The sequence below is a fragment of the Chlorocebus sabaeus genome, chromosome 18, assembly GCF_047675955.1.
Source record: "Chlorocebus sabaeus isolate Y175 chromosome 18, mChlSab1.0.hap1, whole genome shotgun sequence".
Lineage (NCBI taxonomy): Eukaryota > Metazoa > Chordata > Mammalia > Primates > Cercopithecidae > Chlorocebus > Chlorocebus sabaeus.
Window position 1 is genome coordinate 15,128,034 of NC_132921.1, and position 72,089 is coordinate 15,200,122.

The window sequence follows — 72,089 nt, forward strand, 5'->3', positions numbered from 1 at the left end:
CAGGGAACATAAGGCCAATCCATGCTGACTTCCTAGAGCCAAATCAAATGGAAACACTTCAGCTATGACAGGAAATATCCTCTCCATATACATAGGGTGTACACCAAGTAACCAATGGACACCTCTCAAGGGTATTTAAACCCCAAAAAATTCTGTAACGGGGATGCTGAGCCCCTATGCTTGGGCCCGCTCCCACCCTGTGCAGTATACTTTCATTCTCAATAACTCTCTGCTTTTGTTGCTTCCTTCTTTCCTTGCTTTGTACGTTTTGTCCAATTTTTTGTTCAAAATGTCAAGAACCTGGGCACCCTTCCCCAGGAACAAGCTGGCTGAATGGACCTCCTTTTGGCCAAGTGGACCCCAGAGAAACCTGAAAAACTGAATTCCTGGACACGACAGGAAGAGTGGTCAGATGTATCTAGTTATACTGCCTTCCTTTCACAGTTTAGGCACAACTGACCAGCATTAACATTAAAATAGAGTACGTAAGACAGACAAAGGAGACTTTGTAGCACTAAGATAGAAAATTCCAAAGTGGTATAATATCACGTGACGGTGAACAAACCCTGAAGGAAATAAAAAAATATTTTACCTGAAAATATGTTTATTTGACATATTTTGAAATGACCCTGCAAAGCTGTCTTGTGCAGGGAAATTATGTCTGTGGATGACCTCCATTAATACAGCCAGGCATTCCCTCTCCAGCCTGTTCCTGAATCTAAAAGTCTAACACGTGTTAAGCTCCCAAAAGAGACACTCACTGTGTGTTTTCTCTCTGAAGACTGTCACCTACGAGGTTTCATCTACATGATAAGAACCTTGGCCTCCACAACCCTCCTTTTGCTAACTGAAATACTTTTTTCTACTGACTGCAAGTCTTTAGACAAAGATTAACTTTTTCAACCAATTGCCAATCAGAAAATCTTTCCACCTGAGACCTGTAAGCCTCCACTTCAAGATGCCCCACCTTTTTCACCCAAACCAATGTAAAGTTTCCATGTATTTATTTATGTCTTTGTCTATAGTTCTCATCCCCTTAAAATGTATAAAACGAAACTGCAACATGACCGCCTTAGGTGCCCTTCCTCCGGAACTCTTGAGACTCTTTCACAGGCAATTGGTCACTTATATTTTCTCAGAATAAACCTCTTTAAGTATTTTACAGAATTTTGTTTTACTATTATCAGATAATTGCACCCTATTAAGTTTTTCTATTACATTTTATAGAATGTGGGGTCCTGGGACAGCCTGGGTAGTACACAAAGAAATCATTTAACTACATAATATGTAGATAGAATGTTTCATATGATGGCAATGATAACAACCAAAATGCAATGGTAAGATAAGAACAGTGCCATCTTCCCAAAAGGATTTGGTGCCTTCAGATCATTAGCAGCAAGATATGACTATTAAGTAAACATAAGAACTGAACAACAAAAAAGGAAAAGTTGATTCCTGTTGTGTAATATTTTAAGTCACTGCTGAATAGGGAACCGATCTGAGATACTTTGGCCTCTAAGGTAAGTATAACAAAGAAAAAGTTATTTTTGTTAATGAGTAGCGTTTAGCAGCTTATGGTTTAAATCAAACTAGAAGTTAAGTAAAATAATCCAGAGCAATTGGCTACTTTTTTTTTTCTACTGTAAAAATTTAACTTTCTTTGTATACATTCTAAATTGGATTCTATTACCAAACCAGTAATTAGAGTACCAGTAATTAGAGTACAGCACATTTTTATTATGTTTAAACTACTGAGCATACCACAGACATTATAAACTGATGAATAACACATGAATATTTTGATAAACAAGACACTTCAGTAAAGGAAAAGGATGACTATGGGAAATAGGTTGGCAGAATTTTAAAGTGAATACTCTATTTGGCAAAGAAAAAATGCTCTTCATAGGAAAGGAAATAGTGTGATTTGAACATTCAGATATTTCTTTATGCTCTCGGCGTACGGATGCCCTATGGCCTTATCATTCCACAGCTCATTAGATCTGTTTGTGATTTATTTACCTTCATTGGGATCAAAAATTTTTACCCACATTCTGCATTATTCTTGTCTTATATGCATGAGTACAAATTGTTAAACTTTGATAGGAATATATATCACACATGCCCCCACCCTGCAACACACACACACACACACACATACACACACATACACACACACATACACACACATACACACACACACATACACACACACACATACACGCACATACACACACATACACACACATACACATACACACACATACACACACACATACACACACACATACACACACAGAAAGAGAGAGAGAGAGAATTAGAAAGCAAAAAAAAAAAAAAAGGTAGGGAAGCAAGTTGGCTTTTTAAAACTAGATAATTCATTTGATTTTTCTCTTCTTTTTACTACTGTATGTATGACCTACTTTTGGCTGGAGACAAGTTCAGAAAGCTATTTTCAAAATGGACTATAACTCTCTGTGTAAAGAATATTGCTTACAAAATACTCCATAACAATTGTACTATATATTATAGGAAGGAAGAAAAAAGAACACGTTGCAAGATAATACAGCCATGAAAAACTTATTATGTGTCATAATTATGTTAAAAATAATACTACATTACTGTCTTCCATTGTCAGCCTTTTAATGAAATTTTGTCCAAAAGGTGTCTTCCTCTTCCAAAATTAACCTCTTAGAGTCATAATTATTTGCACTGACAGAATTAAACATCACTTATACTTATATTTCAATGTTCCATAAACATTAACTTTGTCCCTTTAATAAGGACCGTACATTTTCAAGGGGAGCGACTGTGTGTACACTTCAAAAACTTTTAAGCACTTATAGTGGAGTGGAACACCTACTAAAGTACTTTAGTGGAGTACCCACTCAATTCTTAATAAATATCTGTTAATGATAATATGATAAATGGTTAAAAAGTATAGGAAAGAAAGGGAAAAGGGAGGGAGGAAAAGATAAATATAAAACAGAAAGGAAAGAAACTAAAAGGTAAGGGAAGGAAGTATGGAAGGCAAGAAGGGAGGAAGGAGAAACAAAGAGAAAGATTCATTTGACTAGCCTAAAGAAAAGAATATTTTATTTAACAAAATAAAAGCATGAACATATTTATGCTCTAGAGTGCTCAAAGGCTTTCCAAAGATCCTAATGGAACATGATTTATAATAAACTAATATGTGTATGGAATATATATTTCTGTGTGTGTATAAGATATGAATATATATGATATATAAATATATATGCAATATTAGGTGAATGCTGAAATTTATCTTTAAATTTGTAATTGATAATATTAGTACATGAAAAATTTATTCTAATTCTTATTTAATTACTATCAGCTAATCAGTAGTGATTTTAAACGTATCTTTGTTCAAAAGCAACTTTTATATCCTATTTTATGCACATAGTATATATAAATTGTTCAAATCAGTTATCTAGAAAAATAATATCTAGGAAAAAGTAAATACATTTGTTTACTAAAGATTTTGTAGATTCATAACTGTATTACTCCCCTCAATTCTGTTGATTTTACCTGCAAAATGCATATGAAGTCCCTCCATTTTTCACCTTCTCACCACCCTTTGCTATCAACATATTCTTCCTCCATATTGTTACCTCCTTCTTCTATGCACACTCCTAACAAAATCCCCCAAGGTAGTATATTTCATCGCTTCTCATCTACTTGGGGACATTACTCCAACTAATCTCATCATTTTCTCTTACATTTGTATATATATTTACTCTATCGTATTGTTCAAAACAGCATATAATGATGCTTTTAGTCTTACCATATTAAAAAATTATTTTTTAATCTACGTTAGCTACTGCCACGTCTCTTCATGTGTGTGCGTGTGTGTTTGTGTGTGTGTGTAATGATTTATTTCAAGAAACTGTCTCATGTGGTTGTAGACATTTGGAGAGTCCAAAATCTGATAAGGAAGGTCAACAAGCTGAAGACTGAGAAAAGAGCTGAGGTTTGAGTCCAGGAACATCTTCTGGAGAATACCCTTTTGCTCAGGTAAGATCAGCCTTATGTTCTACTTGGACCTTCAGCTGGTTGAATACACACTCCCACAAAGGGCAATGTGCTTTACTCAAAGTCCACCAGTTTAAATTTAAACCTCATCCTGAAACACCGTCACTGAAACATTCAGAATGTCTGACCATATATCTGGGCACTGTGGCCCAGCCAAGTTGTCACATAAAATTAACCTTCGCATGTCCGGATCCTTGTCAGCTTGGCACTCCACGCACCTCTTTAAGCCACACTTAATCTCCAAATAAAACAATAACAAGGTCTTACTTTCACTTACCATGATACAACCATCCTGTGTTCAACTGAGAATGCACTAATCCTTTCCTCAGAAACAATGTAAAGTCCCTAAATAATGTTTAATCTTCTTTTTGATATTCTGTAACTTAAATACTATGATATAAAGTCAATACATTTATGGTACATGATAAAGCAATAAGAGGAAATTAACCAAGTTATTTGATCAATCTGTCAATAGGTAGATGATAGACACTCAAATATTCATAAGAAAATAGAGACGATATATTCCTGGCAATTACAGTTCTTATTTCTATAACTGGTCATGTGGTCATAGCTGGTATTTATAACTACCTTCTTTTACAACCCATTCTGGATTCCCTTTGCTCCCAGCAAGCATCTTGGCTAGTTGTGGGGGTTTTTTGTTTGTTTTTTTTTTGGTTTTTTTTTTTTTGAGATGGAGTCTTGCTCTGTCACCCAGGCTGAAGGGCAGTGGCACCATCTCAGCTCAATGCAAGCTCCACCTCCCAGGTTCACGCCATTCTCCTGCCTCAGCCTCCCGAGTAGCTGGGACTACAGGCGCTGCCACCTCGCCTGGCTAATTTTTTGTATTTTTAGTAGAGACGGGGTTTCACCGTGTTAGCCAGGATGGTCTTGATCTCCTGACCTCGTGATCCACCCTCTTCGGCCTCCCAAAGCGCTGGGATTACAGGCGTGAGCCACCGCGCCCAGCCCTTAGTTGTGTTTCTTTACCTGGCAGAGTGACCCAAATTTTTCATTCCTGGAATCTGAATAATTAGTAGTTCTGCGTGAATTGCATTGCAATTTTCCACTAACTTTATCACAGAGTAGGGTAATACTAAACGATACCCTAAGGGATCCCTTGTATTACCGACATATTCTTCCTTACCTCCATTATGGAGTAGAAGCCCGATTTCCCCCTTAGTAGCCAGGATCAATAAGCCCAGACAGCACAGTAGCTCCTGTTTTTGCCCATTGATTTAGCGGCACGAAGAACCCAAAGTCTCAGGGTGGCAGTCTTAACTTCCAGTGTAACGAAATCATTTTTGTGTCTCCTGATAGAAACATGCCGCCCTTTGGAACTAAACCTCGAGGCCAGGAGAACATAAAATTATAAGGACAGGAAACAAAAGCTCACCACCATACTAAATATTGCTCATACACATTCCAACAACTCGCATACCTCTCACACACTGTGATTTGTCTTTTATCCCTAACGTGGCATCTCGTAATACAATATACAGGTTACCTACTTACCATATTTCTTTTTTAAATGTTTCAAAGGCAGGCATCATTTTTTCATTTTGTTTTTGGTATTCAGTGTCGTTCTTGCACAGAGCATACATTCAACCTGTTGTTTGAATGAATAAATTAGTCAACGATCAAATGAATTCATAAAGTTCTGCTTTTACCACTCTGCTTCAATCCACCATCATCTCTGACCTGCATTATTACAATTCCCTACTAACCAGACTTCCTTTTTACAACTTAGACGCCTTAACTGAATTCCCCACCTACATCCTTCTCCCCATTGCCACTGAACACTCAAAGTATTCTTTCTCGACTGAATTAGAAGTTCCATAAGGCCAGAGATTTGGGGCATGATCATCATCACTGATATTAATATGTTGTCTACTATCCAGGACCATGCTAGATGCATAAGAAACACCTTGATATCCTTCTTCCTCTAAGTGAAACTTCAATTTTTCTGGCTCTGTCTTCAAAAACTAATTCTGAATTAGAGGATGCATTTCATATTCTGCCCAAAGGAATATGACTGTATATTTATATCAAGCACAATATATCCATCAGAATATATGGCTGGTAAATAAAGAGTTTTAAAAAGAAAATAATTAGAGGCTGATGCAACCGTTGAGAAGGTTTGGGGAACAGAGGTCAGAGAAGCTGTCACCAAGGATGTCAGTTTGCCACTTGAAAGTAGGAAGTTCCCAAATTCTCACTCAGCCATTGCTGAAAATCCAATGTCATTTCACCCAAATCCCCTGTCAATCTCACCAACCTTTGGACATCTCTACCTTCTATTTCAATCTGCATTGCTGACATGGGTGATGCTCAAAACATTTCCCAGAAGCAATTTGGACTTCATAGCTAGCCATGCAACTGAAGAATAATGACCTCTCTCTTCTCATTCCCCCAAAACTTGTGAAATTGCTTATGTTGGAAGATTCTAACCTGTGATCTAGAGACAGAAGGGAATCCTGCAGGATTGGTTTTTCGTCTGCAGTGCAGGCAAAGTCTCAGGAATGGGTAGCAGTAATACAGAGTTAAAAGCAAATAATCAAGCACACATACTAATCTAGGAAGTTAGAAGTCTTGGGAAAAAAGATATTGTTTTCCCTACTCATTTATTTTCCTTCATAGGATATGGTGGTTGTTATTCTTTGTTTAGTTTTGTTTTATATTTGTCTTTCTACCTTGCCCTATGCACAGATCTTGGATGAGTCTAACATATATTTAGCACCCACAAGGCATCTAACTTAATTATCTGGTCCTAGCTGTTGTGTGGGGTGTACAGTACTTCTGTCACAAAACACATCTTCAAGGGAAGTGTTTGATTTATCTAAAGTACTAACTAGGCTGTGAATTTTATCCTGCTCTAAGCTTATTTTCTCTTTAAAATCTCCCATCATACTGGAAGGAAAATGATCAGTTTTTCCTGTGACATCACACATATCATCTTACAGAATGAGTAGGTATTATTGCTAACATGATAGTATGCTAGTTATTAGGAAAAAAGTTAACTATAAACAAAACAACAAAAGAGAATACTGATACTGATTCCTATTTAAAATAATTAATTTATGGCCAGGCACGATGGCTCATGCCTGCAACCCCAGCACTTGGCGAGGCCAAGGTGGGTAGATTGTTTTCAGCATAGGAGTTTGAGAGCATCATGGACAACATGGGGAAATCTTGTCTCTACAAATAAAATAAAAATTAAAAAATCACCTGGGCATGGCAGTGCATGTTTGTAGTCCCAGCTACTCAGGAGTCAGAGGTGGGAGGATCCCTTAAGCCCGGAGAGGTGGAGGTTGCAGTGGGCAGTTTTCACACCACTGCACTCCAGCCTGGGCAACAGAGTAAGACCTTGTCTCAAAAATAAATAAATAAAATAAAATAATTAATTTAGGTCAAACGAGTATCTGCAAAACTAATTTTTCACTTTCCCTCTTCTGAGAACAATATTTACCTCATTTTAGCTTTATTTCATTTTTCCCTACTACGATCTATATGTTAATTTTTTAATAGTTAGATGCTGAGAGGCCTAGAGAGAGATGAAGATGTTATTAAATAAGGGTTCACAGGCAGTTCTCTGTAAAAGCTTTGGTGCCCCCAGAAATTCATACCCATCTTTTGCAGTTGCCAAGAACTATTGTCATGAGATCAAAATCACTGTGACCCTCAGTGTTCACAAGAATCCAAACAGTTATAAACTGAATTATACATTTCACTAAGAGGAAACATTCATCATGTGTGCCCTTGCAGTGTCTTTAAGTTGCCTGCATTAAAAATTAAAGTATTTCTGATTAGAAACTGCTCCACTGGAATCTTCAAACAAGTACACATTTCTAGAATGAGACAGAAGGATCACTGGGTTTTTGTCCTTGCCCCAATTTAAGGCAATACCTCTGTGTGCCATTGGCAATGACAACTCAATAGATTTTTGCTGCCCAGTTGCCAGAAAATTCTATCTTGTAAAAAGTACAACAGGCTACTTCTGAAATACGTTTTGACCTTTAGTACATGACACACAAGGAATGAGCAGTGTGTGATCACATAGAGACAAGTGAATTTCTTTCTCTCCTAATCTTTATATACATTCATATACATAACTCAACATTCTGTGTGTGTGTGTGTGTGTGTGTGTGTGTGTATTTAGATGGAGTCTCATTTTGTTGCCCAAGCTGGAGTGCAGTGGCGCGATCTCAGCTCACTGCAACCTCTGTCTCCCGGGTTCAAGCAATTCTCTCTGCCTCAGCCTCCAGAGTAGCTGAGATTGCAGGCGCCCACCACCGTGCCCTGCTAATGTTTGTATTTTTTGGTAGAGACGGGGTTTCTCCATGCAGGCCAGGCTGGTCTTGAATTCCTGACCTCAGGTGATCCACCCGTCTCGGCCTCCAAAAGTGCTGGGATTATAGGCGTGAGCCACCGCGCCCGGCCTGTGTTTATATTGTCGTTTGATTTTTAAGTTAAACAGAAAGTTTCACAATAAATAGAATTCTGCTAAGAACCTCCTTGGCATGAATCAGTAGCTAGACCAATTGCCACGTTGCACCTCTTCAAGAAGCAGCAACCACACAGCATATGCACAGCTCATTACTCTAGTGAGGATGTCAGTTCTTTTTTATCTCACTTGGTGTATTCATTGGGGCTTCCAATTTTACTTGTGTTAATATTGTCTGCTTCCTCCTATTATGGAAAAATAAAGTATATTTACATTTCGATTATATGAATCACTGTATGATTCCTTCTGTGTGTCCCAGTGGGATTGTATACACATATATCCTCACAAATCAAAGCACCCAGATATATACAACACAAAAACACCAACAGTGTTTTTGGTAAAATAAAACAGTAAAATATCTTTATGAAAACAAGGTCTTAGCATGGCATTTGTTGAAAACTTCATTTGATTCATTTTGTAAAATTTTATGATTTCGCTCAGTGATTAATAGTGTATATACAGTCTCCGATGGAATAATGATTGATGTTTAATGTCAAAAATCTTGAGCATAGACCTCTCTGCATGTCACTGGTTGTAACTGTGATGTGAAACGATAGTGCTCTAACAGGGAGAAAAGCATGTCTCTTCAATTAAAGCCCCCACTGTTTATATGCAGGGCATCAAGCACTGGTAAGGGCAGGGCAGGCTGTCACCACCAAACGGGTTCTGATAATATGCTTTCAGGCGTAAAAGGTGAAAGTGTTCTCTAACCTTAATTTGTGTCACTGTCTTATGAGCTTATGTTCACACCATTCATAGGAAATAACTAAGGGTGTTAATATTACACAAACTGCATAAATTAAACTACTGCAATAGGTCCTTGCCTTCTTGACAAGTATTGAAATGATATTAGGTAAATGTGTGATGCTTTGGAACTCACTCAAGTGACCTTTCCAGGTGTGTAAATTCCAGGTTTGCCTATTGTAATTATATTTGATGGGTGAACAGATATTACACATCTAGGAACTGAATGCAAATAAAGCCAACGTAGATTTTAAACAAAAATAATTCCAGCCTTCACAGTATATAATTTGCAGGAAGAAAAACAGTTAACTTTCCAGAATAAAATCATATAAAGAAAAACAAATTACTGGAAGAAGTAGAAAAAGACAAGACATAATAGGAGGCTCATGTTTGCCAATTTTTTGGAAGATAAAATTATTACAGGTAGCACAACACATATCAAGTGCTAAATAGTAACCGAAGTCGTGATGGTAATGGCCTTACTTCATATCAGCATGACACATTACAATTTTTTTTTTTTTTTTTTGAGACGGAGTCTCGCTCTGTCGCCCAGGCTGGAGTGCAGTGGCCGGATCTCAGCTCACTGCAAGTTCCGCCTCCCAGGTTCACGCCATTCTCCTGCCTCAGTCTCCCGAGTAGCTGGGACTACAAGCGCCCGCCACCACGCCCAGCTAGTTTTTTGTATTTTTTAGTAGAGACGGGGTTTCACCGTGTTACCCAGGATAGTCTCGATCCTGTGACCTCATGATCCGCCCATCTCGGCCTCCCAAAGTGCTGGGATTACAGGCTTGAGCCACCGCGCCCGGCCGACACATTACAATTTAAATATTAACTTTTTTTTCTTTCATTCTTTATTTTTACAAATTTTTGGCAGGCAAGTTCTGTTTTTCCTACGGGGGGCTATGGCCCTGAGGGTTGGCACACTCCTTCTTCTACTTAGGTGGATGGTTCTAAGATGCCCCTTGCTTATAAGACTAACTTTGATTTCTGACTTTTCTAAGGGGCTATAGATTGAAGATGTTTTCTTAGCACATTAACTATAGGAGGAGTTTTTTTTTTTTTAATTATACTATATCATTTGACTTTAAAATAATCTTGTTGGCAGCTATTATTAGCTTCATTTAACAGGGGCAAAGAAAATGAACAACAAACAAACAAAACACGATAAAACAAAACTACGAGGCTTGTTTCACCTCCTGAGGCAAGATTTGTAGAATAACAGATGTCCAGCTAAGCTGAAATATCACATTGTTTTAGTTCTTAGGTACTAAGAAAGATAATTTAGGCTAATAACAATTATAGTTAAGATTATTTACAGGTTTGTGGAAAGCTTAGAGAGAGTAAAGCATGTTGCAACTATACTTTCCACCACAGTGAGGGGATGAGTAAGAGTATCCCCATTTTTTACACTGAACCTAGGGACTTAGTGACATTGTCCTGGCAAAAACACTGTGTGGCCACAACACTGGAGAGCCTGAAGCAGAGACCGTACTGCTCAGGCAGAACATGGCTTTGTAAAGATTGGAAGAACTGGAAGAAATGGTACCACTGAAATACATCCCTTCTTAGGTTTGCAAACACATTTTATTGCATATGAAAGATTACTATTGACTAAAAACACCAACGATGAAACTTCTAAGCATTTGGAAAATCAAGAAGCAGAAGGTTTTTTAAATCATGTTACAGGCACATTAAGATATTGGAAAACACACACACACAAATAATGCCACATTCCTGAGATATCATCATCGTCGGCATATGTTACTCCATTAATACATACAACATGATTATTTTGAATTTGGGAGAAAAAACACAGAGACAAAAAAAATCACCAAAATTTGAGACTTAAATAAAGCACAATTTACCTTGTTTTTTAAATTTTTCATAAAAAGTAAGCATTTTTTTTCTGAAGAAATCACTAAGTCATTTGGACAATGAAATCCATTGGAATGTCCTTTCACTCTGAAATGTGAAGGTTCTGTATCTTTGGGAGACATTCTTGTTCATCATTTTAGCACATTATATCCATACATAAATTACATTTATCTTTTTTATTTGAATATGGTAAGAAAGAATATATTTGTGTATGTAAAAAAGACCAACTCATATGTACTCATATAATTTAATTTTTAAAATATGTTCTCTAAGATTTCTCTAACTATATTCAGATTATTAAATAATAGATTATATTTAAGTGTTACTCATTTCACTCAAGATTACTCTAAAAAGCACAGCAAAAGCACTAAATAAATCATTTAAATTTTGTATTGGAAAAACTTTTGGGGGATCAAGTATCCAATCTTTGATATATTCTTCCTATGCAGTTAATGAATAAGTATACATTCAATGATAAATATTAGAAAAAAATCAGAAGTCAGAATAAATGGTTTCACTTTTTAAATCTTTTTTATGCTCTCAACCTGCTTTTTTCGTTTTCCAGGAAAATGAAAATTTGAAGAGGGACTATCATTATACAAAGATTGGCAAGGTGTTCTAATTTCATATAGGAAGCAGTGGGTGAACTATGCCGTCTAATATGAAACATAAGCAAACAATGAATATTCACTGTATGTCTTTCTGATTGAATAGTTTCTTGAATTGGTCTACACTATAGTATGGTTATTCATAGGTGCTATATAACTTCAAAATTTATACTTGTACAACTTTTTTTTAAACAACCGACCTGAAGCTACTGGCAAAATGAATTGTTTAAAGACGAATATGACACTTGTAGAATAAAATAACCTAAAAGCCGACAAGGAGGCTAAGCAAATGTGCTAGACCAGCCAAGTCTCTCTCAGTTTCAGTGCCACATCATCAGGATGCATACAAGCCATTAGCTCTCAGGAAGAGCGCTTTGAATCCGATCACTGTAGACTTGATCTCTCAAGCACTGTAGATGTTTAGGAAGAGATACATGTGGTAAATTAAAACCATATGTATGAGCGTGTGTCTGTGAAAATACTTGCTGACTTGACCTATGGTTATCTTACTTCTCATAGGTCCTGAACTTTAATATATACATTAATTTCATCAGCCCATATTACTTTCTGTATTAATAAAATGCTCACAAATTCATATTAAATCTAGTTGGAATAACTTTCTAGTATTTAGTTGACTAATTTTGTAGAACAGACCGCTTAGATATTGTATAACACACTCATCACAGAGTCTTACCATACAGATACTCAGAAATTGCAGTTGCAATAATGACCTCATCAACATAAGCTACATTATTTTACATAAATTTCCAAAGCACATGGTAAAATACATACTTTAAGAGGCAATAATATTCAAATTTCTTTCTTTTTTGGCTTATTGAGAAGGTATAAGTAGAAAAGATAAGAAATGAATGAGTAGAGAGTAAAGAGAAGAGAAAACAAAGTACAAATGCCTAAGATACTGAAAATATCTCACTGAGCCTATGAACCCATATCTAGACTAGATTGTCCTGGGGGAATATAGGCAAACTCAGACAAAGAAAGTAGGTAAGAAGGAGGGAGAAAGGGAGAGACATAATAAGGTGAGATAGAAATTGTCCAAATGTTTACTTTTACCACCCTTTCAAACAGAATATGAGTATGTTAAATAATTTCCTGTCCATGTGTCCTCTGGTCCTCCCTACCTCAGCTTACCTGCTGTCACTTTCCGTTCCTAGGCAGCTTTCAGGACACAAAAATGTGATTTAAAGTTAGTCAGAGAAAGAGCTTCGATTTCTATGCCAACTCTCCCAGTTTTTGTTCAGCGCCTTCTTGCATGCAGAGAATGAGATTAAGGTTCACTGCCCACAGGGGCACTACTCAGATGAGGCGTCCTTGACGTTCAGCCTAATTTGGGCAAATGCTTAGCCAGGGTGGTCCAAGACCAACAGGTAGAGGAAATATGAATCCTAATCTGAGAGGAATGCAAAATGAAAAATCAGAAATGCATTGCCAGGTCTGTAGAAAGCATAACAAGGTTAGAAGCTGGGTTAGTACTGCAGTACAACTCAGTGGCTTCCTCCAATGGGGCCCTGTAGTAGCCTGCAACATTTTTGCCCTCCAGGCTACAGAGCAATCTTTTCAAAATGCAAATGTGAACTCACTTTTCCTACTAAAGAAAAAACACATAGAATGCATTCTCATTGTTCTTAGGATATAGGGTATACATAATTTCTAATGATACCGTGTAGATCTTGCATGTATATTCTTTTATTTTCTGCCACTTTTAACGTTGGTCTCTATCTACTATACACACATTCAGCTAGTAAAGCTTCCTTTTCCACAGGAACTTTTGTATATACCAGACCAGTTGCTTGGAATCTCTTCCCCACATTCTTTATCTGTTTAACTCCTGTTGTGGTTAGATGTGTCTCCCTGCTCAGTAGCTTATTTGCAGTCTGTATGGTTCAGTGGTGGGTATGCGGTCCAAGTCTGGACAATATAAGTGATCCTATCAATTTGTTATATCACATGTTTTTTTCTGAAATGGCTTATGCCTCAAGTGAGGGCAATTATTGTTCCCTGGGGCTTTTATCAGAAAATATCTTTCTCTCTCTTTTCTTTCTCTCTCTCCCTTTATCTCCGCTCTTGCTCTGATTTATAGGTCTGAGAAATATGCCTAGAGAATCACTGGTGACTATCTTAACCACCACCTTCTACCACTGGGAAGGAAACAAATACAGAGAAAGAGAGAACTGAGAGAGAGAGAGAGAGAGAGAGAGAGAAAGAGAGAGAGAGAGAGTGCTACTATCCTGACAGTATAACGGAAGGAAGCCACAGTTTCTAATCATGTCTGAAGTCAGAGACTTTTGTAAGAGCTAATGAACTCCTTTTTTAATCTATAAACTTTACTTGGAAACTTCTAACTAACAATTCATCAGTAATACTCACACTGGTTCCAAGAAATTGTTTGTTATAAAAAATAGGCCTGATTATGTGAAACTGACAGGGATAAAGATAGAGAGAAGTAAGTTTTTAATCTCCATTACAGACTAGCAAACCATTTGATTGAACCATCTTCTGTTGAATCTCTTGGGACAGAGAGCATGCACTAATTGAGGGTGGAGCTTTAGGAAAATTGCAGAAAATGTTTAGAGGTTGAAATATAGTGGTTGCTACTTGCAGCATTCTGTATGTTGTCAAAAACAAGTAATAAGCTTCAGGAGAATTGCTTGAACCCGGGAGGCGGAGGTTGCAGTGAGCAGAGATCACGCCACCGCACTCCAGCCTGTAGGACAGAGAGAGACTCCATCTGAGAGAGAGAGAGACAGAGAGAGAGAGACAGAGAGAGAGAAAGAGAGAGACAGAGAGAGAGAGAAAGGAAGGAAGGAAGGAAGGAAGGAAGGAAGGAAGGAAGGAAGGAAGGAAGGAAGGAAGGAAGGAGGGAAGGGAGGGAGGGAGGGAGGGAGGGAGGGAAAAAGATTCATTGGCCACTCTATGCACCTCCACTACCCTGCAGAACTTGGCCTGATTGCAAAGTGGAACCACTTGGTAAGTCAAATGAAGATACCAATTCGAGGATATCACTTTGTAGGGTTGTGGGAAGGGCATCAATTCAACAAGAAGAGCTAATTATCCTAAATATATATGCACCCAATACAGGAGTACCCAGATTTATAAAGCAAGTCCTTAGAGACCTACAAAGAGACTTAGACTCTCACACAATAATAATGGGAGACTTTAACACCACACTGTCAACATTAGACAGATCAACGAGACAGAAAGTTAGCAAGGATATCCAGGAATTGAACTCAGCTCTGCACCAAGCGGACCTAATATACATCTACAGAACTCTCCACCCCAAATCAACAGAATATACATTCTTCTCAGCACCACATTGCACTTACTCCAAAATTGACCACATAGTTGGAAGTAAAGCACTCCTCAGCACATGTAAAAGAACAGAAAATTATAACGAATTGTCTCTCAGACCACAGTGCAATCAAACTAGTACTCAGGACTAAGAAACTCAATCAAAACTGTTCAACTACATGGAAACTAAACAACCTGCTCCTGAATGAACTACTGGGTACATAACGAAATGAAGGCAGAAATAAAGATGTTCTTTGAAACCAATGAGAACAAAGATACAACATACCAGAATCTCTGGGACACATTTAAAGCAGTGTGTAGGGCAAAATTTATAGCACTAAATGCCCACAAGAGAAAGCAGGAAAGATCTAAAATTGACACCCTAACATCACAATTAAAAGAACTAGAGAAGCAAGAGCAAACACATTCAAAAGTTAGCAGAAGGCAAGAAATAACTAAGATCAGAGCAGAACTGAAAGAGATAGAGACACAAAAAACCCTCCAAAAAAATCAATGAATCCAGGAGCTGGTTTTTTGAAAAGATCAACAAAATTGATAGACCGCTAGCAAGACTAATAAAGAAGAAAAGAGAAAAGAATCAAATAGACGCAATAAAAAATGATAAAGGGGGTATCACCACTGATCCTACAGAAATACAAACTACCATCAGAGAATACTATAAACACCTCTATGCAAATACACAAAAAATCTAGAAGAAATGGATAAATTCCTGGACACATACACCCTCCTAAGACTAAACCAGGAAGAAGTTGAATCTCTGAATAGACCAATAACTGGCTCTGAAATTGAGGCAATAATTAATAGTTTACCAACCAAAAAAAAATCCAGGACCAGATGGATTCACAACCGAATTCTACCAGAGGTACAAGGAGGAACTGGTACCATTCCTTCTGAAACTATTCCAATCAATAGAAAAAGAGGGAATCCTCCCTAACTCATTTTATGAGGCCAGCATCATCCTGATACCAAAGCCTACAGAGACACAACAAAAAAAGACAATTTTAGACCAATATCCCTAATGAACATCAATGCAAAAATCCTCAAAAAATACTGGCAAACCGAATCCAGCAGGACATCAAAAAGCGTATCCACCATGATCAAGTGAGCTTCATCTCTGGGATGCAAGGCTGGTTCAACATGCACCAGTCAATAAAGGTAGTCCAGCATATAAACAGAACCAAAGACAAAAACCACATGATTATCTCAATAGATGCAGAAAAGGCCTTTGACAAAATTCAACAGCCCTTCATGCTAAAAACTCTCAATAAACTAGGTATTAATGGGAAGTATCTCAAAATAATAAGAGCTATTTATGACAAACCCACAACCAATGTCATACTGAATGGGCAAAAACTGGAAGCATTCCCTTTGAAAACTGGCACAAGACAGGGATGCCCTCTCTCACCACTCCTATTGAATGTAGTGTTGGAAGTTCTGGCCAGGGCACTCAGGCAGGAGAAAGAAATAAAGGGTATTCAGTTAGGAAAAGAGGAAGTCAAATTGTCCCTGTTTGCAGATGACATGATTGTATATTTAGAAAATCCCATTGTCTCAGCCCCAAATCTCCTTAAGCTGATAAGTAACTTCAGCAAAGTCTCGGGATACAAAATCAATGGGCAAAAATCACAGCATTCCTATATACCAATAACAGACAGAGAGCCAAATCATGAGTGAACTCCCATTCACAATTGCTTCAAAGACAGTAAAATAACTAGGAATACAACTTACAAGGGATGTGAAGGACCTCTTCAAAGAGAACTAAAAACCACTGCTCAACAAAATAAAAGAGGACACAAACAAATGGAAGAACATTCCATGCTCATGTGTAGGAAGAATCAATATTGTGAAAATGGCCATAGTGTCTGAGGTAATTTATAGATTCAATGTCATCCCCATCAAGCTACCAATGACTTTCTTCACAGAATTGGAAAAAACACTTTAAAGTTCATATAGAACCAAAAAAGAGCCCACATTGCCAAGTCAATCCTAAACCAAAAGAACAAAGCTCAAGGCATCACGCCACCTGACTTCAAACTATACTAAAAGGCTACAGTAACCAAAACAGCATGGTGCTGGTACCAAAACAGAGATATAGACCAATGAAACAGAACAGAACCATCAGAAATAATACCACACATCTACAACCATCTGATCTTTAACAAACCTGACAAAAACAAGAAATGGGGAAAGGATTCCCTGTTTAATAAATGGTGCTGGGAAAACTGGCTAGCCATATGCAGAAAGCTGAAACTGGATCCCTTCCTTACACCTTATACAGAAATTAATTCAAGATGGATTAAAGACTTAAATGTTAGACCTAAAACCATAAAAATCCTGGAAGAAAACCTAGGCGATACCATTCAGGACACAGGCATGGGCAACGACTTCATGTCTAAAACACCAAAAGCAATGGCAACAAAAGCCAAAATTGACAAACTAAAGAGATTCTGCAAAGCAAAAGAAACTACCATCAGAGTGAACAGGTAACCTACAGAATGGGAAAAAATTTTTGCAATCTACTCATCTGACAAAGGGCTAACATCCAGAATCTACAAAGAACTCAAACAAATTTACAAGAAAAAACAAACAACCCCATCAAAAAGTGGGCAAAGCATATGAACAGACACTTCTCAAAAAAAGACCTCTATGCAGCCAGCAGACACATGAAAAAATGCTCATCATTACTGGCCATCAGAGAAATGCAAATCAAAACCACAATGAGATACCATCTCGCACCAGTTAGAATAGTGATCACTAAAAAGTCAGGAAACAACAGGTGCTGGAGAGGATGTGGAGAAATAGGAACACTTTTACACTGTTGATGGGACTTTAAACTAGTTCAACCATTGTGGAAGACAGTGTGGTAATTCCTCAAGGATCTAGAACTAGAAATACCATTTAACCCAGCCATCCCATTACCGGGATTATAAATCATGCTGCTATGAAGACACATGCACACGTATGTTTATTGCAGCACTATTCTCAATAGCAAAGACTTAGAACCAACCCAAATGTCCATCAGTGACAGACTGGATTAAGATAATGTGGCACATATACACCATGGAATACTATGTAGCCATAGAAAAGGATGAGTTCATGTCCTTTGTAGGGACATGGATGAAGCTTGAAACCATCATTCTCAGCAAACTATCTCAAGGACAAAAAAAAACAAACACTGCGTGTTCTCACTCATAAGTGGGAATTGAACAATGAGAACTCTTGGACACAGGAAGGGGAACATCATACACCAGGGCCTGCTGTGGGGTAGGGGGAGGGGGCAGGGATAGTGTTAGGAGATATACCTAATGTAAATGAGGAGTTAATGGGTGCAGCACACCAACATGGAATGTGTATACATGTGTAACAAATCTGCACGTTGTGCACATGTACCCCAGAACTTAAAGTATAGTAATAATAATAAGAAGAAGAAAGTGGACAGGGCAGATATCATTCATTAATACTTTCTAGTAACTCACTTTGGCACTGTACTCCTTGTTCTCATAAATGGAGGCCATGCTGGGTGAAAAGTGTCAGCTTTTAGATGGGAAAAGGCAATGCTTATAGTAATTGACAGAATTAATATTCCTCTGAGTCAGACACTATGACCTGGGCACTTTGAATCCCTCATGCCATTGGGCTGGCAGGCAACAAAAGGAGTTACTGTCATTGTTGAAGGTATTCAACCCTAATTATCATGAGAAGCTAAGGTTGCTACAACAAAGTGGGGAAAGAAAGGAATACGTCTGGAGTCATAAATCATAGGGCGTGTCTCAGTGCTCCTGTGCCCAGTGATCTATTTGTGGCAAATGCATCCTGAAGCAGGCAAGTGAAATAACAGCTAAAAACGCCTTTGGGGAACGGAGTCCTGTGTTATCACTCCATGGTACAATGTTGAAGTGCCCACTGAGGTGAGTGTGTGTGTGCAAGTGTACATTGTCTATTTTTTACAATTTCATTCCTATATACCTATATATGTATAATGTTTTCTACATTGCATTACGTATAGTTAGATATCATACTGTTTCCGTAAAGCTTAATCACCGGCCATTTTTTTCTTCTCTGTCCTTCATTACTGGAAACTTCATCTAAGAGATACTGCTTTCCAAAATGCCTCCAATTTCCTCCTACGAGTGAAAGTTTTGCAATACTGCCATTGCTTATGCCTGCACATTTCAACATCCTCCCCTTTTCATATCCTGGCTCTGAAGATCAGCCAAATCTTTATCAAGTTCTAAATAGTTGTATATTTAGGAACAGTCTCTTCCCGATGTTATCTGAGTATCTGAGTTCTTCTAATGTTAGGATTCCCTTGGCTCTGCATTCCACCCAAATCCCAGCAGTGGGGTATGGGTCAAGGCCAGTTCTTCTGGCCCTCTTGATATAATTACCCACCCAGTTATATCATCTTCCCTGCATTCTGGTTATTCCCAAAACACTGCATTAGGTGATGTCCATTTATTCTCACGGTTTTTCTGTATGGTTGTAGATAGGCATGGGATGATTTTCGTATAGGTGGCTGACATTAACACATGGAAAAGTGGAAGGCCTCCATATGCCATTGATGCCTTATTGGGGCTCTTTAAATTACTTTATGTGCTTATACGAAAGATTTAAAGGAGTTTATTCCAAATTAGAATGTCTCCCATATTTGTAAATATGTTGTGAGCCTTCATGATTCCGTCTGTGCTTCCCTTATTCGTTCAGGTGAATTGCTTTAAATTCTACCACCATTATGAAAATACTGTGATCAATTAAAGTTATATTCAAATTGTACCTTCATTACAAAAACTTTCCTAATCTTTTTAATGCTATGAAGCATCATAATGCTTGAAATACTGTTCGAATATATGTAGTTTTAGAGGGTCAGATTTATTTAACACACTAGATTATAGGCTCCTCTTAAAGCATGTTTGTAACTTGTTCTGTGGCTGGCTTTATATACAGTAAGTGCCCAAAAAACAACACATGAATGAATGAATGAACGAATATGTTTTATATAAATTCCTCGACATGAAATCAGATTTTTTCTTTCATGTTAAAGCATTAAAAGTGGAAGAATTATAAAAGGATAAAAATTTATTAACATGCCTCCAAAACCTGAGCATTTATGGCACTTCTGATTTATATCAGCGTTTCATTTTTCTTTGTTTAATTGAAACTGAACTTCCTATGGAGGAAATATTGTCCCAAAAGGCCGTGTCCCATTCTGTCTGGACATAACTACAGCAATATCAGCATTAGCGGTGAAAAGCTCAAGGCAAATGTCACTTTGGATCAAATGCAGCATCAAAATAGAAAGTGCCCCCACTGACCTCAAAGCATCCCCACAAAGGTGAGGTCACTGCCAAACTTCCCCTTAGGTGGCTTCTGCTATATTGTGCCACACAAGTTTGGGAATGGACTCACGTGTTATCCTATCATGATGCGTTGGGAAGATGGTGCATTGTCAGGCTAGAAGACAACTGAACTCAAAACAGGTTACTATTCAAATGGCAAGACGATTCTACACTGGTTATTCACAGAGGCATAATGATGAAGGCACCCTACTATCTGCAAGCCTAGATAAGAAAAAACAAGGATAAATAGATGGCTTAATGTCACTTACTCCCATTTAGTTTTCCAATTAAATATCTCATATTCTCTGCATTTCTTAACTCAAAGATGAATTTTCTGGCATTCTGTGTAGACAAATTAATAACCTGAAATAATGAGAGTAGATTCTACTATACTATAATGCTATTAATCCTTACTTGAGCTACCAAATTTTTCTATGAATTCATCAAAAGAGTATTTGCTTTATTGTTTCTCTGAAGATTCATTAGCAATCTGATGGTTTGGTGTCTAATTGCAGCAAGGTGGAAGTAATCGATGACAAACTTACCTGATTACTCTAGGCACTTTGCAATTAGTTCTGAATGGTGCAGTTTTCTATGAAAAACAAAATGTAGTCAGGCTACCTGCTGTGGGACAGACTTGTTTAAATAAAATAAAGATAAAGCTTGATCTTTGTCACAGATCACTACATTGATGTAAAAATGTTATATATTTTCAGAGATAACACACTGCTTGAGATACATGAGAAACTCAATAAATAAAAATATGTTTTCAAACAAAAGAATGAATGAGTCTACTGTGTCCAAAAGTCCATTATTGTCAATAACTTTGTTTCTTAAGTTTTGTCAGAACTCTGATGTACTTTAAAGAGTTGAAACGGTTTAGATTACTTCATCCCAGCATGATCCATTTGCTCTGCTGCTTACCGGACATTTTAATTGAGGCTAAAAACTTCAAATTGGATTCCAGCATGTCCTTTACTAGCTTACTGCTTTCCTAGCCAATCCATATTGCCATTGTTTTTTCATTCCGATGTAATCCCTTATTATCACTTGGCTAAGCAAACACAGCTGGGTAGTAATGAATGAAATTTCTACGTTTATAGATAAACTTAGCTGTAATGGTTCTGTGTAGTTCATTTTCTAAGACAGAGAAACCATTTAACAATTTCACTGTCTGATCCAGCATCACAAAGGATAAAATGTTATACTGAAATGGCGGGGAGAATTCTATCACTGATCCTTTAGTTTTGTTATTAAATGCAAACTAATATGTTAGATGATGAGATAAATAAGTATGGCACAGTCATTCCATTTTTTTCTGCGCTTAATTTATTCTAGCCTGAGAAAAGAATAAGTGACTTTGTGTCAGTTTAGAATATATAGTTTGAGGCTGGGCGTGATGGTTCACACCTGTCATCCCAGAACTTTGGGAGGCCAAGACAGGAAGATTGCTTGGCCCAGGAGTTCAAGACCAACCTGACCAATAGGGCAAAACCCTGTATCTACTAAAAATACCAAAATTAGCCAAGTGTGGTGGTGCACACCTGTAGTCCCAACTTCTCAGGAGTGAGGCATGAGGATCGCTTGAACCAGGGAGGTGGAGGTTTCAGTGAGCCGAGATCATGCTACTGCACTCCAGTCAGGGTGACGGAATGAGACTGTCTCAAATAAATAAATTAATGAGTAAAATAATAATAAATTAAAAAATAAAATAGAGTATACAGTTTGAATAACTATAAAGATTTTCAAACTGAAATGTATGGTACCCTATTCATTGCTGTCTGAATTTGGTTCCCTTCTAGTAATAATTTTTAATGTAATGAATCATTAAATATAAAGGCTAAGATTCAATTTAAATATCTAGGTGTCAGATCCAGTTTAATTCTATTATTGTTTGTTTTTAAATTCTATTGCACTTTGACTACCGAAAAAAATCTGAACACAAAAACTTAGATCTTAAGTGTATGGTCATAATACGTTGTCTTATTCACTTGAAGAGTTCATATATCACAAACTGAAGTTAAAAATTTTAAACTGATTCTTGCCAATTAAAAATTGGCAGTCACTAGATATAGCAGAAACAAGGTAAGGTGTAATGATTACATGCTTTACTATAAACTAAATGTCGTTTCACCCAACCGAGTTCCTAGTCTGAAGTTTCTAACATTGTGAGCAATTAAGTTTGCATGCTCAGTTAATACCAGCACCTGGGAACCTGAAAATCTGCATGTATACAAAGTTCAGGCCTCCATTCACAAACAACCCCCTTGCACAAATAAATCTGCAATAACCAAAAGACCAGAAGTGATTTCATAGTCCCACAAAACTCAGGCCTACCATAGACTCTCTGCTTGTTTATCAATTTGCAATTGTCAAAACTGTTCTCTATTAAATAAAAAACGTAAAAAGGCAATTCTTTGCAGAGGACCCAGAGGATTCAGAAACAGGAATTGGCTCATTTTGAATAATTCCTGAGCTTTCTTTATATTCTCTTTTTAGAACATGTAGGTCTGGGTAGACAGCGTCCCATAGCTTTGGAAGAGGCATTCTTTCCTACAGTATACACTGAAAAATAAGACTCACAAATATCCAAGCCAGCTAAAAAACCAATAACATTGATACAGTAGCGGTGTTTTTCCTAACATCTAATCAGTTAAATAAACTTAATGCTTACTTCATTTTCTAATATTCTTAAATTTGGATTTACAAATTTTAGTTAATATCTTATTATATTGTATTTACGTTGTCCAGTTTGGTAGATTTACAAGAATTACAATGTCATACGTTAAAAATAAAAGTGTCTCCTTTAGCACTACGCATTGTGTGAATTTGTATGATCTTTTAACTTTTGTACTGTAGTCTCTTTAACTCTTTACATTTTACCTTTTACATTTCTCACTTTTTGGGGACAATTTTATTTTTGCCATGAAAATAAACTTTAAAGGATACCTCTAAATGAGGTTTCTACCTTTAATTACTGTCTAGAAAAATAAAGGAAAGAGAGAGAGAAGGGACTATCAATAGAAAAAAAAAATGATGATGAATTCAATGAGCAATAAATTGAATTAAACTTCCAGTTTAAATGTAATGGCTCTGAAACCAGTCCATGTCTTTTAAATACGTGAAAATAAATGAGAAGTATCGGGTAATGATAAATGAATAATAAAGCACTCACACAGACATACATTTGTGAGACAAGTACGCTACCTTTTTTTTTTTTTTTTTTTTTTTTTACACGAGGTTTCACTCTTGTTGCCCAGGCGGGAGTGCAATGGAGGGATCTTGGCTCACCACAATCTCTGCCTCTCGGGTTCGAGCGATTCTCCTGCCTCAGCCTCCCGAGTAGTTGGGATTACAGGCATGCACTACCATGCCCAGCTAATTTTGTATTTTCGGTAAAGACAGGGTTCCTCCATGTTGGTCAGGCTGGTCTTGAACTCCCGACCCTAGGTGATCTCCCTGCCTTGGCCTCCCAAAGTGCTGGGATTATAGGCATGAGCCACCAGGTCCAGCCAAGTATACTACTTTTATGAGTAATACCTATTCATTTTGCACCTGAAATTAAACTTTATTAAAACACTTGACATTAACCAGCAATCTTGTTCAATATGCGTACTGGGAAATTTTGAATGGATAGAAACCAAAACTAGTGTCAAAGCAAAAATTGCACTGAACAAAATTAAGCATCAAAAGTATTTTGTTTAGACTTTTATCCAGTTTGGGTTAACTTATGTGTATGGTGTAAGCTAAGAGTTCAATTTCATTTCTTTGTGGGTAAAAATCCAGTTTTCTGAGCACCATTTATTGAAGAGACTAGCCTTTCCCCATTGTGTCCTCTTAGAGCCCTTTTCAAAAATTAGGTGGTGGTTTATATTTAGTTTCATTGGTTTATGTGTCCATTTTTATTAGTACCATACCGTTTTAGTTAAAACATTTATGTAATATAATTTTAAATTTTAGAAAATGGTAACTATGTGAGATAATGGAAATGTTAATCTACTTGACTATAGTAATCATTTTGCAATTTATATGTATATCGAAACACCATGTTTACCCTTTAAATATAGTCAGGCACCACTTAACGTCAGGAAGAATTTCTAAGAAATGTGTCATTAGGCAATTTTGTCACTGCGCAAATATCATGGAGTGTACTTAATGCAGAACTACATAGTATAGCCCATCCACACCTAGGCTACAGCCTACTGCTCCTAGGTTACAAACCTGTACAGCATGTTCCTGTACTGAATGGTGTAGTCAGTTGTAACACAATGGCATTTGTTTATCTAGGTGTTCTAAATATAGAACAGGTATAGCAAGAAACATCATATGAAAGATAAAAAATGGTACACCTGTACAGGCAGTTACTATAAATGGAGCTTGCATGACTGAAAGTGGCTCTGGGTAAGTCAGTGAGTGAGTGAATGTGAAGGCCAAGTACATAACGGTATGTTACTGTACAGTAATACTGTAAATATTGTACACTTAAGCTACACTAAATGTATAACAATATTTTTCTTCAATAATAAATTTGTGAATAATAAACTTGAGTACACTGTGACTTTTTCACTTTATAAGCTTTTTTAAAAAAATTGAGTCGTGTAATAACATTTAGCTTAAAACACAAACACATTTAACAGCTGTGCAAATATAGTTTTTCTTTACATCTGTATTCTACAAACTTTTTTCATTTTTAAACATTTGAATTTTGTTTTTACTTTTGTTGTTGTTGTTGTTGTTAAAAACTAAAGCGCGCGCGCGCACACACACACACACACATACACACATTAGTCTAAGGTTACATAGGGTCAGGATTATCGATATCACTGTCTCCCAGCTCCACATTTTGTCCCACTGGAAGGTCTTCAGGAGGGTCAATAACACACATGGAAATTGTTATCTCCTACAAAAACATGCCTTCTTCTGAATATCTCCTTAAGGACCTGCCAGGAGCTGTTTTACACACTTTGTTTTCATTTTTGATAAGAAGAAAGAGTGTAGTCTAAAATAAAGATTAAGATATAGTATGGTAAGTACACCAACCAATAACACAGGAACTTATTACCATTAATAAGCATTACCTACTGTACATAATTATATATGCTATACTTTTATAGGACTGAGAGTGCAGTAGGTTTGTTTACACCAACAGCAACACAAATATATGAATAATGCACAGCCCTATTGTTTAAAGAAGGCTCCAACGTTACTAGGTGATAGGAATTTTTCAGCTCCATTATAATCCTATGGGACTAAAGTCTTATATACAGTCTGTTGTTGACTAAAACTTCATTATGTGGTGCCTGACTGTATATAAAATAAAATTAATCAAACAAACCATGTAAAGAAGACTTCATTGAATACAATTACATTAGAAGAGAGAGAATATCCCAACCAGAACTCAGTTTGAGCTCAACTTAGCTGAGACAAAAAGCTGGGAAGGTTTTAAACGCTGGAGTGGAGCTCAGGGGTCTGTGTGTTTGATAATTGCTGCCCATCAAAGTCAGACTCCTACCCTCCATGGTTACTGGGAGTTAGGCTGCTGCCTTTCTTGATTTCAAAGAGACTGCTCCTAGGGCATTCAGGAAGAAAGTCCTGCATTGTAAAATAGGAAAGAGGCTTTCAAACACATTTACTTCTCCAAGGGACAAATAAAGAGTTTACAGTACAAGTTTTCTAGAGTAAATGCTCTATAAAGAGGCAGGTGGGGCCCAGAGTCAGGAAACATCCTGTGTGAAGATTAATCCAGTTGAGGGGGAACATTACAGCTTTCTTGGTCAGTAGGAATGGCCATGGATAAGGGAAGCACACAGCCCATTTTGCTGTTGTCTTTATCTACTTACCGATGTAGAGTGTAATTAGCCATAGATAGCATTGGGGACTTCTGGGTCCCAGTTTGAAACTATGACTGGCTCTGAAAAGCTCTTTCCAGCTCCTCCTTTACTGAGCAACACTGCTTCAGAGTGTCCTTTCTCCTTAGCTATCCCCAGTGACTGCAAGGCAGAAGCAACATCCTCAGATTAAGATATAGTACTTGACTGCGTGAGGTGGCTCACAGCTGTAATCAGAGCACTGGGTGCAGAGGCTCACAGCTGTAATCCAAGCACTTTGAGAAACCAGGGCAGGAGAGTTGTTTGAGGTCAGCAGTTCAAGATCATAGAGTGAGACTCTTGTCTCTACAGTTGTTAATAATAATAATAATCATCATCATCATCAACATCATCATCATCCCCATTCTGACTAGTGTGAGATGGTATCTCATTTTGGTTTTGATTTGCATTTCTCTAATGATCAGTGATGTTGAGATTTTTTTCAAATGTGGCGATTCATCAAAGACCTAGAACGAGAAATATCATTTGACCCAGCAATTTCATTACTGGGTTTATACCCAAAGGAATATATATTATTCTGTTATGAAGATACATGCATGTGTATGTTCATGGCAGCACGATTCACAATAGCGAAGACATGAAGTCAGCCCAAATGCACATCAGTAATAGACTGGAAAAAGAAAATGTGTTCCACACCATGGAATACTATTCAGCCATAAAAAAGAATGATATAATATTCTCTGTAGGGACATGGATTATCCTCAGTATTATCCTCAGCAAATTAAACTAATGCGGGAACAGAAAACCAAACACTGCATGTTCTCACTTATAAGTGGTGATGAACAATGAGAACACATGGACACACGGAGGGGAACTGCACACACTGGGGCCTGTCAGGGGTCAGAGGGAGGGAAAGCATCAGGGACAATAGCCACTGCATGCCGGACTGAATAGCTGGGTGATGGGTTGATAGATACAGCAAACGGCCATGGTACACATTTATCTACGTAACAAACCTGCATGTCCTTCATATGTATCCCAGAACTTAAAATAAAATAAAATAAAATAAAATAAAATAAAAAGTACAATACTTCAAAAAAGTTGTTGTTCTCAAATAAAGCAATTTGAAGTGTAATAGAATAAAATATTCTAACACAATTGGATATTACAAACATGAATTGAAAAACAATGTCCAATACCTTCAAGAACAGATATAGAAAGGATAAGGAACACTTTTTTGTAACTGTGTACTATAATAAAATTACATAAAAGCCAAGTTTGAAGGAGAGGTTATAGTTCTGTGAAAATGTTTTCGCTCAACCCTGAAGTGATATAAGACATTTTGTTGAACTTGCTTGCTACAAAATGTGGTACAGGCCAATCCTGCTCAACAATGTCTGTATTTCCTTGGCTCTCAGCCCCCTAAAAGTCAGTTGAAAAATCACTGTCATGAGGCAAATTGAAGAATAGGAAAAAAAAGCATACACATTTATTTAATGTCTATACAAGGGATCCTCAGAATGAAGATCCAACACTCAACAAGGTACAGAAGCTGACATACTGTCTTGAAATTATAGAAAGAACATAGGTTCAGAGGATAGACAAAAACAGGTTTTAGTAGCAAGATAGTTTAAGGGAGGGGGAAAGGAAGGGGTTTGGCGAGCAAAAGTGGCCTTGTGATATGGATGAAGCCTCAGAAGTAGCAGCCCTTAGAATAAATGATAAATTTTTCTTTTTAGACTTTTAAAAGGGTCAGATTCTCAATCTCTTCTGGATCCACGAAAGGCCTGGAATGGGAAGGCCAGGCTGCGTTAGCGCAGATTCTCCACAGAGGCAAAGATACGCCACAAAAGAGAGCTATGTGTGGCCACGTCTTTCTGCTGGCCCTGTGGCAGCCATTTCAAAAAATATCAAAGAAATACATTTGAGGTTAAAGTATTTTTATTTTCTTCAGTATCCACCCCCTAATCTTCAAGGAACTGTTATATGAATAAAATAAATCTTCCTATATTAAGTCTCTAAGATTTGAGGTGTGGTTATCACACCAGTTTATATATGATTTATATATAACAATAGTGCTTAGTTAAATTAGAGAAAATGACGTTTAAATATTTTTTACATTATCCCCATTAGATGTTAGCCATGTTACAGAAGCCAACTGGCAAACAACTTTAAAAAGCTTTCTCACACTTACTGGGAGTTCAGTTATTTGAGTTATAGATGGACATGTGATTTTTTAAAAAGTATGGACTTTCCAGCTGCATCCATGTCCCTACGAAGGATACAAACTCATCTTTTTTATGGCTGCATAGTATTCCATGGTGTATATGTGCCACATTTTCTTAATCCAGTCTGTCACTGATGGACATTTGGGTTGATTCCAAGTCTTTGGACTTTACGAGCTAAGTATACAGATTTCAAAGTTTACATTTTTTAAAGAAAAGTACAATTCATGCCTGGATACAGGGACACCTATTCTTTGCAGGTGATGGCAAGTTTTTCTGGAGACAGGTCTAAAACTTCCCTTAAATATATGGCTTTAAGCATATCTACTGCTCTAAAGTACATTTGATTAAAGCCTCAACATCCTATGCTGTAACTTAGGCATGAAAAATTTTATGAACAAAAATTACCAACCTACCCCCACTATGGTAAAAATAACCTTGGCCAGATTTATAAGAATGAACTAGCTGTGAATGAAAAGTCTTCAACTCAGTGGTTCTCTAAAGACATAAAATTCAAGATATATGCCCATATCATTAGGTGAACGTAACTGTTAAATGTAATTATTTAGTGTCATCCATAAGGATATTGAAGATGTTCTTGAGGAAAAGAAATGTAAGTTGGCTTTCGCCTTATTGGTATGGAATAGTCTCTTGATTTGACTTTCTTAAGAAGAATATTAAGCAGAGGTTTTCAGCTTTAAGATGCACAGTTGTCTTCCTGTGTGCACGACAGGAGGGCAATGTGTGTTTACACAAAATGTGGATCCAATCATTTAGGCATATACATAAAGAGAAAGATAGGTATATTCATAAAGAGAAATATAGCTCTGTTACTAAACATTTAGAAATAGCAATTGGTTTATACTATGAGTCTTTTGTAATAAAGTGAAATGCTATGGTAAGGATTTAAATAATGGAAAAAAAAAAAAAAAGGAAAGAACATTTTTGTGTCTGGGGCAGCCATGGGGGTGCTCCGTGAATACCCTAACTCCACCTTAGAAAAACTTACTGTAGGGCATAGATGATGGACAGGCCCCAGCTGCTACACATTTGGATGCATCTTGGATTTTAATCCTTAACCAAATTTCTACTGGGCTGCTCCCAGCAAATGACAGAGCATGTCAGGGACAGTGCTAATGGCCTTTCTTCCCCATTGTCACAGTTGTGTTCTTATGGGCAACTTTTGCTTGAGGACCACCCGTCAGATTGGCTGAAATGTTCTCAGATCCACCCTGTGCTGACGTTCTTCCTGCCCAGTCCTCTATCCTTTCAGTCTCCTTGCATAGAAGTCAGATCTGAAATCCAGTAAGAATAATCTGCTCTGGATCTCTCTGCCTTCATTTTTCACAGGCATTTCCCCCAATGTATTTCTTGAGCGTATAATCCCATTTTTTCATCTCTATCTAGAAAAGCCTGAACTGACGCCATATGTATTTTGAGATCAGACCACCTGGCCCAGGGACTATTTTTGTCTCTGAAATGAAATGTTAGAGAAACAGAGATGAATGCTGTAACTAAGTTTTAAATGTTTTCATGTATGTAAAAAATATGTATGTATTAAAGATCAAAGGCAGAACCTATCACTTTTTGAAAAGGAAGTCAGCATGTAGAACTGACGAGATACACAGTAGGTAAGCCTTGGTACACGTTACCTTTTATTTTCTATTTTGAGAGTTTAGACCTTAAACATCTTGACACAGAATCCCTCCTGGTGGATCTTCATCTTTCAGGTAGTAACAAATACTGCTCTTTCAGTGTGTAGCTGTACTCCATAATCAATTCAGGTAAGGAACAGTGACTATAAAACAAATAGAGGACAATTTGTACTTTTGAGAAACAATGTTTGGGTTGAAAACTAGTATAGTAAGATAGTACAGAAACACATGAACACATATAAATAAAACAATTTAAAGAGCTGGATGTAAAAATGGAGAGAACTTGTTATATACTAAAATTAAGGCTGATTTATTTTAGGTGGTATAATACGTGAATGCACAGCAAGAAATAGGTAAGCTATACCATGCCTATAATAGTTTAATTTTTCTTTCAAGAATGCCAGAAGGAAAGCTTGGTAGAACAATGTAAGGAAATTGAGCTTCTCTGGCAAAATTAATGAAACAAACAATCTAACAAAAGTCTTACTCTTCCACAAAGTTGTTTGCAGGAGCCTGATAGTCAGTGACAGATTGGTTTAGTCTCAAACAAGCTGCACACGAAAAGATCCAATCAAGATGAGAAAAACATTGGGATACAGAATCAAGAAACTGCACTTTCTTACATCACTGAAAATTGAATTATTCCCAGCTATATCTTAGCAGATATCTCTGCAAAAGATAAAATATCTTTCTCGTTAAATAAATGGCACCATCTATGATTGTCCGGGCCATTTAAAAACTTTCAAGAGTCTCAAAAAAATTAAGATAAAATTTTTTAAATGACTATATTTTATGCTTGTGACCTTAACTCTATGAGCCAGTGTAAGCATTTGCTACTCATAGTAAATTAAGAGATTGTTATGTGTGGGTACCACATGATCCATGTCTTAGATATCGTGTGTATAGTTTATAAGATCTTGTATATGTATGTTTCTGTTGTATATAACGTGATCTCACACACACATGCATATGTATATGTATTTTTTCAAGTGTTGCTTAAATATCCTATACTTAGCATTCCATTTTTTATACAAACCTAGTAAAATTGTGATCTTCATCAAGAGCAACGTAAATTGTTTTTGTTGACTAGTGTATCTACTTTACATTTTACAAGGACTAGAAGTCAAGGAGAAGAAAGGCTGCCAGATGGAAGCTGAATGCTCTAAGCCCCAAAGGCACTAGAGAAAGCAAGATTTAAATCTCTCTAGATACTGCCATGGTGTGCTCTCACTGTTATATTTATTATTTAGTAAGCAAGAAGTACTTATTGCTTAAGAAATGCTTTATACCTGGCCATAATGGATGAGTGCTAATTCAGTTATACATACTCTTAGACGTACTCTCTTCATTTTTTTAGGATAAAAATCTTCCAAGATTATTTTGCTAAAATAGGTTCAAATGATATTTTTCTGGGCACTCTTATAATAACTTAGACTTTTTATCATTTTTAGAATGAGGCCTCTTTATTTTGAAAATAATCAGATATTCTGATAAATAGTTTTAATTATGTTGCTATATCAAGAGCGAATGGGTGGAGCGCGATGTAGACTAAGGTAAGGTTTTGGCAGCGTGGGATCCCTTTGCCTTTTCTCGAGAGTTTCAGCTGCATAAAATTTGTTTTGTATGTACACAATGTCCTGTGCTGGCCAACTAGTTTGAGTTGAATATATAATATTAATGAGGGAGCCATTATTTTTGTGTAACAAAATTTATCATAATTTTGTGAGACAAAAAATAATAGTTCAGTAAGCTGATTTGAAGTAGTCTGTCTAAATCTAAGAGTTTATAAATTTTATTGTATGTAAACAACTAATACAGTTGATGGGTTAATATAAAACCATGATTAACTCAAGAATACAAATATGGGATGTTTCCTTAAAAATTAAGGATATAAAAATGTCATGGAAATATAACAAATTTGGTGAAAATTTGGCAGTAATATATATTACAAGTTTTCTTTTGCTTAAAAAATAATGTCTTTTCTGTTATTTTAGAAGTATTAGGCAATTGTTTGAAATATCTAGAGAACGTTCATGCCTTCATGAGTATTTTTACATGATAGAAAATAGAGTTCTCACCAATCTAGTGACATTTTTTTTTTCTTTTTTTTTTGAGACAGAGTCTTGCTCTGTCACCTAGGCTGGAGTGTAGTGGTGTGATCTTGGCTCACTGCAACCTCCGCCTCCCAGGTTCAAGCCGTTCTCCTGCCTCAGCCTCTCAAGTAGCTGGGATTACAGGCATGCACTACCACATCCAACTAATTTTTATATTTTTAGTAGAGAAGGGGTTTCACCACATTGGTCAGGATGGTCTCCATCTCCTGACCTTGTGATCCGCCCACCTCGGCCTCCCAAAGTGTTGGAATTACAGGTGTGAGCCACCGCGCCCAGCCTACCAGTAACACTTTAATAGTCAGAATGTGATTAATATCATTTCTATTACTGAATTTTGTTTTTGAGATTCTTGAGAAAAAACCATGTATATCATAGGTGATTTTTGTTTGTTTGTTTCTTTGAAGATCAGAAATTACACACGTGTAGACTAAGAAATATTTCAATATGGGAAGGACAAAAAACAGTATTAAGATGATGTTTCTTGTATTTATGCTCTATCAACAAATGAAATACTAATACTTGAAAATCAAGCTGACAAATGGTACTGAATGTAGTTTTACCAAATAGGGTGGATTTTGTGGGCTATTTTCTTTTACAGAATATCTTCCTATGTTATGATTCAGCACCCTTTTCTGATACATTGCTGTAGTAGCCATACACCTGACTCTGACAGTCAAATAATAATTCATCATTATTTACAAGATATTCAAATAAATTAAAAGTATTTTTCGTTTCAAAAATAAACCTCTGGAACAAACAATCACTTGTGGGCAGCCACTTTAGTATATAGAAAAGTAACAAGTGAGAAAGTGGGGAAATTGTAGAACATAAGATCACAATAAGATTTATTGTGGCTCATAGGTGAACACTATATCCCAAGTCTAGAATGATTATAATGCCAATAATATAGCTTCTGTTTATTGAGTATTGCTTTGAGCTAGGCTCCAACCAATCATTTTATTGGTTTAGTCTACTTTTAGAAGTCAGTAAGGGCAGATTCATGAGACAAATTCTGGTTTGTCTGACTCTAAAGACTCTCTTTTAACTACTGTGCTATGGCTACTATATTAAATATGTATAACTATATTATTTTCCTTAAAATGAAAAAAATCATAAATTTACATTTATTTATAGCGTTCCCATACTGGCTTCAATAGCTATGCCCCTGTGATTCGTAATCACTTATTTAACAATGATTATAACTGTGACTAAAATAAAGAAATGTAATACAAGATTCTAGTTTTTAGATTTTCATATAAGTAAAATTCAAATTGTTTATGCAAGATGATGCAAATAGTATGTTAAGTAAATTTTTCTATAAGTGACGAACAGAAAAGCTTGGAAGAAGAGAGGTAATTAAAACAAAATAGGCTGGGCACAGTGGCTCATGCTTGTATTCCCAGTTATCTGGAAGGCCTAGGCGGGCAGATCAGCTGAGGTCAGGAGTTCCAGACAAGTCTGGCCAACATGGTGAAACCCTGTCTCTCCTAAAAACACAAAAATCAGCCAGGTGTGGTGGCATATGACTGTAATCCCAGCTACTCAGGGGGCTGAGGCAGGAGAATCCCTTGAACCCGGGATGCAGAGGTTGCAGTGAGCCGAGATTGCACCACTGCACTCCAACCTAGGCAGAGGCACGAGACTCTGTCTCCAAAAAAAATAAATAAAATAAAACCAGATAAACATTTTAGCTAACTAAGGAGATAATAGACACTACCAGGATGTGGTAGTGGGAAGGTAGGTTTGGGGAGAGTTTTAAATACATTATGACAGAAAATAGTGTGAGAAAGTGGGATTTAGGCAGCATCACAGTTGCCAGAGCTGGATAATTACGAGAAAAGGGGCAAAAGTGAAAGAAAATAGTGACTTCAGGTAAGAATTGCTAAAGTTTTTACTGTTGTTCTAGTTTTACGGACATAAGCCATATGCAGGAGTGCTGATTTGGAGAGCAGTTAGGACGAAAGTCATGCAGAAAAAAAAATGCTGTAGGAAAACGTATGTCACTGCACAGAGCATAGCAGAGTCCAGGCTTGAAGAACCATCAGCCAGCCTGGGAGGCTGAAGATACAAGTAAACAAGGAAAATGCATTGCCCAGGAAACCAAGGAAGGTGTTTTAATAAGGTGGTGAGTGACATTCACTGCTTCAGAGAAACATGCAAAATAAAGATCTAGAAAAACAATCATTAGTTGTTACAATAACCATTATATGTCCTGTCATGTATACTCTTTGCAAAGTTTTTTCTTAATATCACTCAAAACTGGAATTTATTTATGAACACTTCCCTATTCACACAGGCTTGTAGTAGTTTTTGGCCAAATGCCAAAAAAACTTCGAAAAAATGGAACTTGTCCTGGATTCAACTCTGGCTCTTAGAAAGAGTAGAACCCTTTTTTTTTTTTTTTCTGCCCCCAGAATGAGTTGCCTTATCTGATATACAAATTGAGTTTATCTGTGTCATATACCAGCTTCCAACACTGACAGCCCAGTGTTGCAAAGACATTTTGTGTTCTTTAATGTTTGATTGTATTTCTCCCTGCTTTCTTCGTGCTGATATCACCATAAACTAGCATCAGATCACCAAAAATTGGACTTAGTCTGAAAGAACTAAGTCTGATATGAAAGAGATAACAAGTGTAATTAAAAGCATAAACTCTCTCAACTTACAATCTCATTAGTCTTAGAAACTGTATCTCATCATTCTAGTGTTTAAACTGCATCACTATAGCATTTCGGAAAATTTTATTTTAGAAGCAGAACAAAATATAAATTCAAGATATTCCCTTTTCCAAATGCACAGGATCATTCAATGCCATTGTTGAAATGAAAAGTCCATTGACAAAATAATTTATTTTCAGGAGCATGGGCATATCTATTTGCCATCTAAATTAAGTATATTTAATTGGAAGATTTTAATTTAGAGAAAATTAAATGTATAAAAATTGAAGTTTTAAACAATGTTATTTAAAAAATCTATGATAAACAGAGTAAAGGTTCTGGTAATCCATCACATTTGAAAAATGTGGGTGAAGCTTTTATTGAAATCCTGGAAAGAAACTAATGAATGTATAAAGCCTTAGTAACCTAAGACAGATGTTTATATCCTTTGAAGGCATGGTACACATTTTATTTATCTTTGTCTAATAATATAGTATTTGGCTCATAGTATGAGTCTAATAAATGTTTGTAATATTAATTGAATCATATAAGGAGATGTAATTCGTTTCATTTTCATTAATTTTATTTAATTAGCTCTGCCTGGAAAAGCAGGGCTATTTTCTGAACAATTTCAGTAGATTCCCCTACCCTGGGTTTTTCAGTAGATAGATAGATAGATAGATAGATAGATAGATAGATAGATAGATAGATTTTATATATGGCATATAAAATCTACACACACACACACACACACACACACCCCACACACAAATATATTTGCTTTTCCGTGACTATCATACTCATCGGCTCAGTTCTTGTTTTCTTTTTTTAATTTTTGTTTGTAAAACAAAAATGCTTTGTACTGTATGGGTGCTCAAGTGTTTTAGAGGTAGTGAAAATAATAAATAATTCTAAAATATATACATTTTAGTTTTGTGTGTGTCTGAAAACCCATGCTAGTGCTACATTCATCCCCTCAAAAAATCCTACATGATTAAAATCTCATGTGGTAATATATTTAAAATTGTTCCTTTCTCCCATCTGATACTCATTTATACAACTTGCCCTTAAGGTTCACATTTGAACTGAATGTCATTGAATATATTTTGGCTAAATATTCAGGTCTCCTTGGTATTACTGTCAACTTTACCCACTTTCTCTCATTTATCAAATCTTATTATTTATATCTTTCTCTAATATTTTTTAACCTCTCTGGAGTAAGATAACTTTTCTCTTGTTATGCTACTCCTTCATTTTTAGCCCACTTTCCACTTCAGAACCACAGAAAGAAGTTTTAGATTTAGTCACCATAGTAGTGACACTGTACAATTCTGTTTCCATGTGGTTGCTTATACAAGCAGACTCTTAGAAAATGCCTACACCTCAAGGAAACGTATGATTATTATACTTAGCAGAAAATTTAAAAATAATTGTAAGCACTGAGTTTTAAAAATTCCTCAAATAGGCCGGGCGCGGTGGCTCACGCCTGTAATCCCAGCACTTTGGGAGGCCGAGGCGGGCGGATCACAAGGTCAGGAGATCGAGACCATGGTGAAACCCCGTCTCTACTAAAAAAAATAGAAAAAAATTAGCCGGGCGCAGTGGCGGGCGCCTGTAGTCCCAGCTACTCGGGAGGCTGAGGTAGGAGAATGGCGTGAACCCGGGAGGCGGAGCTTGCAGTGAGCCGAGATTGCGCCACTGCACTCCAGCCTGGGCGACAGAGCGAGACTCCGTCTCAAAAAAAAAAAAAAAAAAAAAAAAAAAAAAAAAAAAAAAATTCCTCAAATACCCTTTTCATATCCTCTTTGAGTTTATTAAAAGTTATTTAATCTGAGAATTGCAAGCTCTTCTCTCTAGTCCTTGCCCTTTTGAACTCTTTAGTTGCAAAGATGTGTGCACTGTAGAGAAGTGAGTTTATGAAAGTAGAATATGAATTTTGAAAATATAAGCATAGAATCTTAAAGCAGAATTCATCTCTAGTTTAGATATTGGCAGAAAGAATGCTTTTCTTTATCATTTTGGCTGAAAATGTAATTAAACATGCTTATTTCCATCAAAAAGTTCATTCTTCCTTCAACATAGATATTACAATGTCTTTGCAAAAGGTGGATAAACATAATTTTGGAGGTTAAAATTAATTTTATGTTCATAACACAATAGAAACACATGCATTTTGTTTTATCTATCAGACACTTAGTGGAGGACAGTCTGCTATATGTGTAATTTTCCAGGGTTTAAAAATGCAAATAAATAGGCATATATTATCCCTGATAGTCACCTCGGCAGTCTCTAAAAAAGGCGAAACCATAAGAGTTAAAGATCAAAAATTGTATCTGAAGACACTCAGAGTTAGAGAATAATGTACCTAACTGCTCCTTCTTTGAAATTGATGTATAGTTGTTGCATCAATGCAAGAATATTGGCAAAATTATTCATCTTCTTCTTTTCAAATATTGATAATGATTTCTCTTTTTTCTGGAGCTACTTTTTGTTCCCACAAGTAAAAACAACAATAACAACAACAAAAAAATCTTGACGACAAAGACATCTCTCTTTCTCTGACTTTCTTCTATAGTCTCTAGAGACATATGCAATATAATTATTTCTCTTATTGTATAATCCCAACTTCTGTTATATTTCACCTTCAGAATTCAGGTAATAAAAATACATTGAAAAATAGAATGCAAGAAATTTTTAGCTGTGTAAAATGATAAATCTATGTCATGAATTATGAAGACGCTAGTATTTCCAGTCTGGAATGATTGTTTTGAAATAAGTCAACAATTGGTTAACCCAGCAAGTGCTGATAGAAGGAGAGTTTGCTGGAGTGAGGGAGGAGACAGTTTAGTATTTGGGGACCAGAGAAAATGTGAAAATAAATAACATTACTGGAAGTTCGGGGCAGTTAATCTTATCGAGAAAATGAAAATGAAACTCTGGTAAATTAGTAACTACTTCTAGTAAAAATTTTACTGATATTGGACTTCTCAAAAATGAAGACAAGTAACCAAAAATTGTCCAAAAGGGTTCTGGTATTACGAAAGTGATGGACAGATAAAAGTTTTAAGTAAACACATTCTCTATATTGCACAATAATGATCTTGTTTTCATTAGGTTCACTTGAATTATAATTGATATTTATTAAATTTACAAATTTGTTTCTCTTGCAAGGGACTTTTGGAAATATTATTCATTCTTGTTTCCACTTACTTTTTTGGACAACTTATTGAGATAATTAGAATATAAAAGTACCTGAAGCTTATATACTGACTGTGCATTTAGTAAGTGAAGTTCCCTTGAATACCAAAATTATCCTCAAATGTAAGCAATGTAGGTATTTCTCAATTGTAGCGATTGCTAAACATACAGACTTTGATTGGCTTCAAGACTGCTCAGATCTCCACATATATAAAAGGCAATTTTGAATACATAGGCAGAACAAAAATAATACAACTTAGGTGAGAAATAGAAAAAGCAATGATTAGGTCATATACAAAACCATGAATGGTAAAACTGAGACAAACTAAACCAGGCACTTGCACATTTTGTACCTTTTTGTGGGGAAACTTTATGCTCTCTTATTATGCACGATTTCACCCACATAGTAGTTTAGAGAGCTTTGGCCAGCCTTTAGTTCATATATTTCCAGTTTCTCATTAAAAAAAAAAAAAAAAAGGATTTTTCTGCCCTCAGTTACAGTTTGAAAATTCTGAGGGATTATTTTGAATATCTCAGCTTGAGTCTCATGTGCACCCTTAAACCCAAGCACAGTGGCCCATGAGGTGGTGTCAGCCAATGCTCATGAGTACCATATAATAAGTGAGAGTAAAGAGAGCAATGGTGTCTACTCAAAGGTTTTTTGAGGAGCGGAGGTTATGGGGATAGCAGTATTGCTGAAATCCTTGTGAGCCAGGCAGTTTTTCCATTTTATTCCTATTACTCAGTGTTTTTTGTTTGTTTGTTTGTTTTTGTTTGTTTGTTTGTTTTTTTACTTACCATGTGCAGGTTTCAGAATTTAAAGTGCTGTGTTCTCTTGTACCTGGTATTTTCTTTGAATGTTTGCCCCTTCCTAGCTGGTTTAAATCTACATTTAAGTGTTTGCCCCTTCCTAGCTGGTTTAAATCTACATTTAATCTTCTGGTACTTGATAATCTCAGAATAAGTCCTTTTTGTATTAGGCATTTTTTGCTTGTGATTTGAAGAGGTAAGACTCAAACTGAGAGCTCCTTCAGGAGACAATCGTGCATATTTACTTATGACTGATAGCAGATGCCCACTAAATACTGAAGTGAAGAGAAACTGAAGAGGGGATAAGATTAACATTTGGAGAAGTTATAGATTGCATGAGTAATGGTCAATCTACAAAGAAAGAAATGTGAAGTCCTAATCATTTTTTAACTTTTCATTAGTGCTTCTAAACTGACTATCTGAAGGATAGGGCATATTCCTATCCATACTGGCAATTTTATACCTTTCCATGGCAGCACTTGAGAGTGGGAGGTGAAAGACATCCACATTTGTCAGAGTCTCCCCAAGGGAGCATGAGAATATCTCAAAACCTTCCTCCCCACAAACAAATATAAGAGAATGCCTTTTCACTCTGGAGAAACCTTTCCCATTGCTTTTTAGTCTGGATCAATGAGAGTCTTGACTTGATTAGATACGGCTGTCACTCGTCATGAAGCACAGATGATGAAATGCAATAAAAACAATTTGTTGAGGTCAGAAACTTGGGTGTCACTCTTGATTCCTCAATTATTCTCATCCCACCCCCACCCCATAGCCAGGAACTAATCAAGTGTGGCTCAGTGCCACCTCCTAACTACTAAGTTCGTGGGGACAGCTCTTTATTCCCACTGACACCAGCCTTAAGGCTGCCATTAGCTGTTGCCTAAGCAGTAGACCATCCCATCCACTATAACTACAGCTTCAGACTTGGCCACTCCATTCGCTATTCCTGGAATGATCTTTCTGAAACCCATACTGAGACATCTTATTCCCTAATTAAGACCATACAAAGAAGCTTCACATAGCCCTCAGTATAGGTACAAAATCTTCAGATGGCTTTGTGTTTCTCTTCCTCTTCTGGCTCTGTCTTATCCTTCACTTCCTTTGTGCCCAATTCCATTTCTTGCATGTTATATTCCAGTCACACTGAACTCCTTCCAGATGCAAGAAAACACTTTCCTCCATCAATCATTTGCCCAAGCTCTTTCCTCTTTCTAAAACTTTCTCTCCTCTGTCTTTCACCAGGCAAACCTCTACTCATTTTTTTTTAGCTCTCAACTTGAAGTCATTTTCTCTGGAAAGCATCAGAATCTCTAGGTCTGAGTTGACCGTCCCTTGTATGTGCATTTCTCACTTATAGTATTAATCACTCAATATTTTTATTACTCATTTATATTTTCTCCTTCACCAGATTGTAATATTAATGAGCATACCCACTGTGCTATTGTTTATTTTTACACCTCTTATTTCAAACACATCACTGAGCTTCTAAGATTTCCAAAACTATCTTTTCTGTATATTTTATCACAATCAAAGAAGGTTTACTTGACTCATTCAAAAGCCTACTACTTCAAGATAAGAGAGTAAAACATTATACCTATCTTATGGGGGGAGGAAATATTTAAGCCACCACACCACAGTCCATTCTGAAACTGATCCTCAAAGATGAGTGGCGGTTTATCACGACATTGTTAGTTGAAAGGCAGGGGAGTTAAACCCTGAATCTAGGCAGTTGGGTATTCACATTTCAGCAGTGAACAGGTAACTTTGCCAACTCAGGTTTTCTGACTATGATTACCTCATCCCATGAGGAAATGCCCAGAAGGGATAGTTTAAGGATGTCTTTGAAGCTCAGTTATGTGTTTTGAATTTGAGCTGTCAAAATGAATAATACCAATATAGTCAATATGCTCACAACCAGATAATATTGATAACTGAGAAAAGCCTTAATAGTGAAATATGTTAACATTTAATCTGGCCATCAGTATCTCTTTTGCAGCTCACTCTCAATGAATCCTCTAAGGAAGTGATCTGTTGGACATCGAAGACTGAAATTAAGCAAAGTTTATTTTTTCCATTCAGTAGGGTTCCACTTGGTGCCTGGTATCTCTGACCAAAACTCCTGATCACAATATATGGACTTTGTTGTCTAGTACTATTCTGAAGTTCCCAGTTGTGTTTGCCAAGAACGATTTTGAATCCACACATATTTCCTACACTAATCGGTGAGATTGGCATAAGGCGTGGTCTTCCTCAGCCGTTTCAGTCAAATGTATCACAATTTATAATTGCACACTGGGTGCTGACAGTGTGCTAGTTAGTTCCCAGAGAGAAAAACGTGATGTCTAATTCAGTTTAAAATACTTAGAAACATCAGATATTGACAACAGGTGTGGCTCCCATCTAAGGAGTCATATGATCAAGATGTCAGAGTTTGTAAGTAAGCAAAGCGCCTCTTACAAGTTGGGAATTTGACATGTTTAAAATTGCATCTAAAAATACTAATACAAAACTTTATTTTTTAACTTTATATAGGTGAAAAAGAAACAACTAATTATGCACGCTAATTAACAAAGCAACATATTAATGTTCAATGTAAATTTTATCTCTTATAAATATTTCCTGTGTCTATTTTCAGGGACCAGGAGAATGTATTATCAAGTAATTTCATGTTATTGTTATAAAAGGTAACAATTGTAACAATGTTTTTTGACATCTGTTTCCATTAATACACTTCTAACTATTTCCCAGTCCATTGAAATCACAATAGTAAATGAAAGGAACATTTAGTTGCTGTCATTAATTCTCTGTCTCACAAAAAGTAGCTGTCTACCTTCAAATTATCTGCTTCTTGTGTAGTGAATGGAAGAAAATTACTAACCTGGTGTCCTGTCAAAGAAAACTTTCCATTGTATGTAAGCATATAAAAACTCCCAGGGCTTAAAATGGTACCAAGGTAAAATTGAACAGTCTAAGAACATTCAGAGATCCAGAATCAGCTACAGATAAGTGAACAGACTCATCAAGAAGGTTTAGTATTCCCAGTAACTTGTCTGTTGGTATGTGCTCTAACATTAATATTTTATTTACCTCTTAGGAAAAATGTATCTTTCAAATTAAATATGATAGGTAACTTGGCTTATATAAAGTAATTATGATAGCATAGTAATACTGATAAGGGTTTGGAGCAAGGAAGTATTTAGCATTCAGTATTTCACTAGAAACATGACACAATATAATAATTACAAAGAACTAAGATGTGTCCTTGTCAGTAATACCAACATCAATATCAATCATTCCCTACTCATTAAAGTAATAACCAAGGTAAATTATAATTTTCTTTTGGATTTTTAAAGAAAACACTGATGGATAAAGACAATAATAAATCAAAATAACAACTTTATAATCCAGAATATTCTACAAGTGCACATATAACAATTATATGAAGAATGTAAAAGAAAAATGTAAAGAGACACATGAAAATATTAGGTCTTCGAATAAAGGAAAAAATCATTTCAGTTGGCAAGCAGAAGGATTATAAAACATTCCTCCCTGGACTGGTTTGTGAAAACCTAAAGACCTTACATAATTTTAAGGAGTGGAAATGAAAGAAACAATGGGATAAATGCAGACTAAACAAAGAAAGCAGCTTGGGAAAAAACAGAGTGCAGGGTACTGTAGGGCTTAAGAAAGGGTGTGTTACCAGTTTGGCTGATATAAAGAATATGGTGAGAAATAATACGAGAAAGGGTAGAAAAGTTGAGTACAATATTCTTTGTTTGGTTCACCAGTCTCATAGGATGTTCTCAGAATAGAAACAACACTGTTGACGTTGCATACTTTTCCTCCTTCAATTTGTCACTTTACAAACAGAGGTTTTCTTTTTTAAAAAAATAAAGTGTCAGACACATATTGGCAATCACTGAGAAAATAGGATCCACATTAAAAGAAATTTAATTCTTAAAATACTTTAATGTTTATATTCATAAAACTAAGGATATATGTTACATATGTGTGCATATATAGATATAAAACTAGGAATATATATAGTTAGAGATACATATATATAACAAATATATACAAAATAAGAATCTTTAGTTTTATAATCTAAGTGTATATGTTGTGTGTGTATGTATGCATTTTTAGATTATAGAAGAAGATATATGTGTGTTTTTTTGTTAAATTGAAATATAAAATACCTGAGTCTTTAATGCTTACACATTTTCAACCACAAAATAAAGTAACAACAATTTATTGTTTCATAATGAAAGGACTAATTAAAAGGAATGTGTGAGATGTATCATTGTGATTATTTAGTTTTTGGGAAGGTATCAATAATACCATACATGACTGCTGTTTAATTCAATCTAGGAGGTACAGATCAGAAGTTTGCAAATAGAACATATTAAACAGATGTATTGTCTTCCAGGTGTAAGGTTTATAGAAGAAAAGATTATTTCCAATCTCATTTCACTTGTAATTGAACAATTCTCTGTGAAGATAAATTTTCACTAAATTGCATCATGACATTTTCATGGCTTCAGTTTCCTTTAACGCTGTCTCGAGTAAGTGTATGAAATATTCTGTTTTATTCATCTCTGGGAAGCCGAGATTTTATGTCAAATTTCAATAAGTTAGAAATATTAAGAATAAAAATAATCTCAAATTAAATAAAATCCCCTGGTGCAACACTTGTTCTAAACAGTTAATAAAATAGCATTTAACACACAAACCTTATAAACCACACACCATCAATCTATGCATGTTTCCAACATGATACAATGTGGTCGAAGTGAGAATACACAAGCAGACATAATCCAGGAGCTACATTTTTATCAAGTTTTACGGAAAGCCAAATTTTTATAATTTTCTCCAGCGCAACCCTTTTCAGTTGTAAACTATAAGTTTCATCATCACTTTCACATTCTGTCCAGTCTAATGTAATCATTCTCCTTTGGTGATGCCAAGAGAATATAGATGAGACAAAGGTCGGTGGTGGTGGTGGTTTCTGTTATACTACGTACTGAATATCTTACTAAAAAAGAGGAATGCTTGTGTTATTTAGTTGTCTCTGTGTGAATGTGTATGTGTTTCAGACAATTCAGCAAGCCCAGAAAGTGTAAAAAATTATTTTAATACTTAGTATTTCCAGGATAAAAATTTACCAATCAAATATTGCAAAACTGTCATACTATTAGACATTGAATCAATAATAGTTAATTGTCATTAGCTCAAATCCCCCTGTCCTGCTTTGCTCTACCAACTTCTCTGTCCACAGCCTCCATTACTTTAATCAAACAACTCAGTGTTTTCTAGTTTCCAAATATTTTCATCCAAACCTCTCTGAAATTCTTACTTAGGTTAATGAAGTCTCTTCTAAGATTCCATCTTACACAAATGTGAAGTTTCTTCCTTTACTACCACATAAAAATCAATTGCTTCTTTTCTTATATACAAATTATTTCATTCTTCACAAGTTAAAAACATGTTCATTTTAATCATATCACTCATAGTTTTCTCTACAAGATTGTCTTTCTGTAGATTACAGGGGTCAGGTCTTAAACTCACTCTGTATAGCATCTAACATTGATGGAAGCATGTATGTACTTCATAAATGTGTGATGCTGATGGCAACAACTGTCAGCAAAGGTTGTTGTTTTAATAATTCAGAAAACCAGAAAAATCTGGAAAGCCTGGCAGTTAATGGGAAAGACACTGCATATATTTTTTATGGATCCCAAGTGAAGGAATCATTAGCATACTAAACTTATAAAAGCCAGAGCCTGTACCCATAACAAGATAACGGCCTAACAGCAAAAATACAGAAATAATTTTCTTAGGTTAATTTTATAAGTATTAAAAGAGTCTTCTCTGAGACGTTAGAGTTTTCTATCTTATTAGTTTAGTTGTGTGGTTTGGGTAACAAAGACCAGAAAAGTGACAAAAAATCTATTAAACTTTTTTTTTTAAATATACCACTGATATAATGAAATGTCTGTTAAATTTACAGGATTTTTTTTTTTTTTTAAGTTTAATTCCTGGCCGGGCGCGGTGGCTCATGCCTTTAATCCCAGCACTTTGGGGGCCGAGGCGGGCGGATCACGAGGTCAGGAGATCAAGACCATCCTGGCGAACACAGTGAAACCCCGTCTCTACAAAAATAAAAAATAAAAATAAAAACTAGCCGGGCGAGGTGGCGGCGCCTGTAGTTCCAGCTACTCCGGAGGCTGAGGCAGGAGAAGGGCGTGAACCGGGAGGCGGAGCTTGCAGTGAGCTGAGATCGCACCACTGCACTCCAGCCTGGGCGACAGAGCGAGACTCCGTCTCAAAAAAACAAAACAAAACAAAACAAAACAAAGTTTAATTCCTTAATCCAGCTTGAATGTATCATTTCCCCATTTGAAAGATTTCATTAGTGATCTGCTAACTTTTTGTATTTAATACAAAGACAGAAAAAAATCTGTTTTCTTCTTTTCTTGCTTCTACTACCGCCCCTCCCTTCCATTCTTCCTTTCTTCCTTACTTTCTCCCTCCCTTCCTTTCTTCCTTTGATGTATTGTGGCAATTTTCAAACTTTTCTTGGAAATGTTTTTACTTAGCAATTGACACAAATGCTAAATAATAAACCAAAAGCCTCTGCCATAGAACTGTAAGCTTTTTGGCTTTTGCACATGATTGCGGGGAGTCACCTGCATAGTTCTACTCCTGTATGGAGTCTGCATTCATCAGAGATGGCTCTGGCCTGTGGCTTGGATTCAAGATTGCTTCACATATTTTCATTCTGGGACTCAGGCTGAAAGTATGGCAGCTACTTCAGGAAAGTTTTTCTCATAATAAATTGCCTGAGCTCACGAGCTAAGCCCAACTTCTTGAGTGCGTTTAATCCTCTACTTGTGCCCTATTCACTGAAGTTCTATTGGTCAAAGCAAGTGTATAGAATCAAGTCCAACATCAATGGGTGGAGAAGTATACTCCTCCTGCGGTGGGAGAGGGAAGGGGGTGACTTCTTTCACCATACCCAGACTATTTCAAAGCAGAGTTGTTCTTTCTCCACAAAAATTCTTATTGAAGATTCAACCTAATAAACGGATTATAAAAATACTTTATTGTTATTTGTTAATAAGTTCAGTTTTAACATCTATTTATATAATGTTAATGAAAACAGCAGAATTTTGTTAATGAACAATATTATTTGAAATTGAGGAATCTGGATCACAGTTGCACATTATTGAGAAAAATCCTGTTTCAGAACGTGTAAATGTAAAATATGATCACACGTCAATTCAGAATTAAGAGAAAAAGAAAACGAACCTAGGGCAACTTTCCAATCTTCACTACAAGAAGCCTACCTTTATTGTATTCCGTGATAAGAAAGAATGTTTATTCTGAGAGCTGAAACATAAATAAATAAAATTAATTTATTAGAGTGTTCTGTTTCTGTTTTAAAATATTTAACATGTATAGAATTTTAAAAAATCAAATTTGTAAATATCTAGTACCTGAGAGATTTTCAACGAAATCTCAGGTTTCATGTAATAAAAGGTGATAATTTTATTCTTTAATTTCAAATAGTTGTGGGAAAGATACTTAGAAACTGAAATTTTGAATGAACATTTCAATTTCATCATGAAATTGCTGGCTTTTAAAATAACTATTATATGAGAAAGAGACATAGGAAGATAAGATGAATAAGTTTGAGTTCTTTAGTGATATCCCAAAATAGACAACACTGGAGTTAGTATTATTTGGCTTCTACAGACTGAACTTTTTTTTTCTTTTCATATCATCTGAACCTACATTACTCTATTCGTCTGATAAGAAGTTGTTTATGTATGGTGATAATAAAACCAGATATTTAAAAGTATGACTGCCTACAAAACAGTGGTGATGTGTTAGCCACTACATAAGTAGTTAAAGAAAATCTCTTCTTCAGTCATGACTTGATACACAGAAACAGGCTTTTATTAGTGTGTTATAATTAAACTAGTACAGGATGTCATTTTTGCTTGATAAAACTCTGACAAGGTATCTAAAACTGTGTGCAGGGGCTAAAAGATAGCCGTGCTTTAAAAAACAACTAATAAAATGGCTAGAGAAAATGAGTAATTTTATGTTTTTAAATGTTCATCTTTAATATTTCTAGCAAATTTTTTCTTTAAGAAAATTTCCATTTTACAGATATTTTGAAGTTTAAGTCCAAGAGTAAGTCCTGCTTATCTTAACTTTTCATTGGAAAATCTTTGTTATTTAGATTTAAGAATATATGTATATGCATAGTTTATTATAGTTGGCATAAATTGCTAAATAAAGCAAACTGCACACGAATCCTTTAAATATAACTTCAAATTATATGTTTAAAGAAATACAATCACTAAAAATATGTATTAATATATTTGCTTTGCAGAATCTCTTTCTCACTCATCTTTATTAGACTTTAAGTTTTGGTGTTCAGGAACACCATTAAGTCAAATTAAAGCAAGCAAATACGTCATTGATGCAACCGTCTTCTTCCATTTAGATGCAATTCTCAGATCCATCAGGTATCGTAAATATGAAAAGTTGTGATACAGCAGCATTAACTAAACAAATATTATTGAGTGGATACTTTTAGGAGTGAAGTACAGAAGAACAAGGATGAGTAAGATACCCTTACAGTTTTCAAGGCACTTACTGTTGAACTAGGAAATCATGTAAACTGTTGTACAAAGCAATCAGTGTTATATCATTGAAAAGGATTATATCTGTGAGAGCACAGAGGATAATAGTAGATAAATTATGCAACCTTAAGGAACACAAAAAATGATCAGAGTGAGTAATGAAAGGTTTACTATTATCTTTCAGAGACGAAATTTATTCTTCATGCCTCCAAAAAATAAGGAAATATAAGAAAGCCTTAGTTTCCAATGGATTCACGTTCTCTATGCCAGTTACTTATCTCTACTGACATTAGGTCCTATCCATTTCCCACAGGAGACTGGAAATGTAATCGTATAGATATGTTATATTAGTGTAGATAACTGCTTTCACTTCACTCCTAGCAAGATGTGGTGGCCTAGTTACCTAACTAACTCTGATATATTTAATAACGGTATTGTTATAAATTAATAAGTACTAAGCTATGGTTCATAAAGAAAATGTTATATTTAAAAGGGGGAAAGAATATTCTAGGCAATAATACTGACCACAGAACCAGTGTGACCTCTAACTAGAAACAACTAGAAATGCAAACAGAATAAGACAAAAATCTTAGCAATTAAAACAAAACAAAACAAAAACCCTATTCTAGTGTCCAGTCCCACTAACTCTATTTCCTCTACCTATCCCTGCTACCATTCTCTGATCTTGTCTCTTTCTGAGCTGCCTCCTGCTCATTCTGCTCAGTCGTGGCAGCCTTATTACTGTCAAGGCTGCTGTGAACGTTTGAACATTCCAGATTCCAGGCAGACTCCATTCTGAAGAGCTTTTCAAGGGCTGTGCTTTGATGGACACACTGTTCCCCAAAATATGGGCATGCAGATTCAGCTGCCTCTATTCGGTCTCTGCTCAAATGTTATCTTTTTAATTAGATCTATCATGGGGAGCACAAATTACTAAAATGACAACATTCCCAGCTAAATTTTTTGTAACACTTATCACCTTCCAGCATGGTTGATAATTCACTTGTTTGCTAAGATTATTCCTTAGTCCATGTCTCCCTGGACTATAATGTATCACTATAGTATAATCACAAGGGGAGGCATCTTTATTTTTTGTTGTCCTGGTGGTGGTCGTCATGGTTAATTGATATACTCTAAATGTGCAGTATGTAGAGTAGACCATCTAAATATTTATTAAATAAATGTATGATGAATGAATGATTATTTAATGTATATTGTTGAACTCTTAAGTAAGGAAAGGAAACCGTTTGGTGTTGAAATTACACAAGTTGTTAGAAACTAGAGATGGAGAATTTGTGCTAACGATTTGGCTGCATAGTGGGAGTGAGAGGTAATCATGTTCTTAACAAAGACGTTTCCCTTAAGAGCTCTGCAGAGGTCAGAAGATGATGAAATCTGTAATTCTCAAAATACGGGGAATTGGCCTGAGATTTTTACATAAAGCAAATATGGATTAAAACATATGAAAGAAAGTGAAATTAGCTGTCTAGGAATTTGAGAAAAATAAACCAGAGATGATCTTTACGGTTGTATTAGTATGCCTGGTCTGCTTCAACAAAATACCACAAACTCTGTGGCTTTGTTAGAAGAAACACATTTCTTACAGTTCTGGAAGCCGGAAGTTGGGGGTCAGGGTGTGGGCATGGTTGGATCCTGGTGAGGGCTCTATTCCTGTCTTGCAGATGGCTGCCATCTTGCTGTGTCTTCACATAGTGGAGAAGACAGAACAAGCTTTCTGATATTTCTTTTACAAACATACTAATTTCATAAGATCAGGGACCTACCCTCACTATCTCATCTAACCCGAATTACTTCCCAAATACCTAATTTCCAAATATGTTAGAGCTTCAACACATGAATTTGGTGGGAAGTGGGGGCAGAGGGGAGACAAAAACATTAAGTCCATGGCATCAGCAGTCACAGAGATACTTATTTTTGTTAATCTATCAAAAATTAATTCCTTAAATATTTCAACACACTCATCTCTTTTTTTATCCATTAATTGCAAATTGTGTGTTTTTTGCATGTGTGATGCTGCTTTTTATTGATTCCATTGACAGGGTAAGCAGTTTGTTTGCTCATGTGCTTTGTGATCTCTTGTTGTTCTTAGCTCATGTCTCTTAAAAAAGTCATCTGTAGGAATTCTTTGTCCTTGCTTGACTAACATTTAAGGTTGCTCTACCAGAGATATCTGTATTCATTCTACCCAAGTGCCATTGTCATTGCCATGTTATGACCTCTTCCCATTTGATTCTTGCTCTGGGATTTCTGTAGCTCCACAGGTGGAGTGGGAATGGGTCGCCTGCCTGCATGAAGGTTGGCTGCTTATGTTTAAGTTATCATATTGCAGATACTTTCCCTCTATTCTGAGTTAAAATGGAAATGCAAATTTTCTCAATATCTCCCTTTGGAGTGTGGGTTTATTTTCCAGCACATACACTGTGTGTTTTGCTTTTAGGGAGGAGCCCACTTTATGTGGTGCCTCTGATACAGTTTCCCACATATAGTGGGTCATAAGCCTTGTCAACTGTCCCATTGAGCAGCCTATTAAAGTGAAAGCTCTAGGACACTGCAAGTCTGTAGATGACCCCAGAGAGTCATCGTTTTAGTGCTTGTTTATTTCTCTAGGATTTGGCCAATAATATTTGTCCTTTGATATTTTGTCTTATTTCTTGTTAATTCTGCTGGGTTTTCTTTCGTATTCATATATGAAAAAATAATCTTAATTATAGGAAAATAATCCTAGTCATATATATATATATACTAGGACTTTTTTCAGGATATTTAGTTTATCATATTTCTAGAAATTGAAGCTGTTTCATTAACTTTTTCAATTTATTCCCCCAACTCCTGAAAGGTTTAACTACTAACAATACCTCTCCTATATCTTTCCTCAATAAGAGAGAATTTCATAAATTTGTCAAGTTGACTGACTGTATTTTTCAATGTCTTTGGCCATACATACAACTTATATCTTCTTTTATTAAAATATCATACTTAGTTTTTATTTAAAAAAATTGCTAAGTGCATATTTGTGCATAGTTGTTCTCCTTAACTTTTAAGAATGAAGTATCCTGATTTTAGGCAAGACGTTGAAACCAGATTTTATAGCTCTACCTCAGTTTTCCTCTGAGAATTGTGAATTATTGGAGATTAATAGCTCAGTAATTCCTGAATTCTTATATTTCTAGGAAGAAGAAGGAATGAGAAGAAAATTAATCTTTTAAAGATAGAAAACTTTCTAAAACCCTTACCCTATTGACATGCTGTGGCACACTTTCATTCACCCTTTCATCATCCCTTGCAATATTAAAACACATTTTTTTCCTAGAAAATCTCTTCTATCCATAGGGTTTTCTGTCACAAAGCAGGGAGAAAATAGGAGTGGAGAGAGGAAGGTGGGAAGTCGAGTGTGGGGAATAAGACCTGATATAGAGAAAACGTCTTTTATTTCCTTCTCAAAATATAGGGGGCAATAAGAAAAGGGCCACATACGTGTGGTTTATATTTAAGTTATGTCACATTAAAAATTCCTCTCATTAGGAGGCAACTGTATGTACATAGGGATGCTAATATAAAACACTAATAATAAAAGATGAAATGAACACATTTTAATGTTTCAGGAGTGGCATGTTAGATAAAAGTCCTTGATCTGTATGTAAGGAAATTTGATTCAAAGAAGTAATTGTAGAGATGAGCTTTTACTGCTAAAGTCTTACTCTCCTAATTAACCAATATGTCATATTAACATCCCTGGATAGTAGGAATGCAAATTCCTACTGCATACTATTTACCTACATATCTGCTGATCTCACTTCAAGAGAGCTAACTCTTGTGTTTGTGTCACAGAAAACAAAGAAAGAAAAAAACAGAAAAGTTTCTCAACAGAAAACATTATCTTGGATAAGGCTCTATGGTATCTAAATTGTAGAAAAACAGGGTTTCAGGCATGTTAGAGTCAGACACCAAAGCTACTGGACTGAGAAGGAGCAGGAACTACCAGATCAGAAATTAAGGAGTCAATGCTGGGTACAGAGCCATATTTAGTTTAGAAATAAAGCCTAATTGATGAAGACAATGCTTCTTAGAAAAATGCTTCATAAATTCTGTTTATTTATTTATTTATTTATTTTGACAGGGTCTTGCTGTGTTGTCCAGGCTAGAGTGCAATGGTGTGATCTTGGCTTACTGCTGCCTCTACTTCCTGGTCTCAAGCGATCCTCCCACCTCAGCCTCCCAAGTAGCTGGGACCTCAGGCATGCGCCACCATGCCTGGCTAATTTTTAAAAATTTTTTTGTAGAGACAGAGTCTCACTATGTTTCCCAGGCTGATCTCGAACCCCTGTGCTCAAGTGATCCCTCTGCTTTGGCCTTCCCAAATTCTAGGATTACGGGCATGAGCCACCATGACTGGCTGAACTTTATAAATTCTGAGATTGCCCTCAGATCAGAAGAACAAGTCTTGAAATAAGTGCTCTAGGACTTTGAAAACAGTCAGTGAAAGAATGCACTCTCCACCAATCAAAAACAGGAGAGTTAACACCTTCTGGCTTATTAAAACCATTGATATTCAGAAAATTCTAAGGATAATTCATTTACCAAAATTTTAATGAGCCTATTAAAGACTCAGACACTGTGTTGAATGTTGAGAAAAATCAATAGTAAAGACATACACAATTCAGGCCCTCCCAGAGGTTGTAGTCAGTTGACAAGTGTATATATGAAACCAAAGCAATAATAAGTAGCTTTTTATATACTCATCAATCCTGGACAAGTGCAAGGAAAGGGCTGTTCCTACGATGGAATATCAGAGTCTGGAATGTGTAAGGGAAGAGAGGCCTGGTCCAGGACTGCTTCCAACGGACATGAGAAGCTCCGTCAATAGTACTCTGCTGTTTATTTCCTCATTTCCTGCACAACGCACTAAAATATCAGGTCTAAGGGGATGGGTTGAGTATAAGAGGTAAGTTCTATATTGAAAGACAGTAGTTAAAATCTGGCATGACTGAGTTTGCTATTTGAGAAATAGAGCTTGGAAATGTTTCATTAAATACAATACATAAATAAAGGGCTTTTTTTGTTTGTTTCTTTTTTACTCACATCTACCTCTTCAGGAGAAGAGTTATTGATGCCACAAAACCGTTTGAGATGCTCTCAGATATGTAAGGTTGATTAACCTATAAATGTGCATGAGATAGTTAATCAACTAAGCTTTACTGATGCTGCCAACATGTGTTAGCCATAGACAATGCAGTTAGAACCAAGGCTAAGCAGGAGATTTCTAGAGAGGGGTATTGGGTTTTGTAGGAGAAAATTGAAAAAAGATCCTGGAATAAGGAGCTTCTGGGTTATGAAGTTGTTTTAAGGTACAACTCAACTCTGCAATCATCAAAAAACAAAGAGGTGTTTTAAATCTCAATCCACAGCCATAGTATTGGTTCACTGGCATTTTTTATGTAGACTTTTTCTTTGGGAGCCCATTGTACCTACCACATCTGCAGGAATGCCCCCCCCCCCAACACACACACACACACACACACACACACACACAGGCACACACATAAATAAATATATATGTAAAACATATATATAGATATAGATATAAAGATAGATATTATGTGAAACATCGAATAGTGAAAGGTGAGGCAGAAACATCAGTAACAATGAATTATCAAAAAAGGGGATTCACAGTACACATCCAAGGGATAGAAAGCCTCTCAAGAAAGCATGTGGTGCCAAAATTGCCACCTAGTGCCTGGAGACCCAGAGCTTAAGTGCAAATACATTCAATGCAATGCAACTCTGGGAAGTCTGTGTGCTGTCCCTCTGTTTCCTCAAAATAATAACAAATACAAAAGAATAATTTATACAATAATTTTAAAATTAAAATTAATAAAATTGCTTACAAAACTTTGATGCAGCTGCAGAGCTTGATTTAACTAATACATGTAGAACAGTATGAGAGGTACCTGGCAATGAGCTAACATTTTCTAACTACTTTGATTAATGTTGTTAAATGGTATCCCAAGTGCCTACCAAAGATCCAAAAACACAGCGTGTGCTTAATATTGTTTGTTAAATAGCAATTTACTAGGACAGATCAGTCAGACATCTCCCTAGGCATTACTGACCAAATAATTTGCCTGACTTTCTTGAAATTCATCTTAAATCCCCCAGATAGGTCTGTGGGCTATGACATTAATCTGGCTATGAAATTACTCTTTGCTGCTGGGAGTATTTCACCTAGTTTACCTTGCCAGCCCAATATCTCCCTTCAATTTCACTGCACCATGTGAACCAGCAAGGAATTGCAATCTGTTAAGGAAATAAAAATAACAATTTGAGCCTTTGACCACACCTGCCCATTTGCTCAGAATAATACCTTATAACCACACATGTTTAGAACATGTTAATAAATTATATATAGTCCCTTTTGTTATCTCCAGAACACTGGGCTCAAACAATATCTGCGTTTTCCCAGATCGAAAAACCCAATTAAAACAACACACAGGCACCCTGGAGAAGGCAGCCTCAAAAGTGGGAAACCTGTTAGAGGCATTCACTTGTTACAAATACACCAAAGGCAACTAGGAGAGAGCAGATATGCCTTTAGTTGTGAGGGTTAGTTGTGGTTGAATTTTAGATGCTATTGTCCTGAATGTTCTCCTCAAAAAAACCCTTTGTTCCTCACTTTTTTGTATTGCTCCAGTGTTTCCATGCTCTTTCTGCAGTTTAGCCACTCACAACCAAGCACCAGCGCTCAGTTACGCTTTGGTCTATTTTTTAGGGCATTTCTTCAGCCCTCCCTGCTAGCATTCAGCCTTTTCAGGAGCAGACAGGACAGTTGCATCACCCCTTACTGTCAGCTGTTCTCCTCACGCTTCCTACCCAGCAAAGCAATGTTATGGCAAACCTTGTGTTAGTGCCGGGGACGTTGGCTGGTCGCCAAGACCGTATTGTCTTGTCACTAGTTGTTAAGTATGGCTTGAGGAGGACACTAAAGGCACTTTTCAGTAAAAGGCATCTGTACCAGGTCCAGATTTTGCAGTAGTATGGAGACAGCTTGGCATTGCCCCTGCCTCCTAGTCCTTTAATTTAAATTGGAACTTAAAGCCACATTTCTTTGAAAGTCAGTTTGTCAGCCTCCCAGAAGATAGGCTTGCCTGCTTTATTCAGTTGTTCTTCTCAACTAACCTGACATAACAGACTCCCACATACATGCAGCTGTGACTCAGCATTGCTCACTAACGGAGTTCCAAGAAGGTCCTTCTACTTTCCAACAGGAAAAAAAAAAATACATAGAAACATGCAGGTAAGCACGCAGAAGCCAGCCACGATGCCCTAGAATACTGAGCATAAAAGGAAGGGGTTGTCTTTACACACACACACACACACACACACACACACACACACACACCAGCTGGAAAAAGCCTTTCTTAACAAGAATCAGTTTTAGGCAAGATTTTGACGTTGTAACCCAAAAACGGGACAACAAGGAGTTCCTTTATTGCCAGGACAAATGGCTGATAATCCATTTATTTTATGTCACTGTTTTCTAAAGTCACATATACATGTCAAGGACTTTCAGAGCCTGTCATTCTGAGAAAAGTTTTGGTAACATGTACTCAGCTTCTCGGGTTTTCAACTTCCAGGAATGATCAAAAAGTGAGTATAAGCAGAGGCTAGCTTTTCTGACATTTCCACTAGGAAAAGAAGGAAGAAAAACCTCTTTGGAAAAGAATCAGTAGGAACGTTAGGTAAAGATGATTGTTAGGGACAACCTGGCAATTAACCCTTAGGAGCATAAACAAAGCAGTGATCAGGATACTAACCCGTGCTCAATCTTCCTAAGGGACTTTTCACACGTTTTTTAGTTTTTCTTGTACGGTAAGCACACTATGCTCTTAGGCTTATCATAGTTCTATCCTTCAGTCTCTTTCTGTCTCTCTCTCTCTCTCTCTCTCTCTCTGTGTGTGTGTGTCTACATGCACATTTACAATGCGTTTTTAGGTAAACTAAACAGAGTGCTGATGGATCAAGTGAGCTGAGCCATGACAATGGAAATGAGGACATTCATCCATGTATATGTTTGCCAGAAGGCTAGGATAAGTGTTTGTACCTAAGTTAACAGGGAATCAAGCAAGCACTTCAGAAAGTTAATATTTCTAAATCTTACTAAATCAATAGGTTAATAATAAAAGTTACATGGATATTTGCCCATTGAAGATAAGAGTACTCTCTTCTTAACCACAACCTTGATATGAAGTTCAAGAGGTAAAATGCATAGAGAGGACACATCCTTATCACAAAAGACCCCCATCTTCTTAGTAAAATAACATCTCATTTCTGCTAATTTGGATAATATTAATTTTTATCTGTAAAATGGGAAAATAGTAACTGTAACATAGATGTTAAATAATTTTTTAGTGATAATAATGTATGCAAAGTGATAAAATGCTGATTAGTGCTAATCAGACCATTAGTAAAAGGTGGTTGATGATGTTATTGTGGTAGTTATTTTAATTGTTTTTATACATATCTCTTTGATGGCTTTTCATTGGAATTGTTTGCGACTAGAGACTGACATAGAAGAGCTTTTCATATACCTCAAGAATCTGGAAAATGAGAAAATATTATTTAATTGACAAAACTGCGTAGTTAATAGGATTAAGAACCATTATTGCAAATTATAGTGACTTGTTCATTAAGCTTTATTCATGATAGCCAAGCTTTCTAGTTTATGTAACATTATTTCCCATTGTTAATGTCTATACCTGTGGTTTAAGAATAATATAGGCATTAAAGACTAGATGATAATCCATATTTTCATCTTCAAATACATTGTACGCTCTTTTACATAGACTTTGAGACTGAGTCACCAGTCTTTGAGATACCAAAATGACATCAGTGTTATATTCTTTAAATGATATGCACTAATGGGGAAAATTTATTCTAGCTTCTGCCCATACCAGCCAATATAATCATTAATCACCATTTCTGAAATTGCTATTTGGAAAAAAAAAAACCATTTAAACAAATATCTTTAAATCCACTATTTAGAATTCTTTCCATAATATAAGCAAAAAGCTGACCCTTTAATTTGTAGCTGGGAATAATAAGAGTAAAGAAAGAAGTTTACAATCTACTTTAGCAGCTGTGTCTAGGGTCCTCAATGGCAGCTTTTGCTGGCCTGGAGAGTTCATCTTAGAAAAAAAATCCATAGCTTCTTTATATTAGTCCATTCTCATGCTGCTATGAAGAAATACCCAAGACTGAAAAATTTAGAAAGAAAAGAAGTTTAATTGTCTCACAGTTCATTCGGCATGGCTGGGGAGGCCTCAGGAAACTTATAATCATGGCAGAAGGCACCTCTTCACAGGGTCACAAGAGAGAGAATGAAAGCTGAGCAAAGGGGGAATTCCTTTATAGAACCATCAGATCTTGTGAGAACTCACTCACTATCATGAAAACAGCATGACAGAAACTGCCCCCATGATTCAGTTATCTGCACCTGGTCTCACCCTTGACACCTGGGGTTTATTACAATTCAAGGTGAGATTTGGGTGGGGACACAGAGCCGAACCATATCATTCCCAAAGTCTCCCAATGTCTTAACTCCTTCCAGCACCAATCCAAAAGTCCAAGTCCAAAGTCTCATCTGAGACAAAGCAAGTCCCTTCTGCCTATGAGTTTATAAAATCAAAAGCAAGTTAGTTACTTCCTAGATACAATGTGAGTACAGGCATTGGGTAAGTACACCTGTTCAAAATGGGATAAATTGGTGAAAAACAAAGAGACTACAGGCCCCATGCAAGTCCAAAATCCAGTGGAGCAGTCAAATCTTAAAGCTCCAAAATCATCTCCTCTCCATGTCTCACATCCAGGTTATGCTAATGCAAAATATGGGTTCCCTTGGCCTTGGGAATCTCCACCCCTGTGGCTTTGCAGGGCACAGCCCCACTCCTGGCTGCTTTCATGGGCTGGCATTGTGCCTGCATTTTTTCCAGACTCACAGTGTGCGCTGTTTGTGGATCCACCATTCTGGGATCTGGAGAATGGAGGCCCCCTTCTCACAGCTCCACTAGGCAGTGTCCCAGTGGGGCTGTATGTGGGGGTTCTGTTCTGACCCTACCTTTCCCTTTTGCATTGCCCTAGCAGAGGGTCTCCATGAGGTCTCCACCTCTGTATCAAACTTCTGCCTGGACATCCAGGCATAGCCATATATCCTCTGAAATCTAGGTAGAGGTTCTCAAACCTCAATTCTTGACTAATGTGCACCCACAGGCCCAACACCATGTGTAAGCTGCAAGGATTGGGGCTTGTCCCCTCTGAAGCAGTGGCTTGAGCTGTATGATGGCCCCTTGTAGCCATAGCTGGGATGCAGAGCACCAAGTCCTGAGACTGCAAAAATGAGCAAGGCCCTGGGCCCAGCCCAGGAAAGCATTTTTCCCTCCTAGGCCTCTGGGTCTTTGATGGGAGGGGCTGCTGTGTAAATCTCTGCCCTGTCCTGGAGACACTTTCCCCATTGTCTTGGTGATTAACATTTGGCCTCATTACTTATGCAAATTTCAGTAGCTAGCTTGAATTTCTCCTCAGAAAATGGGTTTTTCTTTTCTATCACAATTGTCAGGCTGCAAATCTTTCAAAGTTTTATGCTCTTTATTTCCCCATTAGTGCATATCATTTAAAGAACATAATACTGATGTTATTTTGGTTGTCTCAAAGACAAGGGACTCAGTCTCAAAATCTATGTAAAAGAGTGTACAATGTATTTGAAGATGAAAATATGGATTATCATCTAGTCTTTAATGCCTACATTATTCTTAAACCACAGTATAGACATTAACAATGGGAAATAATGTTACGTAAAGCAGAAAGCTTGGCTTTCATGAAAACCATATATTTTTGAAAACATAAAACTGAAAGCTTTTAAGAGCACCCAAGTTAACTCTTGAATGATTTACTGCTTAGAAATTTATTCTACAAGACACCCTAAATCATTTCTCTCAAATTCAAAGTTCCATAGATCTCTAGGACAGTGACGTCAGTCTCTTTCCTGAAGCATAGCAATGGTTGCCTTTATTCCAGTTCCTAACAAGTTTCTCATCTCAATCTGAGACCACCTCAGCCTAGACTTCATTGTCCATATCACTATCAGCATTTTGGCAAAACCCATTCAAAAAGCTTCTAGGAAGTTTCAAACTTTCCCACATCTTCCTGTCTTCTTCTGAGCTCTCCAAACTGTTCCGATCTCTGCCTGTTACTCAGTTCCAAAGTCGCTTCCACACTTTTGGGTATCTTTACAGCAGCAACGCATTACCTGGTGCCAATTTACTGTATTAGTCCATTCTCATGCTGCTACGAGGAAATACCCAAGACTGGGCAATTTACAAAAAAAAAAAAGGCTTAATTGACTCATGATTCTGCAGGGCTGGGGAGGCCTCAGGAAAGTTATCATCACGGCAGAAGGCACCTCTTCACAGGGTGGCAGGAGAGAGTATGAATGCTGAGCGAAGGGGGAAGCTCTTTATAAAACCATCAAATCTTGTGAGGAAACACTCACTATCAAGAGAACAGCATGGCAGAAACTGCCCCCACAATTCAATTATCTCCACATGGTCCTGCCCTTGAATACATGGGGATTATTGCAATTCGAGGTGGGATTCAGGTGCGGACACAGAGACAAACCATATCTTTCTTCTTGTCAGGAATGATGAAAGTTTTAGATTTTCTTTCTGGCTAATATCACTATTGGCAAGAAAAAGGAATTATGAGACATGTTTTAGCAAAAGAGAATTTTACCGTCTATGAAAATATTAAGTCTTATTATGAATTCAATTTGTAAAGTATAGTGTCACCAAGAGATATTTCAGCTGCAGAGTTTGACTATAGCAATATGCTTTAGTTCTAATTTAAAGTGACCAGAGACTCAACTGACAAAGGAAGGACATTCTATGACATAGAAAATCAGACACAACTTGGCTGCTATTCTAATTCGTCCCACATTTTTTTTTCTTTATGAAAACTCTTTATGATCATCAGTGTTTACAGAGAATTTTACACCCATTCTTATGTAGCAGAAAGCCTCCCTGTAATTTCTAACAACAGGAAACTAAAGAGATAAAGACAAAAACACTCCTATTAGGCCTCAGATTGTAGACCTACTTTCTTTCTCCCCAACCCCCTAAAGTTATATAGAATCTCACAGCAGCTCAACAAGTAGTTGGAATAAAATATGTTTAAAGGATATAATCCTGCAGGCTGTAAAGCCAAGTCCCAGGAGTTTTCACCTTAAAGATGTTTTGGAGCCCCAGGATTTGGAATTTTCCAGCAACTTCCTCCTAGAAATAAAACCACCAGGGGAAAGGAGTGAGGTTGTTATATTCTGCTTCCTTTTCTAGTGCTACTCTGAATCATTTTCTATTTCTATTCTTAAATCCTTTACAACTGAAATACTTTGCTTGGTTGAAGACTGAAAAGTTGCTGCATCTCAGATAAAGACAACATTTGTTCCCAGAGCAATTGAGACAAGACTGGAATTGAAGCACGAAACAGGATTTATCTTAAACACTCTCTTTTTAAATGTCAGATTATTTCCATTTCTGGCACATGATCAGAAAGAAAAATGGGGAGAGAAATAATATCTGTTCATCTTATAATGTATTTTTGTTAGAATTAACTTGGAAAAGAAACAACATTCTGCAGGTTATTTAGTCCATTTATTAAGTGAACAGTTAAAGAAAATGACTGCTCTAGCTCTTTCCCATTAATGGAATCATTCCTTGTTTCCCACTTGGGTAGGTAACCCTACAATATATTATCCAAATCCTCCCCCAAAAATGTTGAAAGAGAGAGCAGGTGATACTAATAACTTTGCCAGCACTGTGGGCATTAATGAGGACCATCCTGGACAAACTGGGATGGTTGAGGGGGTAGTGTGGTCATCCTGATTTTGTGAAAATAAAATTACTTTCTGGTAAGATTTATATAGCTTTTTTTTTTTTATTTTTCTTTCTCCCTTTCATAGTTTTTTTTGGTGACAAAAAAAGCACCATGAACTCCAGCTGTTGTCTGGATGCAATGACCCAGATACAAAAGATCATGTAATCGCTGAAGGCATCAGTGGCTAAGGCTGTAACCAGAGCTCATAAGGCTGTACCCATGAAACTCCTTCCAGCAAGATGTACAATCTTCAAGGAAACAATTGACGATTCTTGACTTGTCTGCCTAAACTATTCTCAATCAAGACAATACATAAAGAAAAGGAGTCTTCTTCCATAAAAATAGGTCAGTTCTTTTTAGTTCTATGTTTCTAATATGAACTATAATTTTCAAGGAGAACAAGGCAAGATGTCTCAGTAGTAACTCTCATGTACAGCTTGCCTTTCCTGGAGGAGTTAAAAATATATAAGAATTTCCCATGAGCATACTACCTGAAAGTGATGATTTTGAAAGCATCCATTTTCTGCTTTTTTTTTTCAAGTACTTCTTTCCAGATTAAGCAGTACACCTTTGACAAGGTAACAAGTCTCTAACTGCACTGGCTGGAGCTAATATTTGATATTATAAATCAAGAGTTAACCATTAATTAAAGGGCTTACATACAGTAAAAAAAAAATAAAAGTTAGAAAAATATTGAATATAAAAATGATGCTTATCTCAGTAAAATCAACTAAATTTGTAAAAAACCCACAAATACTTCCATAGGGCAGAGAAACTGTAGCAAGCATATTCCTGAATATTTCAACTGAAAGTAACATTTTTATTATTTGTATGGATCCATGCAGAAGCAAAATAAATGGTATTATTAAAGAATATGTGTGTGTATGTGTGTGTATATATATGTGTGTGCATATATGTGTGTATTTGTGTGTATGTATATATGTATGTGTATATGCATATTTTATATATACACACACATATACACACATATATGCGTACACAGATGTACATATATACATATATACATATCTTTAATAACACTGTTAATAACATTAAGGGTATACATATCCACACATTTACACCTATATACATATATGTGTACATATACACACATATATACACATACACACACATATATGCACGCACATACATATTCTTTAATAACACCACTCATTTTGTTTCTGCACAGATCCATACAAATAATAAAAATGTTACTTTCAATGAAATATTCTGTAAAATGCTTGCTACAACTTCTCTGCCTGTGACAGTTACTGCTGAGTGTCAACTTGATTGGATTGAAGGAAGCAAAGTATTGATCCTGGGTGCCTCTATGAGGGTGTTGCCAAAGGAGATTAACATTTGAGTCAGTGTGCTGGGAAAGGCAGACCCACCCTTAATCTGGGTGGGCACCAACTAATCAGCTGCCAGTGCAGCTAGAATATAAAGCAGCCAGAAAAATATGAAAAGAGTAGATTGGCCTAGCTTCCCAGCCTACATCTTTCTCCTGCCTTGGACCCTTCCTGCCCTCGAATATCAGAAAGCAAGTTCTTCAGTTTTGGTACGCTAACTGGCTGTTCTGGCTCCTCAGCTTGCAGACGACCTATGGTGGGACCTTGTGATTGTGTGAGTTAATACTTATTAAACTCACATACATATATCTCCTATTAGTTATATTTATATATCCTGTTAGCTCTGTCCTTCTAGAGAATGCTGACTAATATACTGCTCTATGGAAGTTCTGATGGTTTTTTTAAATACATTTATCTGATTGTATTGAGATAATCATCATTTTTATATTCAATGCTTTTCTAATTTTTATTGTTATTGTGTTTATACTCTAAATGGTTTTTAAATATGCACATATGTGCATATTTTACACACACACATATACACACACACTTTATTTAAAAGCATTCTAGATAGTGTGTCTGAAAATTAACTTTTAACCAAAAGAAAGACAATAAGAACAATAGGAAGTTACCCTTTGCTAAGTTATGAAAATAGTCACATATTATTTATATCAAGTTAAAGTCATGCTTAATATAACTCAATTATTAACACACAATTTACTTAATAGTTAACGGTCATTTTTTGCTTAAAATAATTCTTTTTATTAACTTTATGAAATCCTAAGTTGAAAAGCCCCTTTCATACCATCTTGGACATGTACTTCAGGTGATGTTTCCAGTAATTGATATTCTAAATTTCAGAGTGGCTGATGTTGGGAGCTGCTCCCTTTAGGAAGGGTGCTCCAACAGATCCCATTCCTGGTTGGCTGAAACACACTGTACTCCTGGTAGCTTCCAGGAATCTTCACATCTCAATTTCACTGTGTCAGAATTTTCACTGTTTCACTTGCTCAGTTGAACACGGCAGTGATTCAAAGCAGAAACTTTAAGAAGAGGCACCCTGGAGTCTCCATTTATAATTCTGTGGGAGAAGGTTACTTGGTCAAGGCAACTTTCAAGTGTCCACCAGGGGCATAGTGATTCTCTTTAAAGCTCCACATGGACTAGAAAGAAACAGTATCAGCTTCTGAGAGTTTTGCCTATTTGGTAGTAAGAACGGTGTATAATATTTAATCGCGATGTGTATGTGGAGGTGGATGAGATTCAGGGACTAAAAAAAAAAGGGAGAAAGGGCATTAGATTTCCAGAGAGAAATATTCCCTACTCGCCCACAGCCTTCATTAAAAAAGAAGAACCAGGCCGACTCTATCCACCCTTTGTTTGTGTGTGTGTGATAACAGTTATGCCAAAGAGGCCAATGAAATAAATTAGGATTCTGATTTTCTATGTACTGGGAAATGTGATCGATTGAAACACCCAAGCCACGCTTGCTTGATGAGAGAATTTCTAAACTCGGCAAATGTGTTTATTTCCTTTATGTCCCTTTACTGAATTTCCTCATATTCCTTTTCCTTATCCTGGATATTCCCTTCTGAATCTCAGATGACTTCTTTCTTCCTCGGTTGCTGTTTAGATGTGTGTGTTTTTAGCTTAAGCATTCTGTTTGCAGTGACTGACAAGGCATGGTGCTTTAGTAAGCAATGTAAGGACGAACACAGGAGCAGGGCCTTGGCAGTCAAATAGAAAGCTGAGATTCGTGTCCCAGATCCTTTCCCTGGAGTGTGATCTTATGCGGGTTGCCCTTAAAGCCTCATAAATTGATTGCTTGTTTGTTAAATAGACACACTACTGCCTACTTCATGGGGAGTAAGAAATAAATTAGACGATGTTCGTAAAGCCCTTATTATGAACACAATATCTGAAATATACTAAGTATTTAGTTAGCTCATATTATCAACAGTTAAAGGGAGTGCAAAACTGCTCTCAGTCAAAACCTGTGGCCTCCAAATGTTGGCACTACTGGTGTCTCATGACTGCCTGCCTCAGAATCACCAGCCTTCCAGGGTGCTGAGGTGGACACGTTCTTCTGCTTTCTCCTGTTTTCCTGCCTTGTTTCCATTCTAACACTCAAGAACATTATCCGAGGTGTTCTGAGGAAATAAGAAAGTGAAGGTAGAATGCAAGGGAAAAACAAATGTTTTTCTTTTTTATGTAAACACATACTTAAAACATGCTGTCTACCATTACAACTCAGACCCCAATAAAGTCAATAACCATATCTTCTCAACATTACCTGCCCAGGTTTTGTGTCATATTTTTCCTCATGACTGCTGCTCCAGTCATCACATGGTCAAGATTGTCTTCTGAGTTTTCCCCTGAAGTGTAGATGAATCTTTAGATCCTCCTTTACATAAACACAATTGCAGAACTCTTCCTGAGCTGGAAGCTCCTGGTGGCTTTATCTTGAGGAAGAACTTTGCTACTGAAACATTTATCTTCTAATTCCAGCTCTTCCTGCCCAACTTGAAACTTGGACCAAAAAAACAGTAACAGTTCTCTATATTCACCAGCTTCCTGCTTCAAGCTGATAAGCAGCACATTGAGGCATGAATTTCAGAAGGAGCGGCATATAAACATTATAAATCTGAGGCAGTAACTGCAATATGCTTGCCATTGTGCCTGACTTCATGGCATGCTCCTAGAGAAACATGCCGTAGTGTTCAAGTATTTATATTAGTGCAGTTTTATAATAACTGCTTGTTTCCCAAATAGAACCTCCTCATATGAAGCTAACTAAGATAATCCCAGACAGCATCTTTCCAGCAGAATGAATCCAGTGAATATTGTGATCTAGTTCCAGTTCTCCCTGGGCCCCAAAGTGTGGAAAGATAAGAAACCATTAAAATTCTTCAAAACTTGACTTTATATTCTGTTTGTCACTACCTTGGTATGTGAGTTTCTTGCAATGGTTCTTATATTTTTTTGTAGTCTATATTTAATAATCTATTTTGATTTTGTTGAAAAAAGATTTAACTAAAATAAGATATTCTCAGGAAATATCTTGAGTTAAAATACAAGGATTTAAGAGTCAACATTGACTTTGATACCCTGGAAGGGGTACATAATTGATGATTAATCATATTTCTATGATCTACCATTAACTTTCAAATCAGAACCATCAGCCCAGTTGCATCTGCTAAAGCTAAAACTCCATATCCGATTACCTCCTATAACTGCCCACTTGGATGTCTAAGAGGCAACTCAAACTCAAGAGGTTAAAACAGCATTCACTATTATATCCTACCTTCCAGTATTATATCTGTCCCTGTTTCTTTACCCTGATTAATATTAACATCATCCATCCAATTCCTGAACCCATTAACTAATATCTCATTCTAGAAATTACCGTGTCCTGCTGATTCTCTATGTGAAATAACCACAGATCCTCAGTGACACTGCTGTAGCCCTCATGACATCTAGCCCAGGCATTAGAATAATATCTCAATTCACTCTAATCCGCCAATCAATTTTCTCTTCTAAGTCAACAACAGAGATCTCTCTACAAATTACGGATGTATAATTGTATATTCAAAATGCAGGCATGTCTGGAAAACAAAAACTACGGTACTTACCACAGAATGGTTACTAAATAAATGTTAATCCAACATATTGTGGCACATTAAGGAATTTTAATTAGAATGGTCTAAACGTTTAGTTTAGAGGATTATTTGCATTGGATGTGAGCAAAAAGTAAAAGATAAATAGTGAGTAGTTCAGAAATTAGGACATTAGACCAGGACATTCATGATAAGTTTCTGAGTCTGACACATAGAAATGTTGGAATGGAGATTTTCTTATTCCGTTTGGGCTGCTATAACAAAATACCAGAAATTGGATATCTTATAAATAACAGAAATTTATTTTCGTTCTGGAGGCTGGGATGTCTACCATCAAGGGGCCAACAGATTCAGTGCCTGGTAAGGGCCTGCTCCCTGGCTCATAGATCCTGCCTTCTCAGTTGCTATGACTTCACATAGTGGAAGGGCTAAGCCAGCTCTCTGGGATGTCTTTAATAAGGGCATTAAATCATATTCATGAGGCCTCCTCCCTCATGACCTAACCACCTCCAAAAAGCCCCAGTCCTAATAATACCTTATTGGTGATTAAGTTTCAACAGATGAATTTTACAGGGATACAGACATTCAGACTATTGTAGAGATTAAAAGTGAAAGCTCCTTAAGAAGAAGAAAAAGAATTAGAGATAAAATAGCTGGTAGTTAAAAACATTACTATCTTTGAAATCACCCAAAGAAAATTTGTGTGGTTGAAAAAGAAAAATTGATCTAAGAACCCCATAAACATTGAAATTTAGGAGAAAGAAAGAAAAAAACAGTAGTAGTAACCCGCACACTAATTAACAGCTACTTTAAAATATTATGACAATTTACCTATCTACACCATCTCATACAATGTTAGAACAAAGTCGTTGCATATTTAGAAAAGAAAAGTAAACTTAGGATAGACTAACACTCAAGTAGGAAAGAAGTTGCAAGTTCAAGAAACAGGGAATTCAATGAACTACTCAGAGATATTAATTACATGGACTAAAAATCATTTGATTTGTAAGATAAGAAGATAATAGGTCATATTACTTTAAGAGAAAATATTTTACAGTATGCAGGGGTTTAATATGTTGTATTTAGCATGAAAGGAGTTGACTTAGAAACTGGAGAAAAAGCTATAGATATTTTATTTTAAGATTGACCATAAAATAAAAGGCAGTAGGCTGTTTACCAGCAAAACCTGCAAAGTTTCCTTTACTTTTGTTTTACTTTATTTGTTTAGTTTAAGTTATTTTTAAATTAATTAATTTTTTATTATACTTTAAGTTCTAGGGTACATGTGCACAACATGCAGGTTTGATATATAGGTATACACATGCCATGTTGGTTTGCTGCATCCATCAATTCATCATTTACATTAGGTATATCTCCTAATGCTATCCCTCCTCCAGTCCCCTACCCTCTGCCAGGCCCTGGTATGTAATGTTCCCTGCCCTATGTCCAAGTGATCTCATTGTTCAATTCCCACCTATGAGTGAGAACATGCGGTGTTTGGTTTTCTGTCCTTGTGATAGTTTGCTGAGAATGATGGTTTCCAGCTTCATCCATGTCCCTGCAAAGGACATGAACTCATGCTTTTTTATGGCTGCACAGTATTCCATGGTGTATATGTGCCACATTTTCTTAATCCAGTGTGTCACGGATGGACATTTGGGCTGGTTCCAAGTCTTTGCTGTTGTGAATAGTGCTGCAATAAACATACGTGTACATGTGTCTTTATAGCAGCATGATTTATAATCCTTTGAGTATATACCCACTAGTGGGATGGCTGGGTCAAATGGTAATTCTAGTTCTAGATCCTTGAGGAATCACCACACTGTCTTCCACAATGGTTGAACTAATTTTCACTCCCACCAACAGTATAAAAGTGTTCCTATTTCTCCACATTCTCTCCAGCATCTGTTGTTTCCTGACTTTTTAATAATTGCCATTCTAACTGGTGTGAGATGGTATATCATTGTGGTTTTGATTTGTATTTCTCTGATGACCAGTGATGATGAGCATTTTTTCATGTGTCTGTTGGCTGCATGGATGTCTTCTTTTGAGAAGTGTCTGTTCATATCTTTGCCCACTTTTTGATGGGTTTGTTTGTTTTTTTCTTGCAAATTTGTTTGAATTCTTTGTAGATTCTGGATATTAGCCCTTTCTCAGATGGGTAGATTGCAAAAATTTTCTCCCATTCTGTAGGTTGCTTGTACACTCTGACAGTAGTTTCTGTTGCTGCGCAGAAGCTCCTTAGTTTATTAGATCCCATTTGTCTATTTTGGCTTTTGTTGCCATTGCTTTTGGTGTTTTAGTCATGAAGTCCTTGTCCATGCCTATGTCCTGAATGGTATTGCTTAGGTTTTTATGGTTTTAGTTCTAAGATTTAAGTCTTTAATCCATCTTCAATTATTTTTTTGTATAAGATGTAAGGTGTAAGGAAGGGATCCAGTTTCAGCTTTCTACATATGGCTAGTCAGCTTTTTTTTGGCAAAATTTAAATATGTCTTATAGGTAGGGGGAACAGTAGTATAGAGGAAAAAGTCAAAGATATAGGGGTCAGAGGGATAAATGAATAAGGTATCAGGTGAAAGGATTCAGAGAGAAGGTAGATAAACTAGCCTGGGAGAGCAAAGTGGCAGGGAAGGTGGCAGTCATTTGCACCTCTAGTATTGAATAAGTGAAGAAAAGACACGTACAAATGTAACTAAGAGTGATGAGTTATGTGCGGATGGGAGTAAATTTATTCTTAATAACTCGTTTCTCTGTGAATAGGAGGTGAGATGGAAATTTGCCCTTAATCTGTTCCTGGTGTCAGTTTGAAAAGTTCATCTTCCTGACTTCTTCAATGTCACCTACTGTCATCAGGTTAGCCCTTGGTTCCTAGATTGTGAAAATAAGAAAACAGAGATCAGCATGGGTAAGTGAGGACTTGACCTTCCTAAAACTTTGCCTCCCCACAGTAAACAGATGCCAAATTTCCACATTAATTCATTTCATAACTATTATTAAATACGTATGTCAGATATTGGGACAATTGCTTGTGTATACGAAGATGAAAAAATAACTTTTGATAAATTCAATATCCAGTAAACACATTGCTGACATGTTAAGAAAAACACTAATAGCTCCATTTGTAACCAAGAAACATTAAATCACTGTAGAACACGGATAGAGATAGCAATATGGAGATCTAGCAAATTATGGAAACTACGGTGAAACCCCGTCTCTACTAAAAAATACAAAAAAACTAGCCGGGTGAGATGGCGGGCGCCTGTAGTCCCAGCTACTCGGGAGGCTGAGGCAGGAGAATGGCGTAAACCCGGGAGGCGGAGCTTGCAGTGAGCTGAGATCCGGCCACTGCACTCCAGCCTGGGCAACAGAGCAAGACTCCGTCTCAAAAAAAAAAAAAAAGAAAGAAATGGAAGGAGCTTTAGACAATGTCATTTTCAACCCCTTGATTTTATGAATCTGAAAAATAAGAAAGGGGAACGACTACATAAGCCAAAGATTTTTCCCTCTCGGTCTCAACAACAAACAACTGAAACACCACAGGAAAACTAAATCTATAAGGACTCCAAAAAGATATTAATGTGCTTTGGGTTAACAACCCAAATTCCAGAGTAAAATAATGTAATGGATTGTAATATTTTCCACTTAAAAGCTAGGACACAACTTGAAACTGATGAACGTAGCTTCTGCCCAGTTTCTGGGAAATATGCCTGGGTACTAAATTTCTTTTAGAGTATAACAGCCAGTAGGAAATAGCAAATGAGATTTAAAAAAGAAAATTTTGCAAGGTAATAAAAATGTTTTGTGATGGATAGCTAGTCTGAAAGGTAAGAAACTCAACATTCAGGAAGGTACTCTACAGAGACCTGATCTAATTTTTCAAAATACTTTTGGATGAGAGGCTCTATGAGTTGGCAAAAGCCCAGCAATCGGAACATTTGATATATTTGCTGTACAAGAAAAGTAGGATGCAAACTTGCAAATGCTTAGGCTTATGTTACCAAGAGCAAGAATAAGGGCTGAACAATTTAATAATAGTGTTACACATAAGACTAAATGATCTCTGGTTGCTCTCTACTGCTAATAAATAGATACATTTTGGATTTCCTTGTGAATTGTGCATCACTGACAATGTACAATATCAGAAATCAATAAATCAGTCACTCACTATTTTGAAGAGATTCCAAACTACCTGCAGTATGGCGTATGCTAAAAATCCTGTCATGTTTTAGTTCCTAACCTAAGCAGCAATGTTGACACAGCTGTTAACACTTTTAAACCTGTTCTCCAATATCCAGCAATAACTACCTCTCCTGGTGATTAACTTGTTTGTAAAAGGATTACTATTTTGTCAGTATGACTTAATGGTATGGTAGCCAATGTTTGCAGGATTCATTGTGTGGTGGTAGCATAGCAAACATATATATACACACACACACACACACATATATATGTGTATGTATATGTATTTTTAAAACTATATGTATATATATATTTGTATATATGTATATATGTACAAAAATATATGTATATGTATATTGTTTGCAAAAACTGTTAATGAGTATGTTCTTTTAAGACACAAATACACGGGAAGAGAATTATTGCCCAGGAAATAAATATAACTGAAAATTTTATTTATCTTCTGTTTCTTAGAAGAGATAAGTGCAGTTTGCACTATATTAGGCACTGTGGGCTATAATTATATTTAACTTTAGTGAGTTTCAATTACATAAACTCGTCTAATAAAAAGAAATAGGGTAATAGATTAGGCAGATAAAGGAGAATAAACAGGTGAAATAGTCATGAAAATTAAAATGAGTGCAACAGTTCCTATGTATAATGTATGTAAAAATAACTTTTAGCATTTTAATGGCAGTATTTCAGAATCAATTCTGTGGATAAGGAGACATATAAGGGGGCGAGGTGGGGTGGCTCACGCCTGTTATCCCAGCACTTTGGGAGGACAAGGTGGGTGGATCGCTTAAGGTCAGGAGTACCCAGCCTGGCCAACATGGGGAAGCCCTATCTTTACTGAAAATATAAAACTTAGCCAGGTGTGGTGGTGCACACCTATAATCCCAGCTACTCGGGAGGCTGAGGGAGGAGAATCACTTAAATCTGGCAGGCGGAATTTGCGGTGAGCAGAGATCTTGCCACTGCACTCCAGCCTGAGCAACAGAGGGAGACTCTGTCAAAAAAAAAAAAAGGCCAAGTGCATTGGCTCACAGCTCACGCCTGTAATCCCAGCACTTTGGGAGGCCAAGGTGGGCAGATCACCTGAGGTCAGGAGTTTGAGACCAGACTGACCAACATGGAGAAACCCCATCTCCACCAAAAATACAAAATCAGCCGGGCATGGTGGTACATGCCTGTAATCCCAGCTACTTGGGAGGCTGACGCCGGACAATCACTTGGACCCGGGAGGCGGAGGTTGCAGTGAGCCAAGATTGTGCCATTGCACTCTAGCCTGGGTGACAGAGCAAGACTTCATATCATTAAAAAAGAAAAAAAAAGAAGGAAAACACGTAAGGGTAGATCCAAATCAGAGATTTGAAGAATGTCAAAGCATATTCCCAAGAACTTTTAAAGATAAATATTCAATGTTGCATAAGTATATTTATAACTAGTGATAAATTCCTTACGCTTTTAGAATTTTACTACCATAAAGACCAAATCCATTTACAAATTAAATCAATGTAAAACTATAACCAATAAAATTCTAAATAGGACTACTAATAGTATGTGATATATGATGTTTTATAAAATTTGTGATACTGACTTCCATCATGTAATACCTTGCTTTATGTCTACTTGATTCTTTTGAAATTGAATTCTGAGAATTATCTTTGTAATTTATTCTTTTAGAAAAATTTAATTTCTTATTAAACGTTATTCTCTTATTTTGATAGACCATCCTTGAACTGATACTAAAATATTTTTAAACTGTAAAAAATATTTATTATAGATTTTGTGTATTACTAATAAGTTGCTACAAATATATACATTTGGGGTCCAAGAACCACATCAATCAGTCACAGTGGTTGTAGTGATCTATGCTTTCTTGTGGATCTGGTCAGGGCTCAATTCTCTTCTTCCTTCTTCTGTACAAATTATGGAGAAAATGTTGTACATTGTAGCATAATATTTTATGACCAGCTTGGGACCAAAACATTAAACACAAATGAAAATATTGGCATCAAATTTTTATGCCATATTCCCAAGTATCACTTTATTAACTTCTTTAAAAGACTAGTGTGAATATGAAAACATAAAATATTAACAAAACTAACACAATAGTCTACATCGATGTGGTAGACAGAATATTGGACCACCCCAAAGTTGCCCTCACCCTAATTCCTAGAATGTGTAAATATGTTACTTTACATTGCAAAATGGACCTTGTAGATGTGTTTAAAATTACAATTATTAAAACTACAATTATTAAAATTATAAAAACAATTATTAAAACTACAATTATTAAAATTATCAACCTTGAAATGAGGACATTCTTCTGGATTATCCAAGTGGATCTAATCTGTTTATATGAGTTCTGGAAAGTTGTCAGTTTTTTCCTGTGGAGATTAGGGAGAGTT